The sequence below is a fragment of the Pleurodeles waltl genome, chromosome 7 (assembly GCF_031143425.1).
Source record: "Pleurodeles waltl isolate 20211129_DDA chromosome 7, aPleWal1.hap1.20221129, whole genome shotgun sequence".
Classification (NCBI taxonomy): Eukaryota; Metazoa; Chordata; class Amphibia; order Caudata; family Salamandridae; genus Pleurodeles; species Pleurodeles waltl.
In genome coordinates, this window is record NC_090446.1 from 74,956,084 (window position 1) to 75,028,172 (window position 72,089).

The window sequence follows — 72,089 nt, forward strand, 5'->3', positions numbered from 1 at the left end:
TATCACCACATGCCTCTTACATACGGGATTACATGTAGTATAGTAATGTCTAGATTTTATGGTCAAACTAACATACAGTATTTTTACTCAAATTATGATGTTACCTTTGCATATGTTCCTATAATAGCGCAGCTAAGCCAGATTGCTAAAGATTGGGATGCTAAAATAATGAGGGAATTTTTCGAGCCAATGCTACCTTTTGAAACGGCTCACGCTCATAGGGAAAACCTTACCTGCTCGCTTTCTGCAGTAGAAATAAGCTTTTTAGATCGTACAGATGATAGAAGGGCACAAATGAATGCAAAATTAGAAAAGGAGCTACATAAGAGGACTTCAGAAGATAATTATGATTTTGCTGCAATAAAGACACAAGGGAGAATAGCTTTAGATGCTTGGCATGTAGGGAAATTTTGTATATATCGAGGTGAATCTTATTATGATAACATTTTTGTAGGAGGGAGTGAGTGTAAACATACGTTTATTTTTAAGGCCAAATGGACATTCATGATGAACGGACTTGACCCTGTCATTCCAGGTGTATATTACATTTGTGGGTATAATGCCTATTATCGTCTTCCGAAAGGATGGTGGGGGAGATGTTATTTGGGTATAGTGTTCCCAAAGGTTTATCAACTGGATGACCTATCGATGATTCAAAAGACATCTGGATCCCATCGTATCCAGAACAGAGAGACCGCAGCTGCTGTGGTAGGAGATATATTTGGAGCCATGATTCCTTCGTTGGGAGTTGTGCTGAATTCCATCAAAATAAGAAAGTTGTCTACTATAGTGGATAACATGTTGACAAAGTTTTCAGGTGCTATAATCCTGATAGATGCTGAACTTGCAGCTATGACTCTTCAAAATAGGCTTGCTTTAGACATTCTTTTACCGAAAGATGGCGGCGTTTGCAAAATGCTTGGTGCACGACACTGTTGTACTTATATTCCCGACAATAGTGTGAAAATTAAAACTATGCTTGCTAATCTAACAAAAGAAAGTGCAGATTTGAAGGAATTGAAAGAACCAGGAGTGTGGGAGAAGGTTGGAAAAGGACTTGCTTCAGTGGGACATTGGATTGGGGGAATTTGGAATGGAATATTGCTAAAAATAATAGAGGGAATTATGATAGTTATTATTTGCATATTTGGAATTTGGGGAATAATAATGATTATGGAAAGAATTAAAAGACGGAAGGAAGAGAAAATAATGAAAAGAATGGCAGAAGAATACAAAGCGAAAACTAGGGGAATTAAAAGGAAAAGAGAACTGACAGAATTTTAATGGAATAAAATTTGTGGGCATGGTTTGGTGTGATGACAAGTAGTCATCAGAGGAGGGATTGATGAAGCAGAAATGAAGGTTTTACATTTATTAGCGCTTAAACGTAGTGTTGAAATAATCATGTGTGACTTTAACCGAACTAATAAAGATTGTACGGGGACAAAATGTGCCCTTAGAGTAGTTTGCCAACATATATAAGCGTGCTTTATATAACGTGATGTATTAGAATTGCACTAATCCGACATAATCATAAACGTGTGCTACGATTTGCTTGCTTGAAATGTTTTAGCTTAGCATAACTTTAGCGGAGGCTTTGGCCTAGTTGCCTGGTCTCACGGTTTAGATGCTCGTATTTTTCCAATGTGCTATTAAACGTGTATTTTGCTTGAAGCTGTACTTTTCCACTGAGATCGTTCACATGCTTATCTTAAAGTTTCGTGCCAGCCTGGCATATTTCTCTCCTTACTCCAAGGTCAATCTGCAGGTGCGGACAATGGAGGCTCTGAAAGTGAGCTAATTGGTATAAAATGTTGCAACTTGCGTACCCATCTCCAAGGATAATGTATGCTTAAGTAAAAGCTTGAGAACTGTCGTTTTTGATTGGACAATTTGAAGCTAACCTATGAACCCTCCAATGGAAGACCCTACTGGATTTGAACTGTTGTCTATAAAAACCAGGTGCACGAGAGGAAAGTAGCCATTACCCGACATTGCACCCATTGCGCCATTTTTGTAGCTATTATGGCCCACTTTGCTGCGACGCCATTTTGAGAGACTTTGATGCTTTCTCTAATCGAGAGAAGGAGACTTTAAATGATTCTTGCCCTAGAGACTTTAACTTTGATTTGTCCCTATTGCATGAAGTAGTAGTTTTACCTTGCCGTCGTGAGGCAATTGCCCCGTCCACCCCTGCCCCTCTGCCCCGTCCCATGCCGATCGAAACGATACCCATGCTGATCGAGAAACGGTACCTGTGAGACGAAGACTTCCTTGTATGCTGATCGTAATTGGTAAATATGAAAGGAAATTGTACAATTGCATTGTGTTTCTCTTAGGTAACCAACTGCTGATTTTTGATAAGAGCCCTAGCTAGGAGTTTTCTAAATTAATGTTGCTAAATTGTTTTTGCATGAAGTCCCACATGCCGATGCTAATTTGAGGTTAGATGAGGATTCCTTTTGTTGCACGATGCAATTTGAGACCTTGTTATGCTGACTAAATGTATGCAATTAGCTCATTACAGATTATCGTATTAGTGATTTGCATTGCTATTATCGAATGTCTTGTGATTCAAATGCTACATAGATTGCACCTGTTTCGCCGTTATGGACAACTATTAATGTTCATTTATGTTTATCATTTGGTGTTAAGACACATTTATATTGTGCTAGCTTTGTTAATATAGGGAAATAAATTCACTAACTTTGAATAAACTGGTGTGGTTATTCCTGACTGAAAGGTCAGGGTTCGCCGAAATGTATTCTGGATTAATTGTCAAGTGTTACGTTGATCAGGGTATTGCTTATGTTCGTTATTGATTATTGATTTGATGCAATTGATCGATATAAGAGTACGGAGAGTTCCCACTTAGCCAAAAGATTCATCGGCCTAAAGAGCGTCCGAATACAGGTAAATTATTAGTACGGACCGCTCTATCAAGTCCATGCGTAAAGGCTGCCAGAAATCACGTTTTACTGTTTGGGTTTTTGGTGAGGTGCTGCTTGTGAGCTGGGAGGGTTGGGTCAATACTTGCGACTTGTTGTAGGATGTGCCTAGTCACCTACAAACAAAAGTGCTGTCATCCCTCAAGCAGCAGTCTCGCCGAGGAGCGATATTCCAACTATGACAATAAAGGCAATGTTTAGAGAAGATCTAGACCAATGCCTGTTTTCAAGATAACTTCTGAATACCTGGGCCTCACCCAGGTAATCCAGGAAGGACATGCCAACTGTCTACAATGACCTGGGCCTCACCAAGGTAATCCAAGAAGCACATGTCAGCTGTCAACAACTGCTGGGTCTTTAATTGATCCTCCTAATGGAAAAAAGACAGTTGAGAAACACGTGCATTTTCAATAATGAATAACAAGTTTTCCCCATGTGATTTCTGGCTCCTGGTTTGGGCTGGCTATAAAAGCTGGCATTTCAGACTAAATCATGCTTAACCTTGTTTAACTTGGAAGCTACACTTACCTGTCTCCAGTCTTTGGCACCCTTCCCTTTGCAGCAGCAGTCCTCTTTTCGGAGAGACGTGCTTCCTGACATCTGACCTATTATTTCCGATCTTCTCCTCAGTTAGCACAGTACCTGCAAAAGGCGGCCAGCTTGCAATTCATCTCTCTCATGGCGCTTTCTTATCTGGTTGGTGGGGCAGCTAATCGGGGAATTCCGTTGATTGAGTCTAATTACCCTATCCTGCACAATTTCACAGCCTTTGAGGCAGCGATTAATACGGTCTTTGTGTGAAATGTTTTCATTCAGTCGACAGACAATGAGCTATTGAATTTGCAACAGGGCTTTAAAGATCTTTTAACTTACATAACTCAGTTTAATAGTCTTATTTCTGAAACACTTTGTCCTCAGGAAAAACATACATCATTGTTTTATATGAAGAAGATTCCTGTAGAAATGCCTTCGCCTTGTCATATTTTTGTGCTAGTCTTTGATGAAAATCCAGCAGATGAAGTACCGCCACACAGAGAATTTGATTGTGCCAGTAACTGACTTTATGCTTAAACTGTTCAAGAACAAGCATAACTGAAAAGATACATTCACCAATCCTTAGCCAAAGGTGTCATTAGACATTCAGTCACACCACTAGGAGCTCCCATCTTCTTTGTCCCTGAAGGCAATTGTGAAGTTCAACCTTGTATGGGCTACCATGAATTGAATGTTATTTCAAATAAAAACTAATATCCACTACCCTGAATTTTGGGTATTTTTTATCAGTTACCCAAAGGTACTGCCTGGACTCAATTGGATCCTAAAGGACCTTAAAACTTGTCTGGAATAGAGAAGGTGAGGAATGGAAGATGATACACACAAAAGGCCATGTCCCTACTGAACCAGAACACGAGCAGTCTAGGAATGGTTTTGCCCTGATAAGGGCTCCTCAGACATAGATACCTTGGTTCTGTTAGCACAGTGGGCACACCCCAGAATGAAAGATGGCCTTTAACACAAAGTTTGGGCACTGTCAATGTATTTTGCCAACCATTGAGTTTCTGTAATGCTACAATTCAACACCTGATAAAGTATTCAGAGATTTAATGAATGCATGCGTCGTTACCCATCTCCATGACATACTGATTTTTTCCAACACCTTAGTAGGACATTGAAGTCAGGTAAAACTGTTTTTCCCAAAGTGAGTGGGTCAGGAGCTGATTTTTGATCGGTGGCAAAAGTCTGCATTTATCTTGTTACGTTTACTGTGCTTCAGAGACGTACGTCAAATGTCTTCTGACAAATTACTGCTTATTTTGCTAACATGGGAATTTTATTTTTAAAATTCCTCTCACTTTGCAGTCCGAGAAAGGAAAGAAAAGTGAATCATGAGACAATCTTATTGGGGTGTAGGGAGTGTAAAAGGAAAGGCTGCAGGATGTAATTTATATAACACACAACAAAATGCAAATATGTATACATTAACTGACAGCTTACTATGCTGCACTGCTCGAAACGGAGAGGGCAGCAATGCAGCATATTTACCAATATATAGTGCATTTCTGCTCTCTCTCTGTCTGCGCTGGTGCACAATCTGCTGCCTCGTGCCAATCTCAGCACTCTTGGGTCATACTGCAAGGGTTCTTGAGTTGCAGGCAGGATTGTTTCTGTGCAGGAAAGGACACCTACAGTATGCAGAGAGGAAACAACAAGAAGAAATAAAGATATTTATTCTCATTGGAAGGTGCAGCATTTTGAAGCATTCCCATATTTACCAGTCTTGGTAAACTGTGAGTGTGCTAAAATCCATGGTTGAATGCGTTGGAACACCCAGGCTCCACCCATGGAATGCCTTCAAAAGGGCCGAAGAATGCAAGGCATTAAATTTGCACTGCCTAACATTACTCTAGTTTAACCTGTTTGGCAACTCTATATTAAGGACGGTGTTGCCCTTTCAATGCCCAATGTGATGCAAGGGCAGTGCAATCTCTTGATAAGTCTGGCCCAAAGTGGCCATTTCAATGGAAAATGTGCTGTTAGTAAATGACAGTGTGCTACCACATGATGCTTTAATCACATTAAAACCCTCCTGCTTCATGCCTAATAAAGCTGGGTGGGTCGTGAAAGTTTGTAAGTATAAAAGTTGGATTGTGGTTCGAAAACATTTGGGAAGTACTGATGTAAAAGAAGTCTTATGTTGGAAATGGCCCTCTCCATAGGGTCACTCCCATACTTTTTGCCTTCCTCCTCATACTTTTTTCTGGATTTTTGCTTGTTGGCCCTAGGACTCTGTGCACTTTACCACTGCTAACCACTGCTAAAGTGCTTAGGCTCTGTTCCTAAAACATGGTTTCATTGGTTTATGTCATTTGGCATATTTAATTTACTTGTAAGTCTCTTATAGAGTGGCATATCATATGCTCCAGGCCTGTAAATTAAATTCTGTCAGTGGGTCTGAGCAACTATGGTGCAACCCACTTAATTACCACCTGAAAACATGCCCCTGGCCTGCCATTGCAGCCTGAAGATCATGCTCCACTGCAAGGTCGACTTGGCATTTAAAACCCCTTGCCAAGCCCTAACCTCCCTTTTTATTACATATGTCACCCCAAAGGTAGGCCCTAGGGAGCCCATAAGGCAGGGTGCTATGTAATTAAATGGTAGGACATATACTTTTAAGTTTTACATGTACTAGTAGTGAAAAACACCCACATTTGTTTTTCACTACTTTGAGGGGTACCCCTCCCATAGGATGACATTGGGGTTCCTTATTACATTTAATAAGCTCTAATTCCTAAAGGAGTTGAGGTAGATATGGCATGTTTGATACTTACAAACTTGTAATGATAAACCCTATTTAAAAGTAAATTCGAATTTAGCATAACAAGTTTGACAATGCCGCTTTTAGAAATGTTTGCCTTTTGCTGCTCTTAACCCTCTGTGCCTGTGGTCTGCATTAGGTAACATGACTGAGTGTATTTGACAGTTGAGGCTTTGTGAATTAATCTCAGACACTGATACAATATTGGGATTAGTACAACCTGAATGGTCTTTCCACTACCAGGATGGGGGGAGCACAGCTGATCACAGTCCCACTTGCACCTGAATAGACTGTGCTCTGCCACTACATAATAGGATTAACAACCCTGTATTGTCAGTGCAGCCAGCTGGGGCAGGAGAGGCAGGAAACTCCTCGAACTTCAAATAACCTTTCTGGAAACTGCTCCCACCTTCTAGTAGCAGGATACCACAGCAGGGCTCTCAGACCCACTCTTTATTTCACTACTGGGCCTGCAGAAGGACTCTCAGAGGACTGCCTTCTGCTGTGACCTGCTGTGCACTCTGACATACAGCTGCTGTACATGGAAGGACTGCTTTGCTGCCTGGATCCTGCCTTGAACCTTCAGAGGCCAGCCCTTCTGTTGAACCCTGCACCTAGACCAATACCCAGGACTACCAGAAGTGACCCCAAGGGCTAGTTTGCTGTCCTTCTGTTCAGATTCGCAGGCACTTAACAGGCTCCCACCATCTTGATCCCAGCCTGACTGAGTCCTGAACCCCCAAGAAGTGTCCATTCACTCCTGGACCCTTTGTTGTAGTACAAAATGTGCCCAGATGGCCATTTTCCAAAACTAAGAACTTAAAGGCAATGTGGCCAAAAAGTGCCCTAAGTACCAGGAGGAGACCAGGACAAATCTGATTGTCTATCCACCCGAGGTGCATCGCCTGTGGGATTGACTTTGCAGCTTCTCCCACTAGGTTATTCTCAACAGCAGCAAATCTGTTTCAGCGGTTCTTCACCAAAGGGGTATCTGACCTTGTGGAACTGTCTTTGGCTTGTCTTCTGCTTTATCCCAGTGGACATTTCTGACTTCCATCTCAGCGACTATGTCCGACGGTAAAAATCTTCATCCCAGCTTCGCTCCACGGCTATGTGACGCTGCTGCTCTCTCCTCAGACATTCCTGCAGCCATGCACCACTGAATTTTTACCTTCTAAGATATTTTCTCTTGAAAATGTTTCTATGTCTTTAGGTAAGCGCTAACAAGGCCCAATCTTTACCTTGAATCCAAACTGTGTTTGTAAGGAATGGGATCTCTAGTTGGCAATCAGTTTACACCCTGTCCAAGTAGGGACCCTCACTCTAGTCAAGGTAAGGGAGCTACACAGCACCGATAACCCCTGCTCACCCCCTTGGTAGCTTGGCACAAGAATTCAGGCTTATCTCAGATGCAATGTGTAAAGTATTTGCACAAACACATGCAGTAACACAATGAAAACCTCACAAAAGGACTTCACACCAGTTTAGAAGAATAGCCAATATTTATATAAACCAAGTAAGACCAAAACAACAAAAATCTAACATAAAGAAGTAAAGATATCAAATTTAAATGGAAAAAGACTCTTAATCCAAAAAAATAAATTGGTGTGTTGTTTTTGCACAAAGTACCTGGTATGCATCAAAAATAAAGCTGCAGGGGTGAGGGTGCATCCCAAAAGCAAGCGCTGTGTCGATTCCTTATTCACAAGTGAGGTCATGCGTCAATTCTTTCCTCGCTGGATAAGTGATGCATCGATTCTTTCCTTGCAGGGAAGGGATGCGGGCGGAGATGTTAAAGATTTGACGTCCAGGGACGATACATGTAAAATTCGGACTCACAGCAATGATGAATACACACTTAGCTGATGATCCATTGAATTCTGCAGCCACAAGACAGGCGTTACATTGATTTTACAGCCATGAGGCAGGTCTATTTCTGCAGTTTGGCTCCGGTGAGTAAATTTTCACTCTGGTTCTGCCAGCTTCTCCTTCCAGAGGCCCAGGGACTGGATGTGGCACCACTTGGCACATCAGGGGGGTCTCAGCAAGAGAGCCCATGTGCTGGCAGACCAATACATTGATGTCCCCGAGACTTCTTAACAGGAGGCAAGCTCAGTCCAAGCCCTTGGAGAAACTTCACAAGCGGGATACACAGCAAAGTCTAGTCTTTGTCCTCTCCAAGGCAAAAGCAGCGACTGCAGGCCAACCCAGCAAAGCACACACAGCAAAGGGGCAGTACTGCTCTTCACAGCTTTTCAGCTCTTCGCCTTGGCAGAGGTTCCTCTTGATCGCGACGTGTTCTAAAATTCTGGGATTTGGGGTCCACTAATTTTTGCCTTTGAAGTAGGCAAACGTCAAAGGAAAGTCCTTGTAGTGCACAAGACCCTTGTGCAGGCATTAAAAATATTGTAAATTTCACTGCGCCATTTTTTCTGGCCTCCTTGCATCGGATCCACCCCCATGCATACATTAATCCTGGAGCAGGTATTATGTGGTGCAAGGGGACGCAAGGTGGCACAATGCAAACATTGCACCCCTTTGTAAGCTTTCATAAAAAGGAGGTCACTTCAGTGCCAGGCTGTAGTGCATGAGCCAGTTTTTTTTGTATTTTTATATGTTGGCCAGGTTATTTTGTATATTGCAATTAGTTTGTAAAAAGACATGAAAAGTTGCACAAATCCAAACCTATTTACTTTGCCAATGTTTGTTTTGCATTGCGTTTTGAGGGCTTGAGATGCGTTAAGAAGTACTAAAAATAGTATTTATTTCTCCTGGTGAATACCTTTAATATGTTTTCATATATAGACCTTCAGTATGACAGTATATATTCTGTATTGTAAATGGCCTTGGGTGCTGTGTTAAGAAATATATTATTGGCTTAATTTTTCATATTTATCTCTTGAAAAAGTGTAATTTTACATTCAATCTTTTCTTATTAAGCCAAATTTTTCTCATTTTGCTCACAGGAATACCAATAACTTAGATGTTGCCAATGCATGGATAGACAGACCGCCAACGACCGCCAGCATTTCGCGATTTTATGAATTGCGCTTTTTCCGCAAAATCAGTTGATGTCCTTTATGGCCGCAATTTCAAGTTCAGGGCCGCTAAATTAAAAGAAAAAACAAACAGTCCCCTTCAGTGTTGGGCCCAGATTGTCAAAGATTTAACATTGGATTAGCGTTACTTTTTAAACTCTAAACTGACCCTAAATTTTTTGGCATTCACAAAGCAACGCAAATAGGGATTTAGATTGGTTTTTGTGACAAAGTAACACAAAGCAACGTGTCGAGGGGGACGTTACATGGGTGCTATATGGGAGCATCTGTGCTACCACCCATGCATTTTGACGCTAACCCTGATTCTGGAACATCAGAAGGAAGGGTTTTGTGCCAAAAATTAATGCCTTTGAAAAGCAGGGGCAAAACGGAGAACTGTTTTCATTTCTCCCTACTTTTCTGACTTTGCTTGTGTGCTGCACTGTACAGCACACATACCAAGTGGGAAAAGCATTTGCACTTGTCTAGGCATAGTATTTTGTACATGAAAGATACCCTCTCTATACAAAACCTATACTAGACTCACACACACACCCTAGCATTGTGGCTCAGCTGCTGTATGTGGCACACAGCAGCTGAAAATAGTGCAGGCGCTAGGGAAAGGGGCGGGGTAGGTGAGTGCCATTTCTATGTGAATATGGTGCTCTCCTGCGCTCTCATTATCACACAAAGCAGCTCAGCAACTTTGGGTGCTGCGTTGCCCATCACCTACCAGAATCTGGGCCCTGGAGTTCATTTACAGCCCATTGGTTCTGCAAACAACTCTGATTATGTGCCTCTATCTCACGTAAACATAGCAAAGCAGCTAGCGTTTGCTGCCTGACCGCAGACACCTCTTCAGCCTGTGCGTTGTCATTTCTAACAGGGTCCTTCTTCTACTCCTTGTTTCTGGGTTTGCCTCTGGGAGTGGGTAGAGCGAGGAAGGGCGCGCCTACATTTCCAGACCCTCCAGAAGACGAGCACAGCTCTCCTCTTCTAGCGGGCTGCTGTGCTATGTATTACTTGTGAAAAATATAGCCAGTAAAGCATCACCTCGCAGAGCAGGGACTCTGAGAAAACCCCTTTGTGCTCACCCCCTGCATCATCTCTTCCAATGTCCCAACATTCCACAGTACCGGATATATATATCATATATCTCTATATATATATATATCAGAACCCGAGGAGTGTAGCTTGGTTAGTATGCTTTGGGGATGTGAGCTACAGATTTCCCAACAATCACGCTGGGACATTGTGTTAAAACACATTATATGATAAGCAGAAGGGGTTTAAGGGGCAGTGGAAACAGAGGAATGCAATTGTTAGGGTACTTAAAACCAGCCACTGCCCGTCCTTTGAGGCTGAAGGGCCACACACCCCCACCTTTTGCCCTCAAGAAGAGTGTCTGTCAGGCTGAGCAAAGGCCAGCCTGACAGACACTTTTGATTTTCAGGTCAGGCAGCCAGGATTTGGACATACGCTACTTCCGCAGGCTCCTGGCTGCCTGAGCTGAACTTTGCTGGGCTGAGGAGGTTACAGCCCCGTGTGCGTGACCTTTTCAGCTAGCAAAGGTGTCTCGAGGTCCTCCGCTTATGACAAAGGGGAATGTCATCGATTGCTTCAGACCTGGGCGCTTCAGTTTTAAGCCCTGAAGCACCCAGTGCTGAATGTCAATCAGTGACACCTCGTCACAGAGTGGGGTAGGGTCAGCAGTCTCATTGACCCCATCCCACTCTGTGACGAGTTGGGACTGCTGCCTTCCCTCATTGGCTAACTTTAGGTTAGCCAGTGAGAGAAGGAAGCAGTCCCAACCCTCCTGAGGCCTTCGAAGCAGAGCTGAAGGTAACTGTATGTGTGTGTGTGTTTTTTTTTAATGAATGTTTGGTGCGTGCATGTATGTTTGAATATTTGATAATGAGTGTTGTGAATGAGTGTGAATGTGCATTGTGCCTGTGTGTCCAGCCCGCCCCCTTCCTCCTAAAATTACCAGCCGCCACTGCTTAAAACTCAACGGCCCACATTTAAAGTAAAAGGGGAGCATCAGAGCTGATGTGCCACTTTTTCAGCCCCCAATACCGATACCTAATGACACCATGGTTGCGCTGCATTTATAATATGGTGCACCATGAATGTAGTTAGTACATTTTTTATGCTATTGTGGCGCTTTGCTACACTAGTGTAAAAATGTAGACGCCAGTATAGCAAAGTTCAAGGAGGCCCGTAGGTTTTTATCGGAGCGTCATTTGAACGCCTGCTCTGAGCAGGTACTAAAAAGGATGCCAAAAATGGTGCAGTGAAATATGTTAAATTTCACTGCGCCATTTGTGCGAGCCTCCTATCGCCGGAATGCCCCCCTTGCATACATTATGCCTGGCACATGCATAATGTGGAGCAAGGGTTTACAAAGTGGTGCAATGCATGCATTGTGCCACTTTGTAAATATGGGTTGGAGAAAAAGCCACTTTAGCGCTGCCTTAGCATCCAAATAATTATGCTATGGTGGTGCTAAGGTGGCGCTAGGGGCTCTTAAAAATGCCCCAATATTTTTTTAAATAATCAACATTTTTTAAGGCATTTAAAACATAGACAAGAGGGTGTCTGTGTGTGTATTTTGAAAGTGTGGGTATGTAAACATCCCAGGTGAAATCTGGCAAACACTTCACATTACCTGACTGAAAACACCTGTACCCAACTATTTATTCCAGAATACATTTTTCAGGGAGTGTAACACCCCACAAACCCCCTTAGAGCTGCGCCCCTGCAAAAACCATTAACATTCTACACCCTCAAAGTTCCACCCCAAAGGTTCTATGTACGAAAACAAGTAAATACATACCTACTATTACAAGAGCTTTATGGGCATAAAAAAAGCATGGCAAGGGTGATCCTGAGTGCCATGGGGTACAGGTTCGGGGAGAGTGAGGGTGGGATAAAAATGCTCTCCAACCCTTTTGTTGTTTTTTCACCTTCAGGTAGCTACATATAAAAACTCATACTTTTAATAAAAAAACAAATGCAAGGTAAAGTAGATGGTGAGGAAGACACATTCAAAAACTTCAGTTGGTTTATGGAATAACTGCAGGTGTCTGTGCGCATAACCAGAGTCACACAATCTATCTATCTATCTATCTATCTATCTATCTATCTATCTATCTATCTATCTATCTATCTATCTATCTATCTATCTATCTATCTATCTGTCTGTCTGTCTGTCTGTCTGTCTATCTATCTATCTATCTGTCTGTCTGTCTATCTATCTATCTATCTATCTATCTATCTATCTATCTATCTGTCTATCTATCTTTTTAGCTATCTATCTAGCTATCTCCATGTATATGTACATATATGTGTGTGTGTATATATATATATATATATATATATATATATATATATATATATATATATATATATATATATATATATATAAAAACATACATTGTATTTGCCTGATAGAAAGCAATGTAAATATGCAAGTTGTTTATTTTAATATAGTAATATAGAGTACGCTGCAGGCAAATGATTTAGCGTTTAAGCTTAAACAAGTGCGTTCAAAATACATATTTTAGCAATAGGACATCAGTATGAATTTGTTGCAGATTTTTCTTAGAAGCTTCAATTAGAGGGACACCTTCAGAACACAGTTGGTAACGCCTTTACCTCACCTCCCTAAAAGAATAACCTTTGTCATCACGTAGCCGCAAATGACTTTGCCAAATAAAGGCCTATACTGGTTCCCCAACAGCTTTTAGATTTGCAGATGTGCCAATCGCACACATTTATATTTCTTTCATATGGCAGGAAGCCTGGCAAAACGTTTTATTCCTTGTACATTTTTGTGTACAAGAGTTTGGCAATCGAAGTGCCTATTGGGGAGGTGCAATTGTAGCATTAGCATCTCCCCAGTCCACCATCATTCTAAACTGTAATAACCATCTGTCACATCTGCACAGTACACTATCCTCTTTTAGATGAGCAACCACTGCACCATCTATACCAGTGGTTCCCAACCTTTTGACTTCTGTGGACCCCCAGTAAATCAATTCTGGAACCCCGGGACCCCCCACTGAATCATTAACGGAATACAGGGACCCCCAACTGAGTTATTACTCAAAGCTGGGGACCTAATCTGTTCAAATTATTACATTTTCTAAGCAGTCGTGGACCCCTTGAGGAGGCTTTGTAGCCCCCCAGTGGTCCTCGGACCACAGGTTGAGAACCACTGTTCTATACAATTCATCATATACCTACTAATGCCATTAACACAAAGTGTTGCAAAATCGACCCACAAAACACAATAGTATGCTGAAAATTTTAAAAGGTTTTGCTGAAAAATGTATTAATCCATACCGCAAAAACATGCAGGGTTATGAGAGCCCATTAGTATTAAGAGAGAGACTCAAAAGAACTGTATTCAGCTCCCTTTTCATGTAATATACCCGTCTCACATCCATAATTAAATACATGAATTATATAGCAGTGCCTTACTACAATGTACCAGGTTTCTTGACTCCTTTCCATGACTGACCACCGAGTGTGCACTCCAAAAACTTTGTTTGGACTCCACTTTAGAGCTCGGGACATCAGCGGTACCCCCATGGTGGGGGGAGGTGTGGGACTTGGGAAGGGAGGTTTCAGGGGATTAATTTTACCTCTGTCCATGAGAGTGCACGCACCAGTGCATTTGGACTCAACCTTTGCGGGCAATTTCCCTTCCTAACCTCTTTTTCCAATGCTTGCTGCATCTGTCTCTGCCTATCTGCTCCTTTCTGTCTGAGACACAATCATTTTGTTTTATAAATTGCAACTCGTCTGCCTCTTAGCTTGTTGTGAGGTCCACAGCTGCAAACGGGCAATATTTTTTGCAGATGGATTTGTACAAGGATTATCAGAACGTGACAGTCCACTGTTGACTGTGAAGAGTACACGGAATCCTGATACCCCAAAATCTCAAAGGTGCAACTTAATTTGCTGTATTAGCATTACAAGCATTGTCAAAGCCAGTAGCTCTCACTTACAGAGCTATTGGCTTTGTCAGTCAGGGACATCTGGAGGATTTTGGGGGGCGTGGGCCAATCGGACTTTAAATTTATGATCCAGTTTCAGGTCCTTGGTGTCCTATATGGCCAGATCACTGAGAGTGCATAGGCACACTCATCCACATTTTAAATGCCTTCACATCTAATAATCAGGGATAGTGACGTGTTTTCAATAATTAACACAACAGCAGCTCACTAATATTAGTGGAATAATTTCTGTGACGCTCGCCCATTTCTTATACTTGAGTTACTGTTTTGATCTAAAAGATACTATTTTATGGCTCAGCAGGAAACAAACATAATTTCTCTGCAAAATGTATGTAATAGACTCACACATCTTTCACATTCAAAATAATGGAAAACGTTATTTAAACAGTGTGTTGAAGAATTATTCAAGGGTCATTAGGGTAAGATTCTCTGCTATAAGAGGGTCCCCTGAAAGGCTTGAGGCCCGTGGTCCAATGTTTCTATTGTCAATGCTTTTAGTCATGTTGCACAGCTGCACGGCTACTGTGCAGCACGGATAAGTGAGGGAAAAAGCGCTGTGACTTGCCTCGTCATAGCGCTCTTACCTCTAACTTAGTACGGACGCACAGCAGCAGTGCTGTTATTCAACATGCCTAAAACATTGACAAAGTCAATAGCTCTGGTGAGGGAGAGCTGATGACTTCGTTAATTCTTGTCTATTTTAATTGCTTCTCACTTGTGTCAGAACATAAGTATGGTCTACAGCTGTAGCGCCAGAATACTGATTTCTCAAAAAATATTTTGTATGATATTCCATGAAATAACCATCAGTAATTTGGTGACTCATTTGTGTTTTGGTTCAGCCCAAAAGACAGCTGACAATATAGATCGAGGCTGGGTCAGCCATTCTCAGCCATTGACTTGTAGCCACATTTTGTTTCAGCGCAAAGTACAACCATTTGTTTTTTGACTTCTCAGGAAGTGGAAATGATGTCGTTTTGCTTACTTTTAGTCCTTACTGTCTGCCTGTGCACCAGAAGTGACAGCTGGCAACAGGCAAAATAGTTTGCATCAGTCATAAACAACTTCACTTTTTTAGGTCAAGCGTGCAAGCGCTTTGACCTGTTGTAGGTACTGTGCACTTTTGACCACGCCCACTTCACACCCATCACTTACTTATTCTTGGGCTTGTCTTTCGAAAATCCTTTGATGTCTTTGGTATATGCTTTATTTTTGTCCCTCCTTGAGGCTGTTTTTCTACCGCCATACAGACTGACCCTGCTACACGGATAATTGCACTTTTGCGATATGTTTCCCTGCGACCAAACTTCTTTTTCTTTTTGTGTATCTCCTTTGCCCTCATGACTCTTTAAATCAGCTTGCTAATGTCAACTGTTTCACTTTTCATTTCAATTTATTTGGCAAGTAAAGTCCAGTTAGGAATTTGGGGGAATGTTTAGACTTTTTGATGCAAAACTGCACTAACGCAGTCTTGCATCAAAAAATGTCACACCGGCTTGCGCCATTCCTGAGCACCAGCCGGGCGCAATATTTATGGAATGGCGTAAGCCAGTCAAAAGGGTGCGCTAGCGTAAAAGAAAATGAAAAAATGACGTTAGCTGGGTGGGGGGTGGCGGTTTGGGAGAAGGGTGTTTTGCACCCAAAAATAATGTTAGATGGGAACGCCTACCTTGCATCTCATTGACGCAGAGTAGGTTCACACATCTAACAAATGGTGCAAACTCCAATATTTTTACATTAGACGGATCTAACGTAAAAATATAAATATAGAGTTAGTTTTGCGCTCAATTTGGGTTAAAAATATGATGCAAATTTGGCACAAAGCAGGTATAAATATGGGCCTTATGGCTGTATTAATAGGCCCCTAGCACCACAGGAGTGTCACTTTTTGTGACCCTCCTGTGGCGCTAAGCACAGTGCCGTATTTACAAGGTGGCGTTAAGCCACTTTTTGTGGCTTAATGCCATCTTGTAACTAGGTCCCCTTCCCACACAGCACTGTGCGTTGAAAGGGCGTGCAATGGGTGTTGCTGTGGGCGTGCCACAGCAACACCCATTACATTTTGACGCTCCTCAGATTTATGAAATTTTGTAAACCTGAGGCAGCTCCAAAATCTAACGCCACCCCCAAGGGCGGCGTTAGCAGGGCACAGCGAGGAGGGATACTTTTATTCCTCCTCGTTTTTTGCTTTTTCTATGCGTGCTGCATTCTGTTGTACGCATAGAAAAAGCAAAATGCCAGAAATGATTGTTTATGTGCGGGAAGGTGTCCCTTCCTGCACATAAACAATCATTTGAAAATGACGCTTTGGCACTTCTGTGTGTGCTGCATTGTTCAGCACACACAGAAGTGCCAATGCGCCATTAGTGATTGTTTATGTGCAGGAAGGGACATCTTCCCGCACATAAACAATCACACCCCTCAACACAGACATTGTTGCACGATGGTACAAGGGTGCCTGCGTTGGCAGCTTAATTTAGCGCCAGCGCAGGGGGAAATGCACGGGTGCGCCGTATTCCCTTAAATACGGTGCATCACTGCGTTTCTAAAGTGACGCAGCGTGGCGCAGCCAATTTCGGCTCAGCACCGCACTGTGCCACTTTTCTTTAAATCTGACCCTTAGAGCGCTAATATCTCTAAGTCGAGCAAACATGAGACCCATTTCATTGCAAATGCTTATTTAAAGAGCTTCACTGTAGCTCGCACCTGGAATGACCTCCAGAGGGCAGCCTCATCTAAAGTATGACTGATCTGCAAGTTTTCATAGCTTTCTCAATCAAACCACACTTTAGTAATAAACGCATTTCAACAAATCTTGTGAAATAACCACAAAATGCCATTTTCCTGCGTCAATTTAGACCGAGGGCAGTGACACCCATAGACATAACTCTCAGTCCTACTGCAGAGGGAACGCACGGCAGGGACATAGGTGCTTAAACAGGGCTCTCGAGCATCAAGGTAAACTTTCGGAAAGGGACTCACCTGATACATAATCTTAACTACCAAAGACAACGAGTGTTTTTTTAAAGGTCTAGGTCCCTATGCAAATGAATGCTCCGTGGTGCTCTCTCAAGCCCTACGGCCACTTGTACTGGACTCAAGTCAGTGCATGGTTTGTGGTCCCAGCTAGTAGCAAGGTCTGGTGTCTGCTGCTGAAAGGCCGTTGATTTTGCTCATTTCTCTAGAATAAAGCACTTCATGCTATGTTGCCTACCGATAATGCAGTCATGCCTCGTTTCACTTCTCCTCGTAGATCCAGCGGTAATTGCTAACTGTCCGCAGCGAGAGTTGCCAAGGAGGAGTCCTTCACGAGCCACCTAAGGCGTTGTGAAACCACTTGGTGGAGAGGTAAGTGTGAAAGCCTCGCAGAAGAGGTTTCTTATTAGGAAGCCTCCTTGAGCATTTGCTTCCTTGTAAGAAACCTCTTCTGCAAGGCTTGAGGTTAAGAGGCCCCTGGTTTCCATGTTGACTGCCTAAGTCTCACAAGAGAGCAACTCTCGTGAGACTTGAGAGGAAGTGTTGTGGGATCAGCCAGACCGCGACTGAGGAGGTGTCAATGCGCTGCAGAAACACCATTTTCTTTTGAATGCGTTGCCACAGGACAGTATTTTTTGTGTGCCGGTGCCATGACTCCTGCTTGCTGTGCTACATGTGTGCCAGACCACCAGGTGTGTAGCTTTGCTTCATAGCATGTTAGACTAGATGCCTGGCGTTCCTGCAGCAACATGTCACCGGATGAGGAGATTCCTACACTTTGCTTCATGTTCTAGGCTCTGTCCCACATGTCCATAGCCAGACCAACTCCGCTGAACATCACTTCCTGCTCACTTTTGTCTTCTAGTGGCTTTTTTTTTTCCCGCTGCCGGACTTACTTTTTGTACGGGTCAATTTTTTCCACTTAAAATTTACAACTTTCTGTCCACTGCACAGTCGGTCCACTCATGAATGCAAGCATCTCAAGTGAGTCTTAGAACTCTTAAAAGGTTCCCGGCCTGAGCCCTGTCCAAACCCTGCTCAAATTAAGCACTGCACAGCAGCAAATGTTTCGGAATGTCTCCTCCCACTCAACTACGCTCCATGCTGTACCATGAGGAGTGTGTCGGTGAAGAGGTTGTATTGTGTATTTTGTCCTGCTTGAGGTAAGTGTTGAAATTGTTTGTATATTTCTTCTCTGGTGTAAAACAGATGTGGAATCTCTACTGCTCCATCTGTTTCATAGGTGGCTTTGATGTCATTATTCACACCTTCCTGAAGGAGGCAGCAGTGGCGTGAGAGGCTAGTTCCCTGAAGGTGGGTAGAAGGGATGAGGTGGAGTGCGGCATGATTCTCACCACGTTTATGTCATTCGTGGTCTCTTCATCCCCCATCTCTAACTCTAAATGAGGTATTGTTTGTGTACTTCTTTTGTGGGATCTCATATCTTATCATCAGGGTTCTTTGTGTGACTGCGCCCAGCGACTACGAACTCTAGGACGCTTTTGTATATGAACAACTCACTAAGTTACTGGCTCTGAACTAGTGCTCAAGTGTTCTCTGCCCCTTTATTGGAATATGCAGCCGTGTCTGGACACAGAGGATGCGTACATTCCCAAAAGAGGGTTCCGACTGGATTAATTACCAGTGACTGAGATTAATTGAAGATCCAACCCATCACTTTTTTGTTCGCTTCAGTGTGATGCACTAAGTGTAACGAGTTTGCCCAGATGTGGTTCCCATGATCACTGTGCCACTGGAAGCAAGCAGGACCTAGCTTGGCAGTTTGGGTGGGATTGTTCCCATCAGAGCAGGATAAAGGGGGATTTGCATATGGCCAGGTCTAATCTGAAGAAGCATGGTGGGCAAAACAATGATAGACTGTGATGAGGCCTGAGCAATTACAAGTGGTTAAATAATTCAAGCATCCAACCCAACACTTTTTTCTTTACTTCTGATCATACCACAGGAGCAGTCCCTGTATGACAAAACACATTTGCAGTGTCTCATATTGCTTTAACTTGTGGGCCAGATTAAATAGACAAAGTTAGTTCTGAAGCATGAATGGCCAGTCATTATGACCTCAAAGCAGTAAATATTTTTACTGGTTCCCTCATGAACATTCCACAATTGGCAACAGGACCTGGGGCCAGATGTATCAAAGCTTTTTGCATTCGCAAACAGTGCGAATGGCCGTTTTTGAATGGAAAAATGGCTTTCAGTATGTATGAAAGGCATTCGCTATGCAGCTTTAAGGAATCGCTAAAATAGCGATTCCTTAAAATTGCGACCCCCTTTTAGAGAATTACAAATTGCAATTCTCTAAATAAAAAATCGCAAATAAGGAATCCTTATTTGCGATTTCTTAAGCATGCGTATCAAGCTTTTCCTTAATGCGAATTGGGCATTAAGGAATCGCAATTACCCTAAAAAAAATGCATTAAAAATGCATTATTAAAATTGACATCTAACGCACACATGCCCCTTTGGCATGTGTGCGCCTTACATGTCCTAAAATAATTTTTGGGGGTGCAGCAGAGGGGGCCTTAGGCCCCTAGCACCCTGGGGTTTGCATTTCCCAAATTGCGAATTCCAGTTAGGAATTCGCAATTTGGGAAATGCAAAATATTCGCAAATATGGGCCTACAGGCCCATAGTTGCGAATGGGGTCAGAATCGCTATTTGCGATTTGGTAATAGCTTTTGCGATTTTTAAGAAATCGCTATTACCGAATCGCAAATACGATACATACCATTTTGCGACTCTGAAATAACGATTTCTTAAAAATCACAATTTGAGAATCGCAAAATGGATTCTTGATACATCTGGCCCCTGGTGGCTTCTGCTGTGGAGCTTCTGATTTACCATATTTGGCTTTGATAACCTTTCTCAAAATATTGCGTTGTCTGCATTGTTTTTCTTCTGCTTGTAGATCCAGCCATAATTGTCAGCTGCCTGGTGTGAGACTTGTTAAGAGCCAGCAGGAGTGATCTGAGGCCACCTAAGTCATTGGAAACCAGTTTGTTCAGAGGTAAGCGCAACAGCTTTTGGTCCTCGTGCCATAAGTTCTTTACTAGGAAGCAAATGCACATGGAGGTGTGAGGCTAAAAGAGCCATAGCTCCCATGTTGACTGACCAAGTCTCACAAAAGGACCAACTCTTTTGAGACGTGAGAGAAAGTGTTGTGGAATCTGACATTCCTCACTAAGGGGATGCCGATGTGCTGCAGCGACTCCACTCTTCTTTTGAGCGCAATGCCACGGGATAGATTTTAGTGTTCCAGTGGCTCCTTCTGTTGATTATTGTTGCATGAGCGGGCACCCTGCTAGGTGCATAGCTTTGACTCACAGTGTTAACAAAGTCAGAATTAGAAATGTACTTTGTTCTAACATTGCACTGCTGGCCCCATCTATTCACATTAGGCTGGATGCCTAGCCCTACCTTGACTAATGGCACTGAACGAGGTGCTTCCTGGCTTGTTTTGAGCTCTGCCAAGGGCTTGGTTTGTTGTGATACAACATGCAGAAGTGCTGTGTAAGTTGAAGGCTGTAAATCCACCATGAAAGTCCCTGGATCTTTCCTCCCAACTATGGGCCTCATTCTGACCTTGGCGGTCTTTTCGCAAGACCGCCGAGTTACCGCCGCGGTGAAGACCGCCGACCGCGGCGGTATGCCGCTGTGCGCATTCTGACCGCTGGGAGCGTTCCGCCGGAAAACCGCCAGCAGCCACACTGGCGGTCGGCGGGAAAGTGGAGACTGGTCAACCTCCACCGCCACGCCAGCAGAACACCGCCCACAGAATTACGACCCACATTTCTGTGTGGTGGTCTTCTGTTGGCGGTCTTCTGTTGGCGGTCACCTCCCCATGGCTCCCGTCGCCTCCCGGAGGACCAACGCACAAGGTAAGTTGATCGTCCGTGAGGGGAGGGGGTGGGGGGGGTGTTGTGTGATGTGGGCGTGCATGGGGGTGTGCGTGTGAGTGTGTAGAGGGGGTGTGTGAGTGCGTGTATGCGGGCGGGGGGTGCTGCTGTGTCTATGGGTAATGTGTGCTGTTCGGCAGGTGCGTGTGTCTGCATGTATGTGTGCGGGTATGTGTCCCCGTTGTGTATGTGTGTGTAGGGGGTGTGTATATGTGCATGTTGGGGGTGTGTGCATGTCGGGGTGCATGTATGTGCATGTCGGGGTGGGGGTGGGGAGGGGGTTCGTACCACCTCTGGGGGGTGGCAGGGGGGTGGAGGGTGTGGGGGGAGGACTTGGGTGGGTAGTGGGGGGGTGGGGGAGACCCCTATCAGTGCCAGGGAAGGAATTCCCTGGCCCCGATAGTGCTTACCGCCATGGTTCGCACGGCGGTTCCCGCCCGCAAGAAACCGCGGCGGTAGGCAGGGTCATAATACCCTTGGCGGTCTTGGGACGACCGCCGGGCCGGAGTGCGCAAACTCCAGCCCGGCGGTCATGACCGCCGTGGCGGTCGGAGTGGAGAAGTGGCGGTCGGTTGCGGCGGGGACCGCCGCGGTCAGAATGCCATTTTTAATACCGCCGGTCTGTTCGCGGTCCGACCGCCGTCTCTCCGCCGACCGCCAGGGTCAGAATGAGGGCCTATGTCTTTTCCAGTCTATTAGATACACCGGCGCCTCCAAGACAAGCCCAGGATCTTACGTTGAGTAGACCTCATAGTGCAGGTCAGACACCAGAGGTTAGACAGGGGCGGGAATGCTAACTGTGTCCCCAGTTCCAAAGGTTTTACCAAAGTTAGGCTGGTAGAACTGAATGGATGCGAAGCAAGGCGGCAAGGCTTTAGACATAGGAAGCTCTGAGGCTGCAGATGTTTGGTTTACATCAACATTCGACTCTGCTCAACATCACTTTTTGCCCGCCAAGCCAGGCCAGTATGAACTACATCTTCACATAAGACAGCGTCACCTCCTTTCAGTCCCAGGAACAGACAAATATTGTGGACTCAGTTGTGGTTGTTTGCAAACTTTCTGCAAGATCTTGGTATACTTCTATTTTGAGAGGCACAGTGATAAATGCAAAAATCATTCATAATAATATATTCCATAGACTTACAAAAATGTGGGTTAGCTATAAATAATTGTTTTTAAATTCTTGGTTTTACAATTCCCACTTTACTGAAGTGTCTGTTTAGACTGAAGCATTAGACCACTGCTTTGGCCAAAATACGTTTTGGGATCATTTAATCACTTCCGCGGGTCGATAGATAACCAGTTTTCTCATAATTCATGGATTGCATATAATAAGGAAAACAAGTTGATAACAATTCATCATTTAACCATAATCCTCATTTGTTACTTACTGTTTCACTTAAGAGACTCAGGACTAAAAAACGTTTAATAAACTCAAAAACAATTATTACATCTTTTACAATAAACATAACTGTAAATGAATGTTATATATTCATTTTAAATGTATAACTAAACGCTACAGCCATATTAACTTAATTTTGAAACAATATTTAAATAACGTAAATATGATGCATTAAATTAAATTATTTTTCTGAAGTTTAAATTAAAATTAATTCCTACCTAAAGTAAAACAAGTAATTGTGTTAGTATGTGTTAATAATTATTAAGAGTGATGGATAGAATTAATATAATTTAATGTAATTACATTGTAATATCATTTATTGTTACATTAACCATTAAATTCAGAAAGGTAATTCATAATTGACTTAAAATGCATACTATGTTTACACATTATTTTAAAAATGGAATTATGTTGATTTATGTTTTAACTGTTTAAAAGTTTTAAATTTATTTTAAGTTCCTAAATCCATTATTTTCTATAAGAAGAAATGATTGTACCAGTTGTTGTCATTTATAGTTCAAAATTGGCTCCAACCTGTTTTCATGGGGTGAAAAGGAATAAGTCTACAAATCTGAGTAACTTTACACTCAGATTTTGTGACTAGCCAAAAGTAGTAAAGTTATGCAAAAGTGTAGGAGGAAATTACATGTGTAGATTTTCTCTCAACAGTAATTTATAATTGTGAATTTCCCTGTTTGGGGCTTTCTTAAAGTACAGTGGGAAGGCCTCCATCCTACTGTGATGCCTCAGCTATACTGCTGCTGACCCCACTCCCCAATTTCTTTGTGTTCAGTTTCCCGATGCTCTGGTGAGGCATGTCTGACAGAATAGATTTGCCAACTTGTCAGGTTAACTTTCAGCAAAAACGTAATTCTGGGTTGGTTCACTAGTGCTCATTTATTGCACTTACATTAAAACACTTCTAGAGGCAAAAAAGCAGATTTCCCTAGAGTCATTATAATCGCAAAACTGAATTTTTAATCCATGCAAAGATCCTACAATACCAAAAATGCAGAACTGGCTGAGGTTAATGAATGATTTGCCCTCAATGAAAAACTACAAATCATACAAAGAATGTTTTCGTTGATTTTAAAGCTAAATACAGCTCTTTATTTGCACAATAGGACTGTACTAAATATAATTTTTATTTTAAAACATGATTCCTTTTCCTGTCCCTTTGTAGTCATTCCTAATTTTGTCTTTACTAGAAACAAAATCAAGATGATACTTTTCTGTTATCTTGATATTCTATTCATTATCTTCTAAAACATTTAGCACAAAATAAAAATGTAAATAAACAAAGGTCAAACAGCATTGTATTACATGCATATAAGTCAGATTTCATGTGAAAAGCTGTTTTGCTTGGGACTCTCTGTACTAAATTGATAAGTCCACTGCCTCTCATTCATGAATCAAGTCGTAGCCATCATGCAGGCCAAGCATCTGGACTATTACTGCACTGCGTTCTGGTGTAGGTAATACTATTGATGGTAGCAGATAGCTCTTCTTTATTATTCTCCAGTTCAGAGCCCCATTGTAAATGCACACTCTCAGGTCACCATATTTCTCAGGGACAAAAAACAGTGGTGTTGCCACAGGTTACTGAGAGTAACAAATAAAAAGGTTGACAAGATATTGACAGCAGTTTGTTTTTCTTCTCCGCTCATTGATTACTCATATCCCTGGGGTCCCAAATCAATGTCGTAGTTGTATCGTCTGTTTAGAAAGGCTAGGAGGGATATAACCTCTTTTGAAAAAAACATGGGCTTTGGCCTCAAGTAACATAACTCAAAAATAATTGACAGAATTCAAATATTTCTTGTCTTCATAACATAGGATGGATTTTTCAGAAAATGTATGGCTTGCTTGTCAATCCTATGATGTCAGATAGACTGACAAGGATTGTGAGGTGTCAGTAGTAGTGTTGCTCAATTGGTTGGAGTATTTCCTCCCTGAATGTAAGGTTAGAGGTGAAGTGGGAAAGAAATCAACTAAACCTGTGGTGGTTTAATGCTGGTGCTGCCAATATCATGCCTGTCTCCACTTCTCTTTAATACCCAGAGTCACTCTCTCCAGCAGCTCCAGTTGAACCTGAGAATCAGTTTATAAAACTATGCTCGTGTGACTCATATAGTGCATTGTATGTTGGATTATCAATAAAAATTATCTGAAATACATATAACAGTCTAAATATTGTTAAGAAAAATAGCGATCCATTGACTGTAAATGTTCTAATATTAACTCCAATGGAGGGATTTTTTGATAAATGATACATAGGACACAATATTCCTGTGAGATAATATGTAGACCGTGAAAACAACTAATTGATATAATGCTTAAAACTCAGTTCGTAGCAAACGTCATACCCAAATGATGGCTTTTGGACAGGCATGAGAGGACAACTTAGATGAGAAGGTCACTCGTCATCGGACTGCTTTCAGTGCTGTTTTCAAATCCAAATAAGTATTGCCTGAAATTAAGATGGAGAGCATTGACATCCATCAAAGTGGGAATATAAGTAAGAGAGTCAGTAAGGTGTGATTGGTGTTCTGTTACATCCTCAGGTAGTTGTAGGGTCAACCGGTTATCATCTGCTTAGACAGAGAAGCTCAGTCTAAAGGATCTAATTAGAAATGCAACTGATACAACATAAATACTAAACTGCACATCCTGATTGCTGACTCCTATGTTAAAATAGTTAGACTGTGCACAAACATACAAGCATTTAAGGCCATCTTTCTGGAGCCCCAATAAGGTCCACCTAAATGGCTGCTTTGGCCAAATTTCCAATATGGAAATCATGCTGCATTTTTTCATGACTGTTTGCTACTTTTATGGGACGTTATTCATCCAGGTCTGTGAAGGATTACCTACAGTGCTCCAAACCTCACCAGGGGTTGGTACGCCAATCAGTTTGACCTGAAGTCCTACTTCTGCACAAGAATATGTTGTTCAAGATTAAAGTGACTGCTTTTCATCCAGTATGCCTAACTCCTCTCAAGGGCTATCTCTTACAAAGACAGCAATTAGCATGGTGCCTGACTAGCCTGCCCTATCATCCCCAAACGATTTGAGCCATATTCCAGAATGGGTCTGCTCCTATCATGTGTGACCTTGAAGGGAGATGTTTGGCTATGCATATCCCCTGTGCAGGGCTTCAAAGACCTGGGGCCCCATATTAGATTACTAAAACATTGTTGCTTCCAGCTGAATTTGAGATATTGACCGCAATAAGTACTTGATGGAATGTTTACCCAGGTCAAAATGTTGTTGCCCACTTTTTGATGGATACCCACAGTTTGGAGTATTCATCACCCCTCTTTAAACTATGACATTTGGCGTCAAAGGACAATGCTGGTGCAGACCAATTCACTTTTCCTTCACCATAAGTACATGTAGGTCAAGGCCCCCGTTTTCATTCTCAGAAAGGTTTTCCAGTACAGTCTGAATTAATCTTCAGTACTGTCTTTCAAAGTTACATTTAATGACAAAGAAGTGACAAAGATCATTTCACTTTCTGTTTTGGAACTGACACTGTGCCAATTGGGCCAGTTTCTACCTGCACTATTTCATTTTGCATTCTCACCAAGAACACCATGAAACCATGGCTACTTTCTAGGCTGTGACCCCCCCCCAGTTTCATTCTGATCCTTCTGTCTAAACAAGATTCCAGTGACATGATGTCAACATGTTAATACACTTCTTTAGAAATAAGATGAAGTAATAGAATAAATAAATACTTCTTTCAGAAGAGATAGCAGGCAGTAAATATATGCACACAAGACAAGCAATGTGGGTATGCTATTATACAATTTAGCACTAAGCCCATATATATACTGACTAAAAGTGGTTATCGTACACATTTTAAAACCACGTTTACCCCATAATATTTAATCAAATAATAAAGTACTGTAGCATTTGTACAGCTCCTATACTCTTTCAATGATCTAAAGTGCTACTGGCCTGCCATATCTGTGTCTACTCCATTTGTGTGTGCCATGGACTATATAGTGAGAGTTTATAGTGTGGTCTGCCAAGGAAAAGTTGGGTTTCATCTGTGTATTTCAGAGAGGTGCTTAAATCATGTCACAGTGAACTTTTGGCTACACAAGATAAAAGAGACAGACATGACAGAGATATGGTTGCACTGCAGATACTTACCATCATCTGGGTTATTGAGTAAGCTCCCAAGCTAAATGTATGATGTGGGTTTTACAGTTCGTATGTGTGATCCATGGACGTTTAAGAGAGGTGCTACATTCATGACATTTGATCAGCAATGGTCAGGAGCAGAGCGAATCAGGAATGAAGAATCCTGGTTTGAGACTATAAATGACATTTGCATTGGAATAATGTAGGCAGAGGAATGCATCTGAGAAGTCTGTATTGATCAGTGTGTTATGCAACAGAAATCAAGAGGCATAACTTGGAAAAGTACAGCTTGGCATTCTGTGGATGAAAACTCTATGTAGATATAGGTTAATGAGGAGTTGTTGAGAATGAAGGCTGCTTTGCTTTAAGCTGTCTGGAGCCTGCTTTTATCCCTTAGAGGCCAGCCTTGCTGCTGAGCTCTGCATCTGCATCTTCACCTGAACCTAGGATTACCAGACTTGGCTTGCTAGCCTCTTGTTCAGAGCCATAGAAAATCAAAAGGCTTCCATCATCTTAAACCCACACCTGGCCCCAGTCTGAGTCAGAGTCGCAAACCCCAAAGAGGTGACCCACCAAACATGGACCCTTTGTTCTGGTGCTAAAGGTACCCAGATGGCCAAATCTCAAACCTGAGGATTTAGAACATTTTTTGGCCAAAAACAGCTTCCCCACAATTTTCTTCTCCACAGCAGTTAATACTTTTCGGTGGTCCTTCTCCAAAGAGGTATCCGCCTCATGAAACTGTCATCGGCTACAGCCCTCTGCCTTGTCCCACTGGGGTTTCTCAACCTCATTTTGAGAGTCTTAGATACTGACTTAGAGTTTGTCAGGTGGGGTTATTCTGTCACAAACATGATGGATGTCACCTCCGCCATTTTACAATTCCATTATGTCCCTTGGACATTGTAATACAGCCAGCTGGATATCCATCACGTTTGTGACAGAGTAACCGTCTGCCAAACTCTAAAGCAGGCCCTAAGTCTGAATGTAGAAATCTCCCCAAATTGGGCCCAAGGCTATCTGACAATGCTCCCTTCTTGGCACCTCCTACACCCTTACCCCCCTTAATTACCTCCTGAGATCATTTTTGACTGACTGGGCCCAATCTACATCTTGTACCCAAACCACGCTCCATTGCAGTCAACCATATTTTTCATCTTTGGCACGGATTGCGCAACAAGATGTCTGTGGTTGGTGCTTTGATCATTTAGTCGCTTGTTTTCACTATAAATTATTATGATTTACTGTATTTTTCTAAACTGGTTTGATATTTTTCTTGTGTTGTGTTTTAACTTTATTGCTGTTTGTGTGCTGCATATATACTTTACACATTGCTTCTCAAGCAATTTTGACTGCTTTTTGTGCCAAGCTGCCCACTGGTAAGCCCAGGTAAATTTAGTTATTTTTTGTGGTTCACTACCCCATCAACCCACAACTCAACTACTCATAATGAGGAACAAAAGGCACAAGAGGAAGCATAGGAAATGGGTTTACTGACTGAAGGGATTGAAATCCTACTCAAGGAGCAACCACAATTCATGGTGGGGTGAAATACCAGCAAACTCCAAATTAACCTGTGCTGAACCCTCATATCTTGGCACAGCGCTGAAACATTATTTGTTCAAATATAGGAACTAAGGGATATCTGATAAAACCTGCCGCCTCTTCACCTTCTCTGGATGATAAGCGTTGGGACACTCTGCGTAGCTGAACGTTACATAAAAGCCATTCATTCATTTATTCATTCATTCATTCACTCACAAACTAATCAAGACTTAACTTAGAGGCAATGTGCTCAACACAGTCCTTTATGTCCTTGGTGCGAGGTACATGCAGCGTTGCTTTGTGAGACTTCTCACGGTTTGGCATCAGTGCTGATGAAGCTGTACAGCAAGGCTTTGCGATTCCAGTGAGCCTGCAGTGAAGCTTGACAGGGCTTTGTGTTGCTGTGAGTCAGTTCAGATGAAGCTGTATGGTGAGGATTTGCATGCCATTTTATTGCTCAGTGTTGATTCAGATGAGCTTTCCATCTGTGCAGGGGGGCTTTGTGAGGGCTTCCCGTTGCTTCATGTCAGTTTTAATGGGGACAACAGATAGGCTGGTAGACCACTTCCAGGCCCACTTCCAAGGGTGAATGAGTAGGTGTGCACCACTTGGGGGGCAGGACTCATGGCAGGTCAAGCCTAGGTGCAGAGTTCAAGCGATTTGGAGCTTTTTGTCTCCGAGGCTTTCATTAGTAGGCCAGCCAATCAGCTCCTGGAATCACTCTGGTGGTCCTAGGTTCAAGATGCCGGTCCAGTACTTCACACTTTTACAACAGGGCAGCAGAGTAGCAGCGCAGCTGAGCAGCAGCCATTCCTACAATAAAGCAGCACAGCAGTCCTACTGATTCTTTCACAGGTTGAGAGGTGTAATAAATAGTTGTGTCTGGGGTCCAATATATATATATATATATATATATATATATATATATATATATATATATATATATATATATATATATATACACACACATATACACATATATATATATATATGCATATATATATATATACATATACATATATATATATATATATATATATATACATATACATATACATATATATATATATACATATACATATACATATATATATATATATATATACATATACATATACATATACATATATATAGATATACACATAGCACACTCTCAACAGGTTGCAGTTTATTTTGGAAAGCAGCAAGGCCAGTAACATTCATAGAATTCTTTACACATTTTCCAGGCCTTACGTGTTTCAGACATCTCGTCCTTGGCCACAGGCCAAATGCTTGGGTTGAGCAAATGATTGGAGGCACCTGATTACTTGATTAAATGCTCTGGTGATTTTCACAATGCATCCTGGTAGTGGTAGTCCTGCACATTTATAGTACATCTTTAGTAGACAATCATTTCTGCCTTAGTAAGTTGCTGCAGCCAAACACACATTAAAGCACATTTAAAAACCTTAGTAGGTGAATTCAAAGCACAGTTACCGAGTATATATATATAAAACAGGCCGGGTCTAGTGGATTAGTGGACCAAGGCATGCATTGTAGGAACCTGTGTTCAACCTCATGGTTCAAATCCCAGCAGGTCCATTCAGCCTTTCATCCAAAATTCTGAGGTCGATGAAATGAGTACCATTGATTTGGGTAACAATAAACATCTGTTATTCAGTGTCTAGATACCTACGGGTTAAGTGTGCTTTACAAATACACATTACGTTGTGGCAGTCAACGCTAGGTAGTTATAGTTAGGGCCTAATTTTCTATAGAAAAAGCCGCTTTTTTGCCTGCCTATAACTTTGTCACCGCTTGACGAAACCTCATGAAATGTTCCCAAAAAAGTAGACAGTCATGTGAGCTGCTGCCTGCAATATTTGATCTGTCAAGCGGGTGTTCAGATAAATGGGGGTGAAATTCAGAGTGTTTCCAATGTTAATTTCCATAGGAAACATTGAACAATGATAGTGCAAAAACCACTGGCCAGAATTACCAAAATTTGGCAGAAAGTTAGCTCTTGGTCCAGCCCATTTTGTTATTTGGTGTAAATCCATTCAGTAGTTTTTGAGAAATTTAAGGAAATCTGAATTTGTAAATCTAGGTATGTGAAGGATTCTCTATCCCTCCCGAACTCATGCTGAGATCTGATTGACGGTCAACACTTCAACAAGGAAATGTTGGCAGCCGAGTCCTAGGAAAAAATATATAAAAAAGGAATTTGCAATTCAATAGGTCTCGCATTAGCAAGAGTTATAGCTGTTGACGTTATATGACAATCTCACCTCATAACTATTTAGCCAAGCAGCACATTAAGGGCCAGATGTAGCAAAAATAATAATTGCGACTCGCATTTTGCAAGTCGATGCGACTCGCAAAATGCGAGTCGCAATTTAGTATGCCAGGAAATTAACCGGTTCGATATTGCGACTCGCAGCCGGACTCGCAACGCTGTGTGCGAGTCCGCAGATAGCGAGGTCGCTGTTTGCGAGTGTGCAAAAAACGAACTCGCAATTAGCGAGTGGTTGTCGCTAATTGCGACTTCCTTCAAAATTGCTTGCAGGTGCAGCAGAACACTTCAGAAAGCACACCAGAACACTCTGGAAACACTTCCTGGCACATGATGATGACATCACAGCCAGGAAGTTTACAAATACACCTGGGAGGAGGCTGGACCACACCCTTTTATAACTGCCAGTCTTCACACTGAACAAGCAGCAGCAGCCATGGAGGGAACCCCACGAAAAAGGAAAATGAAATTTTCTGAGAGGGAGCTTGAGGTGCTGACCAAGGAATGTTGTCAGCACCATGATGAGCTCTTTGGGAGAGCAGCCCTTACTGTTCCTGAGGCCACCAACAAGAAAATCTGGCAGGAAATGCAAGAAAAAATAAATTCCCTGGGTGTCAGCCACAGGACAATTGAGGACATAAGGAAGAGGTGGTATGACCTCCGCTCCTGGACCAAGGAGAGGGTGGCAGAAAGGCTCCGGGAGATGAGAGGCACTGGAGGGGGACCATCATCTGTGCCACCACCCACACCCCTTGAAGAAAGGATTGAGGACACATTTGAGGCGGAGGCAGTGTGTGGATTTGGGGACCTGGACACCTCAGAGCCCAGCACATCAACCGGTGAGTACCATGTGATAGGCCTGTACCCCTAGCAATGTCATACCACACCCACCATGTACACAGGTGCATGCACAACCAAATTAGCTCCATTTCAGGGTAGAAAAAGCCAGAATGATGCATTTTGGGAAATGTAGTCAAATAGGCAGGTCATAGGCAAATGTTTATTAGCAATTGTGCAATAGATACTAGACACTGACAGTGTGTTCCCCATGTTCCACAGGTCTCCAGCAAGACACCCCCAACACCCCAAGCACCCAGGCCCAGGAGGACACCCCAGGACCCTCCAGCACCCCCACTTGCACAGTCAGCAGCATCCCTGCAGTGGTAACGCCTGCTGCAACAACAACGCCAGGAGCTGCCCCAGCAACAGCCAGGGAGGATACAGGTGGGAGCACAGGGCAGCCACCACTGCGCAGGCGTCGCAGGGCAAGAGCATCTGGATCCCGGATACTTCCTCCAACCAGCAGTGAGGCACATCTGCTGCGGGGTCAGCGCCTGCAGAACACAATATTGGGCAGGATTAGTGGGGTGCTGCACCGCTTTGTTAGACACAACCATGCAAGCATGCAGCACCTCAACAGACGCATGGACCTGATGTGCCAGAACACTGGGGACATTGCCTTTGCCATCAGGGAACTGGCGGCCGGACTGCTGGGCCAGGCAGAGGCTGGGCGGCGCAGAGATCGCCAGATTATGCTAAGACTGGACAGGATGGCCACATCGATCGGCAGGCTAGCCATCAACACAACAGGCCTGTCGAGGAGGACAGTTGGCCTGCAAATAGAGATGGGCCATTTTGCTGGGGATGTTGCCAGGGGCCTGGGACGTCTCACACATATAATAGAACAATGGAGACACGGGAGATGTCGAGGGCCACCGGGGAAACACCCCAAGATAGTGAGGAGGGCTCCACAGTGAGCAGTGTATCTGCCACTGACAGTAGGGTGCTAAGGAGTGGGAGGCAGAGCACCATGGACGCAGCAGGGTGCAGCCAGGCTGGCAGGAGGGGCAGGAGATGTTAGAGAACAGCCCGGAGAAATAAAAGTGGCACATGGCGTTAATGTGCCACATGACTGGTTGGCATTTCCCTGCCCATGGACAATTTCATCTTGTATATAGTTCATTCATTACATTATTAAAACAGTTATTTTTCTTCCACTTAACAAAAGGAGTGTTTGCTTAATGGGTGAGTATGGTGGGAGTTTACACGTACCGTTCACAATATTGCGTTGCAATGTGTTCCCGTCTCAGTCTGCCTTGATTAGCTAGACTCCTATCCCCATGATGGCGGTGTGGTTGTTCTTGCTCTTCCTCATCAGGATCTGGGTCTGCAGGGGTGAGAGGTAGCCCACGTCGGGTGGCTATGTTGTGGAGGATGGCGCATGCGACCACAATTTTGAAGGCGGTAATGGGTGTGTATTGGAGGGCGCCTCCACTGCGGTGGAGGCATCTGAATCTTGCCTTCAAGAGTCCGAAGGTGCGCTCGATCAGGTTCCTGGTCCTCTTATGCGCACTGTTGTATTGCCTCTCAGATTCATTACTTGGTGTTAAAAACGGAGTCATGATCCAAGGCCTTAGAGCATATGCACTGTCACCTGTTGGGCACAAAAGTACACTGTTAGTAAGTCCAGATAGTCGTGCACAGTGACTTGTGTGTATGTCTGCAAGTGTCTGTGGCTCTACCTAGGAGGTATCCGTCTCCAAATTCCCCACGTTCCAGGCGTTGATGTATCCCACTATGTCTAAAAATGTATGAGTCATGGGTACTGCCTGGAAACTTAGCTACGATGTCCGTGATGACGTAATGGGCATCACAAACAACCTGTATGTTGAGTGAGTGGGTACACTTTCTGTTGCGGAAAATATGTTCCAGATTAGCAGGGGGGCATGTTTGAATGTGTGTCCCATCTACACATCCAATGACATGGGGGAAGTGGGCAATGCGGTAAAAGTCCAGCTTGGTGCTGTTGATTTCTGCCTCATTCCTTGGTAAGTATATGAACTGAGACCTGTGCGCTACTAAGGCATCTAGGAATGCCCTGAGGAACCTTGACACTGCACTTTGGGATAACCCACCTGCCACGGCAATGACCCCCTGATAGCTCCCTGAGGCCAAGAGGTGCAGTGCGCATAGTACTTGCACATGCGTAGGGATGGCGCAGCCACGCAGAGTCTTGTGTTCTAGCTGTGGTTTAAGTAATTCTATTAATTCTAGAATGGCTGCGCTGCTAAGGCGGTATTTATCATAGATCTCCTCTTCAGTTTGCTGGAAAAGTGTCTGCCTGGTTCTATATATCTTCTCCTGTCTGTGGCCCCTCCTCCTCCTCTGCTGGGCTGCGTAGACTCTCCTCCTCACTGCTATCAGGTATATGTCCGCCATCTTGAGTAACCCAGATGCCTTCTGGGTCTCCTTTTATACTTTGGTAATGGTTACCACCTGCTCTGAGTTAGTGGTAAATGCGACATGCAAACTGGACTTTTTGCGACTAGTCGCAATTTGCGAGTTGCAATTGCATATGGGTTGCGACTCGCAAATTGCGACTCGCAATTTGCGGGTCGCAACGGATGCGACTCGCAAACGGGTCCCATCGCTTTTTGCGAGTCGGAAATGGGCTTTTTGCATCCCATTTCCGATTTTGCGCTGTCGCAAATTGCGAATCGGCCCGTTTGCGAGTCGCAAACGTTTGCTACATCTGGCCCTAAATCTTTATCAGAAATACACTGCCTTTGTGCATTCCTTCATACACTTGGCATTAGACTGTAATGGTCCAAACAGCCCCTAAGGAGCACCACATTAAAAATAGTATTTTGAAGAAACATGGTCATGTAACCATATAGTCAGCCCTTAGAGGGCATAATGACATGAAAAAAGAATCGTAAAGAACATTTCAGTGTAACCATATAATTAGCCCCTTGAGGACATAATGTATAATACATTTACAGGCCTAGCAGGCCTTTTATGTAACTGTGGAGTCAGTAGCACAAGGGTGCAGTGGCGCAGTTAGTTACTAGATGTCCCCGTACAATCAACAGCAGAAGTTGCAGTGCCATTGGTCGTTACTAGATGTCCCAGTACAGTCAACAGCATAAGGTGCAGTACCACTGGTCATGGCTAGATGTCCCTGTAGAGTCAACAGCAGAAGGTGCAGTACCACTGGTTGTAGCTAGAAGTCCCTGTAGAGTCAAAGGCACTCAGAGTACAGTGTCACAGAACTCTGCCAAAAGTTCTTCTGACATCAAAAGCTTAGAATATCCCCCAAACCCAGACATGGCTGGAGAAGTACCACGTCCACAGACAAATGGTTGGAATATTTAGCCATGCAGCACATTAAGCCTTTATCAGAAATAAACTGTGTTTGTGCATTCCTTCACACACTTGGCATTAGACTGTAATGGTGCGAACAGCCCTTACAGACCATTTTGAAGAAACATGGTCATGTAACGCTATAGTCAGCCCCAAGAGGGCATAATCACATCTAAACCAGTATTAATAGGAATGATTGACAATTGGGTGTTTTAGGACACATTTCCAGATAATATTGGTGATCAAAATGATAGCATATTAAAATACAACGCTCAAAGTTTATTTTATACAGCTCAACAATTGCAGCAGATTGACACAATAAGCTCCTGTACATTATGACACAGTTGATTCTTTTGATTATAGCAGTTAAAGCAATGTGGTCAGACCAGGGCAACAGAGATACATGTTCTAGTGACTTCATTTAGAATTTGAAACTTGTTTCTGAATCCCATTGGTGTCACATGCCAACATTTATAATCATCAGAAACTGGCTTGGTCTTCCCTTTTTGGAGGTGTCTGCAGAAGATTAATCTAATGGTCTGAGAAAATTAATTAATAGCAAAAATAGTGTACGTGCAACCATGAGATAGAGAAGCCGCTGCGTTGCAGAAGAAATTGGCATGAGATCGCACTGGTAAAATAGAGCTTCTTTTGTCAAATCTAATATGGGCATAATAATTTCCCTTCAATACGCGTAAAAACGAAGCTAATTTTTAAATTACTAGTAGTGTATTGACGGCACGTCACAGTTATTTTTGTTAAATTTTTCCATGAGTAACCTTTGCGAAAAAACGTTTCTTATTTATGCTTATGATAGGGAACTACTGCTGCCAATTTGCTTGACAGAACATGTAATTAGGGAGTGAAGTTACAAAATATTAGTCATGGTGAGGCAGCATTTGCTTTTAAAAGAAACAAAATAAATGATGGATGGGGAAGGGTTGATGGGTAGGGAGAAGTCCAAGGAAGAGGTGAGGCTGCTCGATGGTAATGAAGATGGGCGGCAACAGGCTCTGGACCATGTGATAAACTGTGTCTAAAGGCATGTGGGTATCAGCTACTGCCATTCTCAATGCTGGTGCAGAACTTTTCACGCACCACACCGAACACTCTCAAACATAGCGCTTACCTGGTCTCGCACAGCGTTCAGCACCCCCAATAATAAACAGACACCCTGAGAGTGCTACATAGTTTTACAACACTAACAGCTACAAAACTAGACCGGAACATGGAATTCATGAATGTAAATTTCTAGGATTTATCGGCGCCTATTTTAAGAGTAGAGACCGCACACGTCAAGCATCCGTTTGCTGGAACTTGGGTGCGAACAGACCACGGCGGTGGGGGGGGGGCGGGGGGGGATGTTCAGTATACAGAAACGGCACTTGTGTACTAGGAGAAAATGAAAATCCCCTTGACACATCGTCATTGGTGCTAGAAAAAAGACTACGCATAGAAGACCAAATGATGCTCTTCTCAGGCACTTTCTTCACTCTCTTAAGAGGAGTGCTCCAATTATTAGTCATGCAGAGGCCCCCTCTAACCTAGTGTGACCCAGAAGACCTGGGCCGAGAGAGCACACCATTCTGAGTGTTTTGGTGATGGTCTCATTGTCCTAGGACCGCCACAGACTGAGTTATAGGCAAAAAGTGTTGTAAAAGGAATGCCCTTCGAAGCATTATGGGGTGAGCTTCCTCAAGTGCAGTGAATATTGTGATATCCTCTCTCCCTCTGTGCAGGAAGTGCCACTGTTGAGGATTCACTACCTGGGTCGATTTCATGCTATATAAAGTAACAAAAAAATATACAAATGTACAAAACACACACACACACAAGACACAACTACATGTATTTACTGATTATGTTAAGTAAGGAACAAGTGAAGGGCAAACGCGGAAAACAAACGTGCATGAACACAAGTGCTTACTGGCAACAATATTCAGCCCAAACAACAGAAAAACAATCCATGCGTAATTAAACTTTACTTGGCTAGTGCTCTTCAGCCAAGAACAGGAAGTGACATATCAGCTGCCAAACCAGTTAGGAGGCAGCAAAGTAGAGCAACACTGCTTCAACCTCTGGTAAGCGGCAGGCAGCAGTAGGCAGGAGCAAAGTCCTTTACTCACTCCAACAGGACTTGTAGAGAGCACATGCAAGATGTCTAAGCGCAACTTAAAAAAGAAAAGGGAGCTGAGTACAGATACCCTGACTTCTTAGCTCTGGTGGTGGGGTCCCCTGCAGGGCTGAAAAGCTTTTTTTGTTTTTTTTAATTTTTGCCCGGATGCACAGGGGATCCGGTGAAAATTTTAAAATAAAGGAAGCGCAGGCACCCATGCTTCATTTCTTTTAAGCCCCCAGATGGGCCAAGTCCCAAAGGTAATTATAACTCGTGCCCCTGCCATGCATAATTGTTTGTTCAATATTTTGACTGCTAATGTTTCATGTATATTTTTAATGATGCTGCAGAACGTGTCATTAGTGCTACAATATCTGGGGTCATTAACAGTGCATGGGAGGGCACGTGTTATAATTATCTTAGGGAGCAAGTTATAGTTACTTGAAATAATTCTAACTCATAACAGCAAATTTCTATGGTTTAGTACAAGTAAATTCTATGTTTTCCAAAATGTTGTTTCCTAACTATAAGGTTCCTGTTACCTTTGTTTTTTTCCAGTGAATTTCTATGTTTTTTTAAATCTAAAGTAATTTTAATTACTATACATTAATCCAACCACCACCTTTGGCTGTGTGCATCAGTGGTTGGCCCCATATAACCACACAACCCTATGCCATGCACAGCCTTTGGCAATGCGTAGCTGAGGATGGCCACTGGTCCTGACCTGCAGCCAGACCCTGCAGCCAAGCCCCTATAAGCACCTAACACTGTTTTGTTTTTTACCCTCTATTTCTGCCTTTTTAAATCGTTTCTTGCCCTGTGCTTGTGGCCCTCTTTCTGTTTTTGCACTGTGATTCTCTGCCCATTTCTTGCCCTCTGTTTCTGCCTTTCTGATCATTTCTTGCCTTCTGTTTGTGCAACTGTGGCTGTTTTTGCTCATTTCTGGCCCTCTGTTTGTGCCTCTTTGTTTCCTGCCCTCGGTCTGTGCCTCCCTGCCCATTTCCTGCTAGTTTCTTGCCCTCTGTTTGTGCCTCTTTGCCCGTTTCTTTGCCTCTGTGTGTATCTCTCTCTCTGCCCGTTTTCTGCTTGTTTCTTGCCCTCTGTTTGTGCCTTATTGTTCGTTTCTTCTCCCTGTTTGTGCCTTTCTGCTTGTTTTATGCTTGTTTCTTGCCCTCTGTTTTTGCTTTTCTCCTCATTTCTTGCCCTCTGTCTTATGCCTCTCTGTCCATTTCTTGCCCTCCATTTTGTGCCTCTCTCTCCATTTCTTGCCACATGTTTCTGCCTTTCTGCTCATTTCTTTCTTCTGTTTCTACCTTTTTGCTCGTTTTATGCTAGTTTTTTGCTCTTTGTTTCCTATGACAGAGGTAGGCCTCGAAATAGTGAAAAATGAAATTAAGGCCCATATTTATACTTATTTAGCGCCGCATTTGCATCATTTTTTGATGCAAAATTGTCTCAAACTTACAAAATGTTTTGTAAGTTTGTGCTGCTTTTGCCTTAACAAATGACGCAAAGGCGGCGCTAAAAAAAGTATAAATATGGGCCTAAGTGTTTTTCATTACCAGGACATGTGAAACTTAAAATAACATGTCCAACTTTAAATAAAACTACAACCTGCCCTATGGGCTGTTTAGGGGCTACCCTAGGTATGATATATATTTGCTAAAAAGGAAGGTTTAGGTCTGGCAAAGGGTTTATTTTGCCAGGTAGGGAGGGCAGTTTAAAACTGCACACACAGACTGCACTGGAAGGTCAAGACGTGTTTAAAAGGGCGACTTAAGTGGGTGGCACAATTAGTTCCCAGGCCCATGAGTAAAAATTAATTTACAGCCCCTATGTACAAGTACTACCACTTTACTAGGGACTTATGCATAAAGTAAATGTGCCAGTTGGGTATAAGCCAATTTTAAAATGTTTAAAGCAGAGAGCACATACACTTAACAGTGCAACGAAAACGGGATCACAAAACAGGATGGTGAAATCAAAATGTTTGAAGATAACCCTGCAGAAAGAGCCAACTCTAAGAGGAAAGGATGTTGCAAGAGGAAGTATGATCGCACAACACACTGAAAGGCACAGTTCAGCAAAACTACTTATTATTAAGTGTCAAGGAAGTCCAGCCATGTGTGGCAACTCATTGGAAGGTGCACCTTCCCCAACCTACCAATCTCATAGCATCTGTGAGGTCCACCCAGTAGAGGTATATGTAGCATACTGGAAGGCACATCTTCTCAAAACTAGAAGTAGCCCTAGTATAACCCACAGGTGTTAATTATAAAAAAATTACCTGTGCAGTATTACTAAACAAAATTAACCTATACGGCATGCTAATACAATAAAAAATGGCAATTTTCTCAAGCCTGTGTGCTCCTCAGGGCCAATGATGGGCTCTGCTCTCTGGCTGTGGTTTAGAAAATGTTTTTTCTCCCTTTCCTTTTCAACAGTGAATGCTTGTAGACTGCAAGAGATAGGACTTGATTTTAGGGTTTGTTAGAAATTGGGTCTTTGATTGGCAGTCAGGTTACCCCCTGTCCAAGCAAGGACCCTCACTCTAGTCAGGGTAAAAGAGAATCACCCTCAGTTAACCCCCACTCACTCCCTTGGTAGCTTGGCACAAGTAGGCAGGCTTAACTTCAGAGTCTAGGTGTAAAGTATTTGTACCAACACACACAGTAACTCAGTGAAAACACTACAAAATGACACCACACAGGTTTAGAAAAATAAGAAATATTTATCTAAACAGAACAAGACCAAAACAACAAAAATCCAACATACACAAGTCAAGTTATTAATTTTAAAAGCAAAAGAGTCTTAAATCCTTTAGTAACCAGTAAAAACACTGTTAGCGTTGAAAAGTACCTGGGTAGCGTCAAAATAACAAGCACAGGCGAGTGTGCGTCGAAAAAGGTTAGCGATGTGTTGATTTCTCACCCGCGAGCGAGACCGTGCGTCGTTTCTCCTTCTCCGGTCAGGTCAACGTACATCGTTTTTCCTCTCCCCAGGAGAGCGATGCATCGATCTGGGCAGGCACTCGGGTCCGGGCAGGCTTTGCATTGTTTTTCCGTGCCCAGCAAGGTTTGCGTTGAAAATCCTGCCACACGGTATCAGCAAAACCGTGCTTTGTGGGTTGCAACATTATCAGCCTCTGTCAGCGGATGTGGTGCGTCATTTCTCCAGCTGCGTGCGTCAATCTTCCAGCCGCGATGCCGGTGGATCATTGATTTCTGCCGCGAAGCCAGCAGTGCGTTGATTTTCGGCCGCATCTCGGAAGGTGCGTTGAAATTCTCCCCGCATGGCGGCCGGTGCGTGAAGTTTCAGTCTTGGTCTGCCAGCTTCACCGTTCAAGGCCCCAGGAACTGGATAGGGCACTACTTGACAAGGCAGGAGTCTCAGCAGAGAGTCCAGGTGCTGACAGGAGAAGTCTTTGATGGCCGTGAGACTTCAACAACAGGAGGCAAGCTCAGGACAAGCCCTTGGAAATTTCTTCACAAGCAGGAATGCACAACAAAGTCCAGTCTTTGTCACCTTGTACAGGCAGAAGCAGCAACTGCAGGATAGCCCCACAAAGCACAGTCACAGGCACGGCAGCACTTTTCCTCAGTTCTTCTGCTCTTCTCAGGCAGAGGTACCTCTTGATGTCCAGAAGTGATCGAAAGTCTGTGGTTTTGGGTGCTCTTCTTATACCCATTTTGGCCTTTGAAGTTGGCCTACTTCAAAGGAAAGTCTCTCTTGTTTGTGAAATCCCGTCTTGCTCAGGCCAGGCCCCAGACACACACCAGGGGTATTGGAGACTGCATGGTGTGAGGGCAGGCACAGCCCTTTCTGGTGTAAGTGACCACTCCTCCCCTCCCTCCTAGCACAGATGGCTCATCAGGATATGCAGGCTACACCCGAGCTCCCTTCGTGTCACTGTTTAGAGAGAGGTGCAAACAGCCCAACAGTCAAACTGAACCAGACAGGGAATCCACAAACAGGCAGAGTCACAGAATAGTTTAAGCAAGAACGTGCCCACTTTCTAAAAGTGGCATTTTCAAACACACAGTCTCAAAACTAACTTTACTAAAAGACGTATTTTTAAATTGTGAGCTCAGAGACCCCAAACTCCTCATGTCTATCTGCTCCGAAAAGGAATTTACACTTTAATCATATTTAAAGGCAAACCCCATGTTAACCTATGAGAGAGATAGGCCTTGCAACAGTGAAAAACAAATTTGGCAGTATTTCACTGTCAGGACATATAAAACACATTAGTATATGTCCTAACTTAAACATACACTGAGCCCTGCCCATGGGGATATCTAGGGCCTACCTTAGGGGTGTCTTACATGTAAGAAAAGGGAAGGTTTGGGCCTGGCAAGTGTGTACAATTGCCCAGTTGAATTGGCAGTTGAAAAAACTGCACACACAGACACTGCAGTGGCAGGTCTGAGCTATGTTTACAGGGCCACTAATGTGGGTGGCACAACCAGTGCTGCAGGCCCACTAGTAGAATTTGATTTGCAGGCCCTAGGCACCTCTAGTGCACTGTACTAGGGACTTCCTAGTAACACAAATATGCCAATCAGGGAAATCCAATTACACATACATTTTACAAAGGAGCACTTGCACGTTAGCACTGGATAGCAGTGGGAAGGTGCCCAGAGTAACAAAAACAGCAAAAACAGAGTCCAGTACACATCAAAAACCTGGGAAACAGAGGCAAAAAGTTAAGGGAGACCACGCCAAGGATGAAAAGTCTAACACGGTTGATAGAAGATTTCAAGGGCAAGCCAGTACGGTGACCAGGGGATCAGGAGAATGATATGTCCTCGGATTAGGATTTCAGGAAATGTTAGAAATGGGGTCTCTGGTTGGCAGTCAGTTTGCATTCTGTTCAAGCTGGGACCCTCAAAGTAAGGGAGTTACACTCCTAAGACAATCCCTTGTCATCCCCTTGGTAGCCTGGCACAAGCAGTCAAGCTTATCTCAAAGGTAATGTGTAAAGGATTTGTAACAACACACACAGTAATACAGTGAAAACACTACACAATGGACAGCACACCAGTTTAGAAACAGAAGCAACATTTATCTAAATCATACAAGGCCAAAACGACAAACATTCAACATACACAAATCAAGTTATGACTTTTGAAGTAAAAAGAGTCTTATTCCGTAGAAAATAATGGAAACATTGTTGTTACACAAAGTACCTGGTTTGCATCATAAAATTAAGCCACACCGGCAAGCGTGTGCCGGAAAAGCCAGCAATGTGTTGATTCCTTACTTGTGAGTGAGGCCGTGTGTCGTTTCTTCTCTGGTTAGGTAGGTGATGCGTAGTTTTTCTCTCCCGCAAGAGAGTGATGCATCGATTTCTGGACTGGGCACATCGGCTCGGCGCAGGTTCACATTGATTTTGATGCCCAGTGACGATGCTTGAGAAATACGGTCACACGTGATGGATAACTACACTGTTTGGGGGTTTGCAAAGATTTTAGTAGCTGCAAGCAGGTGTTGTGTCTAAATTTTCTCCACACTGCTTCCTGCACCTGGATTTCAGTCCTTGTTCTACCAGTTCACCTTTCAAGGGCCCAAGGACTGGGTAGGGCACCACTTCATAGGGGAGGAGTCAGCAGAGAGTCCAGATGCTGGCAGAGGAAGTCTTTTATGGCCCTGAGACTTGAAAACAGTAGGCAAGCTCAGTCCAAGTCCTTGGAGACAGTTCACAAGCAGGAATTTACCACAAAGTACAGTCTTTGTCCTCTTTCAGTCAGAAGCAGCAACTGCAGGCAAACCCAGCAAAGCCACAGTAAAGGGGCAGTAATCCTCCTCCAGATCTTCAGATCTTCTCCTTGTCAAAGGTTCCTATTGGTTCTAGAAGTAATCTGAAAATCTTGGGTTTTGGGTCCACTACTTGTACTCCTTTCTGCCTTTGAAGTAGGCAAACTTCAAAGGAAAGTCTCTGTTGTTCACAAGATCCTCCCTTGCCCAGTCCCGGCTTCCGACTCACACCAGGGGGTTGTAGACTGCATTGTGTGAGGGCAAGCACAGCCATTCAGGTGTAAGTGACCACTTCTCCTTCTACTCTAGCCCAGATGGCCCATCAGGATATGCAAGCTACACTCCAGCTCCCTCTGTGTTACTGTCTAGTGGTAATTCACAAATAGCCCAATTGCCAGTTTGACCCAGACAGGGAATACACAAGCAAGCAGAGTCACAGAATGGTGTAAGCAAGAAAATTCCAACTTTCTAAAAGTGGCCTTTTCAAACAGACAATTTAAAAACCAACTTTGCTTAAAGATATATTTTTAAATTGTGATTTCAGGGACCCCAATCTCCACATCTCTATCTGCTCCCAAAGGGAAACAGCACTTAAAAGCTATTTAAAGGCAGCCCCCATGTTAACCTATGAGAGGGATAGGCCTTGCAACAGTGAAATCCAAGTTTGGCAGTAGTTCATTGTTAGGACATGTAAAACACATCAGTACATGTCCCTCCTTTAACATTCACTGTTCCCCGCCATGAGGCTACCTACAGCCTACTTTAGGGGTGCCTTACATATATAAAAAGGGATGGTTTGGGCTTGGCAAGTGTGTTCACTTGCCAGGTCGAATTGGCTGGTTAAAACTGCACACACAGACACTGCAGTGGCAAGTCGGAGCCATGTTTACAGAGCTATTCATGTGGGTGGCACAATCATTGCTGCAGGCCCGCTAGTATCATTTACAGGCCCTGTACACCTCTGGTGCACTTTACTAATAACTTACTAGTAAAACAAATATGCCAATCATGATAAAGATAATTATACATACAATTTACACAGAGAGCACTTGCACTTTAGCACTGGTCGGCAGTGGTAAAGTGCACAGAGTACCAAAACTAGCAAAAACAGAGTTCAGCACACAGTCAAAATATGGGAAGCAGAGACAGAGAAAGACAGGGGAGACTTCGCCAAGGATGCCAGGTCTAACAGCAAGGCTTGTGAACCAGTGGAAGCAAAAGAGTACATAGTTCCAAGCAGAGTGAAACAGGCCTTGATCACAATACAAACAGCCCACTTGTGAAGCTAATGTGCAAATAATTCATTGAGGCCTGTAGATAGAGTTTTACAACAGTAAGGCATGTGGATTCATTCAATTAAGGTCTCAGCCAATCAGAGTGTGGTGCTGCAGCCTATGATCCCGAAACAAACACAGAATGTGCAGGATGAACACAGACCACATCCTTTTATCTCAGGTGAGAGAAAGTGGATGCCTCTTTGAAATCTTCTTTGGTCCAATGATTGCTTCTGGGAAGTAACAGGCTGACCTGCAGTAAAGAAAGCTTTTCTGGCTTCTTATTTCTATTATTTGTTGACTCAAACCAGACAAACTGGACCTGATACATAAGTAATGTAGAGAAGAAGATCAGAGCAATGAGCAACTCATTTACATTCATGGTAGATGAAAGTTCAAAGGAGAAATGGACTCTTACTACCTGAAATAACAAACCACCAACATAGGGCTAAGCATACAAATGGAGTGCCCCAAAGTTTGATACCCGATCCACCAGTCCCACTGTACATGTACATTTAACGCTTTGAATGAAGTGAGACGTTTGCATAATCACTCATAGATTCACCAGGAGGGCCAATAAACATGTTTCCTCTAAAGTTACAGGGAAAAAAGCCATAAGATCATTAAAACATTTGGGTGCTGTGAGACACAGTTGTCTGATAGCGGAAATGTTAGTCTCTCTCTATGTAGAATAACACTTAGGGTGACACATCATCCACAACAGAGGCAAGCACTCTGCTCATGGAACAACATACTAAAATAACTTGTGCGCATGTTAGGGCCCAGGTTGCCAGTCTCCTTAGCAGAAATAAATACCACAGTGGTCAAAAATGACAGATGCCAGACTGTACTGCACCAGTGACCTCTGCCAATACACATCTAAAGGGAAATTAGTGTTTCCCTCAGGTCTGGCATCCCTCCACTTTCTGAAACACAATTTTGGTTGGACTGAACACCAGATAACATTGGGCTAACATACTTGAATCAGGCTTAATTCTTGCTTTGGATAGATTCTCCTCTGCATGTGACCTAGATCCATTATTCTTTTCTGCTAAACAGAGATTGCTTCTATACTTTAAGATTGGAATGGAATATTCGTTCTCATTCCATCTCACAAAGTTTTATTGAGTACCATAAAACTACCTACATCAGTGCTTCAAACTCAGCTTACATTAAATGAGAAAGAAGAAAACATGGAGCAATTTTATTTTTAAGTTGAAACCCTTGTGTTGTATGCATTTTATAAGATGGCATTTCCTGCAGTAGAAATTGCTAATGACTCTTATTTTATTTGTATTATAAGTGACTGATGCAATCTTTCCACACAAACTCTACGTCTTCCAGTGTCTTCCTCATACTATTCCTCATGGGCACCTTCTGATTTATACAGTTAACCCTGAAAACATGCAGTAGCAAACTGATTAATCACTGGTGCCTCTAAATCACCTGGAAACAAAGTTCTCAATCTGAAAAACATTTTGCAAACACAGACAGCAGAATGTATCGTTCTTAGTGATATAAGTTCTTCTTTGTGAGAATAATCAGTGTTGTGAATTTATACAAAATCGTACTTGAAGTTTCCCCACTGAGTGGCTGTTGTTTTTATGTCATAGGTTTAAATAAGGGAACATATTGGAAACGCTGAAGCTTACAACCATGAACACAATCACTGTCTATGAACATGCCTACTTCCAAGGACTCCATAGGACCTTTACTGCAGATGTTCCAAATCTTGTAAATGAAAGCTTCAATGACAGCATCTCCTCAGTGAAGATCACCGGGCAGCCCTGGATCCTGTACGAGCATAAAGACTATCAGGGATGGTGCATTCCCTTGGAGGAGGGAGAATACTCAGGGCTTAGCATGAATGATAAGGTATCTTCTCTTAAGATGATCACTGATGATCTGAGCAATCCACAGATTACAGTCTACGAGCATGCAAATGCAGGGGGTAAGGCCTTAGTGCTGACTCAAGAGACTAATCTAACCTTTGGGGACATGCACGATAATATATCCTCCCACAAAGTTCAGAGAGGAGCATGGGCTCTGTACGAGCATATAAACAGAGGTGGATGGTGCCTTGTAGCCAGGGCTGGTGAACACTTGGCAAATTACAGAAATATTGGTTTCAACGACAAAGTCTCCCATGTGCGCCCTCTGCGCCCAGGGAAGTTCAGTGTCCTTGCCACAATTCTGTGGGACAGGAAAAAGGTAGAGAATGAAAGGAACATTCAGATAGATCAGTATTTTTACACCAACAACACAAGCATTGAGCAGCAGTTCACCGCCACTTCCACCAAAGAGTTTAAAAAATATGTCTCCCATAGCTTTGAATTCAGCAATCAGACGTCAATCAAGGTGGGAACCTCATTTACCTTGAAAGGAGTGGTCAGTATTAACACAGAGGTGTCCAACACATTCATAGTGAAGAAAGGTGAGACTCAGTCTTTAACCACAAGGCAAAAGGCTGAGTTGAGCATTCCAGTGAAGGCCCCACCACGGTCAAAGTTGACTGTCAATTTTATGTGCAAGGAGGTTACAATTTCAGTGCCAGTGGAGCTGAAAATTTTCCAGGGTGGTAAAACTGTGACTGAAACTGGAACATACAGATGTGAGTCTGCTACACAAACCTACACTGATGTTCAGTCTCATTCCATAGTTTAGTCTTAGTGGGATCCACACTTTCTTCTACCTATTGGGCATATCTCAACATTGGTTGACTATTCTTATGGTTGTTGAGATTCTGTTTTCCTTAAAGCTGAGATGCCCAAGAAGTGTCCTTTCATTTATAGCTTCTATTTTCCCATATCTTTTCTTAAAAAATGAATCTTAGACATGAGACAGTTACTCTGTGACCCACATTTTATTTCAAACCATCAAATGTGTTCTTCCTGTAGTGTATGGATGAGTTATAAAGCCAAACTAGAATCTCAAACAAAGCCATTTTTGGACTTGGTACTTGCTATCATTGCTGCATAGTGTTCATATTGTTTCCTCAAAGCAAAGAGCCAGTGCCATACTCCAATGAACCACTGAGTTTCACAGAAGTACCAATGTGTGACTGTACCCTGCATAAGCACAGCCAGTGTGTAATCTGAGCCGGTGGTTTCTGGTACAGGGCACCATCACTTATCTTTGAGGACCGGCACTTATGTTTCAGTCTCAAGCATTTACTGCGAGCTAGAGACACATAGGGGAAAGACGGAGGAAGTGGAAAACAAAAAAGCGTCACAAAGGGAGAAAGCAGAAAGCTGCAACAGTGAGCTGAAGGGGCAGGGAGTGACTTTAAATGGATTAAAGAGGCCCGAGATGACTTTCGGATTAGGCTGCCTCGGTATTCAGTGCTCGCACATTTAAATGCAGCAGCCGTGTGTTTCAGTGGAGAGCTTTGTGCACCGACACGTTTTTATTTACAAATTTAGCGCTGGCCAAAGCTAAAGCTGTACTGTACCCAAAATACTGACGCCCAGCTCTGAGTTAATACGTCTGTGCTAACATCATCATATAATCATATAAACTCAGCCAGGTCCCTGCTTTCTCTCCTTGTGACTGTTTTCTGTCTTTCTCTTCCTCTGACTTTCCCTTTTGTGTGCTTTTCCCTCAGGAAGTGTCCAATGAGGGAAAATAACTGCCAGTTCCCAAAAATGAGTGCCAGTGGGCCCAACAGACGTAGGCTGGCTCGAATTAATCACTGCCCAGTGCTTAATTTGTAAATAAAAATGTGCTGGTGCTGAGTTCTCCTCTTAAACACACAGGTGCTGCAAATAATTGTGCAAACAAAATAGTGAGGCAGCGTAATCCTAAAGCCACCTCAGGCCTCTTCAATACATTTACAGCCACTCCCTTCAGCTCACTCTTGCAGCTTTCTGCTTTCTCTCATTTTGATGCTTTTTCATTTTTCTCTTCCTCCGTCTTTCCCATGTGTCTTTTGCTCACAGTAAATGCTTGAGGCAGAAAAATAAGTGCTGGCCCTCAAAAATAAGTGCTGGTGTCCCAAACCGGAAACCACAAGCACAAATTAAGCACTGCTGCCTACAGGTGTTCGCAGGGCACAAGCCTCATTTATGACAAGTATTGACCCACTGCATTCTGCCAGTTTTTCATAACTGATGAAACAGGTCAGATGTCTAAAATGGTTTATACGTTGAAGAGTTGGCAATGGCTAAGACACTAGACGCAGTTTTGCGTGAAAACGTTTACCGCCGGCTAGCACCATTCCAGAGCACCAGCTAGGCACCATATTTAAGGAATAGCGCAAGCCGGCGCTAAGGGTGGACTAACGTCAAGGAAAATAACATTAAACGGGTGGGAGTGGCGGTATGGGGCAAGGGGGTTTCACCCTAAAAAATGACATTGGGCTGGTTAGAGTAAAAAAAAAAGACTCTAACCAGCCTAGCGTCATTTCTCAACGCAAAACCTACCATACCACATGACTCCTGTCTTAGGAAGGACAGGAGTCATGCCCACCACCCCAGTGGCCAGCACAGGGTACAAGGGTCCCCTGGGCAATGCAATTGCACCCGGTGCCATCTAGGGGGGCCTACTTCAGGGCTCCCAATGGCACTTACAAAAATTGAACACTACTTACCTATACTTACCTGGGATGGGGTCCCCCATCCTCTGCTGTCCCTCTGGTGTGGGTGGGAGGGTGTCCCTAGGGCTGGGGAGTGCGCCTGTGGGCTTATTCCATAGTGTTCCACCATGGAAATAGGCCCACAGGTCCCCTAATGCCTGCCCTGACCAAGGCTTTAAATAATGACGCTTAGCAAGCTTAGCGCCATTATTTATGCCTGCCTCCCTCCCGTGCACCATTTTTGCATGGGAGGATAAATAAGGCGATAGGGCCTTGGAGTCATTTTTTACCCAGGAACGCCTACCTTGCACCTCATTGATGCAAGGTAGTTTCCTTCTAGCAAACAATGACTTTAACTTCAGTATTTTGACGTTAGACTAGTCTAGCATCAAAATATAAATATGGAGTTAGGTTTGCGCTGAATTAGCGTAAAATAAATGACGCTAATTCAGCGCAAACACAGTATAAATCTGGGCCTAGAGCTGCCAATATTTGATTCTGGGGCAATAATGGCCAGACATCGAACACTGAAAAACATTTGCTTCTTTCCAGCATTTATGTTCGTAATTGTAAATACAAAGACACAATGAAGATCACACATTTATGCACAAGGGTCCAACGAGTGAACCAACTAAAGGTGCAGGCTTCAGTTACATCATCATTGTGCTGCAGTATCCATTAATTCCAATATATTTAATTGCAGCTCTCCTGTCAGTACTGAATTTGATATTCCTTATCTGTTTTCCTTCTTCAATGTTTACTTTCGTTATGTATTGCAGCTGCGGCTGGTACATGGAGAGTGTCTATGTTCTCATCTTAAATCTAGCCAATTCACTGATTTCTAAACATCCTACGATTAAGGTAAAGTTAGGAAAGACAACTAATGTAGTAACTTAAAATTAATTTTGGCTCGGTGTTTTACTCCAGTAAGCAAAGTAAGTCACCATTCAGGATTTGGTTTCCTGTACGATTAATTTTGTTATGCCTTATGACTAAATAAACCTCAGATATACACACGTTTGGTGTGTATGTGTCATTTTTCATTCGCATTGGAAGCCTTCACTGCAAACATCACAACACTGATATGTGCTAGAAAGGATGGTTTGAGGAGCACTGAATCTTGCTACCTCACAGTGACTGAAGCATCCAAGAGACAACTGCAGTCTATGAGAAGGTAAAAGATGTGTCCCCAAAACACCTTTCCCACATACGCTGTTATAGTTATATGCTTTCCATTGATCTTATTATTCACCCACCACCACAACAGTCTGGACAAAGATATAACAGGTACCAGCTTTCAAAAGCTTTTGGGGCAATGAAATACTTTCATTTCTCCATGTTTTTTGCTCTTTCTACTTGTGCTGCATTCGGTAGCAACAGTAGAAAGAGCAATTCACCACTGAAGATTGTTTTTGTGCTGGAAGGACTTACTTCCTGCACCAAAACAATCTCTTGCACAACGCAGCCATCCTTGAGCAATGGCGCAAGGGTGGCTGCACTGGCACTAGGCAGCAAATTTAGTGCCGGCACAGGGGGAGACACAGGGATACCCCTTATTTTTGTAAATACTGTGCACCCCTGCATTTCAGAAATGGCGCAGCATGACACTGCCAATTTTGGCACGACCCCGCGCTGCACCAGTTTTGGTATGTTGGAAATGGCCTTTCTGCAGGGTCACCCCCAAACATTTTGCCTTCCTCCTTCTCTTTTTCTGACCTCATTTTTGCTGGCTTTAGGAATGCACACTTTACCACTGCTAATCAGTGCTAAAGGGCATATGCTCTCTCCTTAAAACATGTTGACATTGGCTCATACCCAATTGGCTTATTTAATGTACTTGTAAGTCCCTAGTCAAGTGCACTACAAGTGCCCAGGGCCTGTAAATTAAATGCTACTAGTGGGATGCAGCACTGGTTGTGCCACCCACATAAGTAGCCCCCTAACCATGTCTCAGGCCTGTCATTGCAGGGCCTGTGTGTGCAGTTTCACTGCCACCTCTCTTTGGTGTTTAAAAGTACTTGCTAAGCCGTAATCTCCCCTTTTTCTACATATAAGTTACCCCTAAGGTAGGCCCTAGGTAGCCCATAGGGCAGGGTGCTATGTACGTAAAAGGCAGGACATGGACATATGGGTTTTCTATATGTCCTGGTAGTGTAAAACTTCTAAATTCGTTTTACACTGCTGTGAGGACTGCTCCTTTCATGGGACAGCATTAGGGCTACCCTTATATACTGTTTGAGTGGTAGATCCTGATCTGAAAGGAGTAGCCAGGTCATATTTAGTATGACCAGAATGGTGATACCAAATCCTGTTTAATGGTGAAGCTGGATTTTATGTTACTATTTTAGAAATGCTACTTTTCCAAAGTGAGCATTTCTCTGCACTCACATCCTTCTGTGCCTTCGAATCCATGTCTGGCTAGCTTTAGTTGATAGCTCCCTTATGCATTCACCCAAACACCAAACACAGGATGCTCAGTCACATTTGCATACATCTTCATATTGAATGGGTCTTCCTGGGCTGGGAGTGTGGAGGGCCTGACACTTACATGTCAAAGGACAGTACCCTGCCCTCACACAAAGGAGTGCCACACACCCTAATGGGACCCTGGCAGACACAATGGAACTGAAAGGGGACCTTGTGCACTTCCAAGTCACTCTTTGAAGTCTCCCCCACTTCAAAGGCACATTTGGGTATTTAAGCAGGGTTTTTGACCCTACCAACTCAGACACTTCTGAGGTAGACACTCTACTTCATCAAGACACTTCTGAGGTAGACACTCTACTTCATCAATACACTTCCTGGAGAAGAACCTGAACCAGAACCTGCATTCTGCCAAGAAGAACTGCCTGGCTGCCCAAAGGGCTCACCTGACTGCTTTTCTGAGACGGACCGATGCCTTGCTGTTGCTCTGCTGCCTTGCTAATCTCTGGCTGTGCTGAGAAGTGCTTTCCAAGGGCTTAGATAGAGCTTCCCTACTGGTCCCTGAAGTCTTAGGACCAAAAAGAAATCCTGGTGTGGCAAATATAGACACACCCCCTGCCAGAAATGGCGCACAGCCTGCATCGTGGTGAGAAAATCACGCTTGCCGAACCGGAACGATGCAGCCCAACTTCGCAAGGAGAAGATCGGCACAGTGCCAGCGTTGCGACCGAAAATTCAACGCGCAGCCCACTGGATCGACGCAGAGCGGAGATGGAACGACAGAGCCCGACTTCCTTAAAGGAAATGATGCAGCGCCTGCCGTGCGGTAGAAATTTTCACGCAACGCCCAACGGATCAACGCAGTCCCTGTGACTGCATCCTGCCAGCGCGGGTTTCAACGTATTATCCCCGGGGCATCCGAAAACCCCGCAACCTGAAGAAGATCGAAGACCGAGCACCAGAAATCGACGCAAAGCATTCCCTGCGTAAAAAATAAATGACACATCGCTGTGTGAGGCCCGAGAAATTGACGCACACACACCTGTTTTCCACGCAGTTTCTTGTTGAGATTTTGAACGCAAACCAGGTACTTTGTGCTTGAAAAAAACATTTGTTGCTTTTAAGAGACTACAGACACTTTATATAATTTTTACAGTGATATTTCAACATATACTTATTGCATCTTAATCGTTTTGACCTGTATCTTATCAGACAAATATTATATATTTTTCTAAACACTGTGTGGTGTATTTGTATGGTGTTCTACTGTGTTATTGCATGATTTATTGCACAAATACTTTACACATTGCCTTCTAAGTTAAGCCTGACTGCTCAGTGCCAAGCTACCAGAGGGTGGGCACAGGATAATTTGGATTGTGTGTGATTTACCCTGACTAGAGTGAGGGTCCTTGCTTGGGCAAGGGGCAGCCTGACTGAAAACCAAATACCCCATTTCAAACATGGTAAATATGCCCCTTTGTGTGTCTGCACATTCAAACTCATGCAGATGCGGAAACAATAACAAAACTCACTAAAATACAAAAAGAGATGCACATCTAGATACTCCCACAAACGCATTCTGAGACAGGTAACCAGAAAAATACACACATAGACTAACACTTTGTGACACACACAAATATATAAACAGATATTCTCAAGCCTGCATACTACCCAAATCCACACAAACACATAACATGTCAATGTATACTTATATTCTAACATGTACACAAACATACATACGCACAACAGAACAAAATAAAACGCAAACACAATGACACAAACAGTTGTGAAACTAAGCAGAGTATGGATTGAAATTTGTAAAGAAATCTCTGAAATCCTAGATCCGGAAACTGTGCCAACAGTTACTAATCTATGACACAATTAACTAAACTCTTTCCTTTTCTAGGAACCATCACATGATTTTTTAAAGAAATTAAAAATGGATCTGATTTGTATTGCTTTTTGTTCAGGATGACCTTCATAGTTTAAGACAGTCTTATTGCTTTGTTTCAATAATTGAATCAGTCTGAGAAAGCTGTAGGTCAAGAGAAAAAGGAAATCTTTAGTAAATCAGATACTAACGGGCATCTTTAAAAGGAACAGTCGCATCGGCTCCAATGCACCAGTTTCCTTGCGCTGCCATGCCCCACCTAACCATACCATGGTAGCACTGTTTTTACAATACAACACACCATGGCACTTGTTACCACAACTCTGCCAACATTTGTGTCGCAGTTGTAATGCTTTGCTGGACTAGCACCAAAAATTGTTCCATTTGGTCCAGCAAAACTCAGGGAGGCCCTTAGGATATAGCACTAGTGTCAGTTTAACACCTGCATTGGGCAGGTGTTTATGAAAGATGCTAGAATGGCACAGTAAAATCTTATACATTTTTGTGGCCTCCCTGCAGGGTAGCCCCCCGGCATACATAATACCTGGAGCAGGTATAATGTGGTGCAAGGGTTTACAAAGTGGTGCAATGCTAGCATTGTGTCACTTTGTAAATATTGCGTAGGGTAGGGGGCTGTTTAGCACTGCTGTATCGTAAAAAACAAATGATGCCACAGCAGCGCTAAGGAGTGCAAGGGGGTTGTAATTATGCATCTTAGGGCCAGATGTAGCAAACGTTTTGCGACTCGCAAACGGCAAAATTTGCCGTTTGCGACTCGCAAAACGCGTATCCCAATGCAGAAATGCATTTTGCGAGTCGTTACCGACTCGCAAAATGCATTTCAGACTCGCAAATAGGAAGGGGTGTTCCCTTCCTATTTGCGAGTCGCATTGGGATGCAATACCATTTGCGACCGCATATGCGGTCGCAAATGGCATCGCAGTTACCATCCACTTCAAGTGGATGGTAACCCAATCGCAAATTGGAAGGGGTCCCCATGGGACCCCTTCCAGTTTGTGACTGGAGCACAAAATATTTTTTCAGGGCAGGGAGTGGTCCAAGGGACCACTCTCTGCCCTGAAAAAAAACCGAAACTAAAGGTTTCGTTTTTTTTTTAAGTGCAGCTCGTTTTCCCTTAGGGAAAACGGGCTACACTTCAAAAAAAAAAAACTGCTTTATTTAAATGCAGGTCGCTAACATGGAGGTCTGCTGACGTCAGCAGGCCTCCATGTTAGTGAGTGCCTATACTCGCAATGGGGCCGCAATTTGCGACCCACCTCATGAATATTCATGAGGTGGGTCATTGCGACCCCATTGCGAGTTGCAGTCGGTGTCTGAGACACCGTACTGCATAGCAATTTGCGACTTGCAAATTGCGAGTCGCAGGGACTCGCAATTTGCAAGTCGCAAATTGCTTTTTTCCTACATCTGGCCCTTAGTCCCTAGAGTAGGAGAAAATTTAGGCAAACAAGAACAAACGGTCTGATGTAAACATGAGAAAGTGGCTCTGATGAGCCTGGATTTCCCACATCCTTATGACAATGTTAAGACAGACTTCAGCCATGAACAAATTCTTATGGCTGTCTGAGGTCAGAAGAAAAACAGCTGGTACCAGACCTGATAGCCTTATAACTGTCTTAAACCCTAAAACTCTCTTACAGTTGAAGTAAACTGCAAAATGCACATAAGTGGAAATTCCCAAATCTTCTTCCAAAAAGGAACAGCTGAAGAAGCTGATTGCATATATAATCACAGAGAGCACCAGCCATGTTACAAAGGTGATAGAAGGCATACACATTTACCCTTCAAACATGTGTCAATTCATGTGTATATTACATGCAATTAATATCAGGGGTGAGCAGAGGAAAAAAGCTGAAATATGTCTTAATTGTATTTTGCTTCAACTGTTATTTAACCAGAAGCATAATTTAACACTATAATTTACTTTGAACAAAGAAAACGTTCACAATTACATTAAATTGAGGGTACGTACAATAGGTAAAAATCAAGTGTAATTACCAATGTTTTAAAAAAATTGATACATTATTTCACACTCAAAATTTCACATGCTAAAATGATCAACAAAGTTATTCAAGTTCTTTATCTTTACATATTATCTACAGAATAATGAAGACTACAGTAATATCATCACAGCTATTTACTGTGTCAACATAATAGAGTGACTCTTTTTACATTGCTGACCTGTCTCCAAGCCTCAAGGTTTTATAATGTATTTTTCTACTGCAGATATAAATTCATTATTTCATTGAATATGCAGAGACTGGTATGTACATGTTTCTTTAATGGTATGTAGTTCAGTAGCAGTGACAGAAATATTACCTCACAAATATGGCGATTTCATAAAGGAAATGCATCAAACATAATCCATTGCACTACCAGGGCCTTATTTAGAAGACTCTCCTATGGGTAACTTTTAGCTTTCTGTTGTTGAGGATTTACTGTGGACAGTACCCATAATTACAGAATGCTTTGTGTTGGCTCGCTCTTCAACATTTGTTGACCTTCTTGTCAATCTCAGTACCTTGCTTTTCATTCAAACATATCAGAGCTGTTAGCATTTAAAAGGCCACTGGAACAAATTGGGCTGTATGTAAGTCAAAAAGGGCAAGAGCAGTAGGCACACCAGGATGCTCACTTAGTAAATCCATACAGGAAAATCCATTCAGGACAAGATTACAGGTACATGTCATGAAGGTTTATTTAAAATTAAGAATTATTTAAGGCAACAAACAAAGGTTTAGTCAAGCAAACACATCAGTGAGGAGATAACATAAGGTTACCCACCTCCAAACTATTCAAAGTATAAGATCAATGAGCACTCTGACAGCGGGTCTGCCTCTAAGGACAAAAGGTAAATCATTGGCACACATTCTAAAAAGAATGCTAATTATAGGTGTTCAACAGCAGAGAATTAAGGCATTAAGCATGGTATAGAGTGGCACCATGGGTTGTACTAATATTCTTGTAATAATTAAAGCTAATCATCATTCAGATGTACATAAACAAATACTCACTGTAGAAACCCTCCCACAATTAATACTCAAGTAGGACCTTTAAACTACATACAATTGGGAATGACATTGCATTGCTAATCAACAACTACTTGAAAATGTGAATAAGGCACAGTCCTACTTGCAAAGAGGTCAACCTTGAATATTGAATATTGTTGATAAGAATCAGGCTTTTCTTTGCCTTCGTACACTAACTGAAACACAGACCTAATTTATTAGATATAATTTCCCTCCAACAGTCACCTCCTTCAGATGATGTAAGTCATCATGAACCATATTAGACTACAAAACTTCATCCATAAAACTTTGCTTCTTCATTCACATTCCTTCCAAGGTCTTCAACTCGTCAAAAATGTACAACCTAATATCGTCGAATTCAATTCCATCTCTCTTTTCTTTGATGTTCATCTTCCATTTCTTGCCCCCGCAATTTATCCCATTTCTAAAACTTAAACATAAGCTATACACATAAAATTAGTAATGGTTGGGGTTCATTCCCTACGCATCATTCCTCCACTCAGTTCATCAAACCATTCAGTAACCTTTGAAATTCCATTTCTAATCTCACTGAACCCTGAATCAACAGTTTCCAATACACTAATTTCTTCAAAAGTCCTTGTCTCACTTGAAATGTTACTTATAATAATATTATATTGATTAATCACTTTGCTAATATCTGGCACTAACACTACTGGACCATCAAAATACCACAAATGCCACCTTCCCTTGCAAGCAAAATATCCAGAGCCATTATATTTTGAATCAATATCACACGAATAACAATCATATCTTCATTAATTTTGGTTAATGTGCCTGCATTAATAGCAGCAAGTCAATCTACCATAGCCAACAACCTTCTAATTTTCACATCATTCAAAGAAACACCAATAGGAGGAATCAACACACCAAAAATGTCCATTAACACTTATCCAAAACCATGCTTCACTCTTCTAAGTCAAATTTCATTCATTTCATTTACATGATACACTACAGAAACAAATTAAATTAAGTAGCAGTTACCCACTCAGTTGTGTGACAGATTAAAATAAGCTGCCTTTTCACAAAACCTAATAAATTCCTATGTATATATGTTAATTCCCCTTTAAATATTCAGCATCAAACATAAAATTAAAACTTCATTCACATGTCCAGTCATTTCAGACTTTTGTGGATTTTTTTATTCATATGCCTCAAACACACACCTCCTATGTTCTCCATTTCAATTGTATGTTTAAGATCTATCTAAGAATTTCAAAATCTCTTTTCAGTTTATTCTTGCAACTCAATCACTTTCACTTCATTCAAATTTCTACTAATTTTCACTCTTCTCACACTTGGGGGCATATTTATACATGTCTTTCATCAAATTTGCGTCATTTTTTGTTTTACGCAAATTCGATGCAAAACTAACTCCATATTAATACTTTGGCGCTAGACCCGTCTAACACCAAATTTATGGAGTTAAAGTTGTTTTTTGGACGTGGAAACCTACTTTGCGTCAATGAGATTCAAAGTAGGTGTTCCCATGCAAAAAACTACTCTATGGTCTTAGTGCCATATTTATCCCCCCATGCTAAAATCACGCATTGGATGGAGGAAGGGTCACAAAATGGTACAAAGCTCGGTTTGCACCATTTTTTATCACCTGGGTCAGGACAGGCGTTAGGGGACCTGTGGGCCTATTTCCATGATGGAACACCATGGAATAAGCCCACAGGTGTCCTCCCCAGGCCCCAGGGACACCCCCACCCACAGCAGAGGGACAGCAGAGGATGGGGGACCCCATCCCAGGTAAGTATAGGTAATTCCAGGTAAGTATTTATTTTTTAAGTGCTATCTGGGGCCCTGAAATGGGCCCCCCTACATAGCACTGGGTGCCATGGCCATGCCCAGGGGACCCTGGTCCCCTGTGCTGGCCATTGGGGTGGTGGCCATGACTCCTGTCTTTTCTAAGACAGGAGCCACATGGTATGGATGGTTTTGCATCAGAAAATGACTCTAGGCAGGTTAGAGTCATTTTTTTTTACTCTAACCTGTCTAGCGTCATTTTTTGGTGCAAAACCCCCCTCTTCCATACCGCCAGGCCCACCCAACTAACATCTTTTTTTTGCGCTAGCCTTACCTTCGTACTAGCTTGCACCATTGCCTAAATATGGTGCCCAGCTGGTGCACAGAAATGGTGCAAGCTGGTGCTAAACGTTTTGGTGCAAAATTGCGTTAGTGCAGTTTTGAACACCTAATTCCAATAAAACTAGCTTTTTTAAAGGTGTACTCGCTCTGTAAAGTCTGGTATGACTTGAGTATCACACTCTCCATCAAATTACTGATGGTAGAAATGATTTTCTCATCCAACCTCTGGAATACCTCTAGTGCTGCCACCTCAGGCCATGCGGATCCCACCCACAGTGATGTCTGCCCTTTTAGCTTCCTTCCCCATCTCATATGTTTGTTTCAGAGTGTTTTTCCTCTCCTGGAGGCCTACTTTCATTGCTGTGGGAAATGGCAATCATGCCCTTCCTCCAGATGTTAAATAGTGTTATGGAGCACCCATTTCTTGGACCGATAGTCAGGGTAGCTCATATCCATTCTTTCATTTCTTTGGCATCTCTTTTAATGCAAATTAACATTCTTTTTAACCTCCAATTTCTCAGGCTTCTCATATGTATCACACAAATCATACTAAATTCATTCTCGTTATCTGATGTTATACTTTCAAAATTATTAATTATTATTATTGATAACACAATTAACAATTTCTCCAAAATAAACTTTGAGTCTAAAAATGGCAATACCTGGTGCATGTGAAAGAATGCTAGGTCCTGTTTCATTTTCATGTGGACTCGACCCTCAAGTTACGCTCTCCTGCTCTTGCAGTCATCATCATAAAGTGGTGACCTTGATTTTAACAAGTTGTCTAAAAATCCATCTCCTCTTCAGGGTCAATACACAGATTAAGCAGATGTGGAAGAGACAATAACAAAGCACACCCCAGTATTCAGCTGCACAAAATACAACTGCAACTCGTGCTGCCATTGTTCATTCATCCAATTGGGGAAAGGCACTCTGTAGGCAATAGTTTGTAATAAGCAAATTAAATGTCCTAGTAATAAATTAGTATCTCTATTTATACTTCATTACATCAACCATCACACAAATCACTATTGGATGAATAATCTTCTCCAGAATCACTTTCTATTTAGTTCTCACTTTTGTTTTCTTCTTTGTCATTCTTTATTTTCTTGTTGTCTGTTTCTTTAACTATTACAGGGAACACCCTATATCATGTCTACTCAGGCTTTTTTTTTCAGACACCAACTGGCATCAAACTAAAGGCGTACTGTGTTTCTAATATGTCCTTTAATCATTTTCTTCTGCTCGATTTCATTTGTTGTAAAATCCCACTCATTCAAAGTTTGTGGAGGTATAGGCTGTGTCTTTACCTCATACATAGCACACCTACAATACTTAATCTATCTTACCTTTAAAGTGCAGTTCAAATGTAATTGCAAGTTTTTTGTTATGATCAGTGGTAGCCTTATTGCAGTCTTGTAACCATAAGAAAGTATGAAGTCATTATTTCTTTTCGCTATTTCTTTAGGGTTTTTTAGTGTTTGTCTCTGCTTTTTATTTTTTCCAGGAAACCTGGGCACTGTCAGGCATCACAATAAAAGCATATGTGAACTATTTTGATCCAACACTTAAACATTAAAATAACAAGCTAAAGGATGGCGTATTGACCTGAATTTCAACTGCTCTAAATGTCATTGTCAAAACCTTTTAATCCTTCAGTCTCAACATGCATTATATTGGGCATGAAGGTGATGGAGCAGCACTCAAGCTTAGGAAACCTTCTGAAAGAGATGCTGTGATGCGATTACTTGAGGGTGAGGCATTGGAAACCAGGGTTACAGTAGCATAGTATAATAGACATATCTTACTGATGTGTGGGGGCTTCAAAGCTAACTCTGTGCAAGGAATAGTGGAGAGAGAAAGAGATTACTGAATGAGATAAAAAAATATCAAATGTTCCTTTCCTCTTAGGGCATGAATTCCCCTTCGTTGAATATTTCCTAACTAATTAATAAAAAGGGAATATGTCTGAATAAATCAAGTGCACATTTATTGTTCTCATGTTTTTTGCAATATTTAATCATTGCAGTTGATCATCTTTATTTGAAAAGTCATAGGCCCTCATTATGACATCGGCGGTCTTTCCCTAAGACTGTTGATGCCACAGGTGCCAGAAGACAGCCAGTGCTGGCGGTCTTCAGCCCACCATATCATGTGTAATGCTGGCGGTGGAAGTGCCCCTTCCTATTCCCCAGATGGACAAGGTAAGTTGGCGTCTGACAGGAGAGGGAGGTGGGGGGTGGTGTGTGTGCATGTGTGAGTGTGTGGTGTCTGTGTGTGTGTGCATGAATGTGCATATGCATAGTTGTATGCAAGTGTGAGTGTTGTGGTGCATGCGTGTATGAATGCTGAAGTGAATGTGAGTATGGATGCATGTGTGTGTGAATTTGAGTATGAATGTTGAAGTGAATGCAAGTATGTAAGTGTAGGTGAATGAGTGTATGAGTGGTGCATGTGGGTGTCTGTGTGCAGGTGCATGTATGCTGGGGTGATTTGAGTGCATGTGTGTGTGTCTGTGTGCATGTATGGCTGTGGGGGTGTTGTGTGGTGGGTGCATGTCTGCGTGTGGATGAATTGGTATTGTGAGTGTGTGAGTGTCTGCAGGTGTGTGCATGAATGGAAGCGTGGGGAGTGTGTGAATGTATGTGGGGGTAAGTAAAGGGATCGGGTGGGGGTTAGTGTTTGGATCAGGGGGTGGGAGGTCCTCCTACATGTTGGGGGTGGAGGGGTGTGGGGGAGTCATCTACTGCCGACAGGAATGGAAATTCGTGTCGCCAGTAGCCTTTCCGCCAGAGATTTTGTGGCGGAAAGGGCAATCATATTGTCAGAGATGCTAATCTCTGGCCTGGTAGTAAAACCGCCCTGGCAGTACAGGTGGTGACCTGGCTGTGTTGCAGCCAGTTCACCACCATGGTCATAATACAGTGGTCCGCACCACCACCTTTACCCTGACGGTCAGAAGACCACCAGGGTCGTAATGAACACCATAATTTCTAGAACATGGGTACTTGCAAACATTTTCCCGGAGCCAATAAGTTTGGTCTGTGATGTGACTGAGGGCCGCATTGATGCTAATGGAGTGGTGGTAGAGTGGGGAGTTGGTGGGTGAAGGGGAAGCAAAGCATATACTTCTGGTGGCTAAACTGCACAATGTGAAACCAGAATTCCTGGGATTAATCCCGGCTTCCTCATTTTATCAAATTGTGTGATCCTAGGCAATTGTTTTATTTCACTTCTCATAATTTTTCTTCATTGTCACAAATAAGAGGACTTCATAATAAATAGCTTAAGGGTGTGCGCTGTACAAAACCTTCTACTGTGTTTGATTTAATAGAGTATAATGCTGTTAATTCAAAATAGGAACTCAGGTCACCCAAAGAGTACACATAACAGCTGACTTGCCTCTTTAGTTCACCATTGGCATTAGTGTTGGCAAGAATTAACGTTTCTAAATTCATGTTTAAAAACTATCACTTTTAAAATAATACTTCTCAATGCACTCATATAATATGATGTACTAATGTGAAATGTTTCTACATGTTATTTAAATACACTTTTTGATGTTTGATGAGACTACCATATTTCTACACTTTTGCTACAAGATGTGTTAAAAAAATTAGATGTTCCTAAAGTAGAGCAATAGAAGACTCCCTTTTTACTTCCTTTCTTTAGCACAAATAAATATTTAAATAAATGCTTGCCTGTTTAACATCTTTTTATTGTTAGTTCTGAGAGGAGCAAACAGCCAGCTAGAGCTGCTGTTGACCAGGGGGCCGCATGTAAAGGTCAGGAGGGCAGTATGTTTGAGTATACGTGTTCTAGAAGGTTGATATTTTTTTTTTTATCTGTGGCTGTCATTTCCAAAGAACCATGAGTGACAGAATGAAAGTAGTTGAAAGGGCATTACACTCTTCATTGTTGAACATTTATGTTGAAAGTCTTTGACAAAGCTTTAAATAATCTTATTTATAGTGAGGGTAAGCTAGAAGTCACAGAGGATCTCCACACAAGGTGACAGAAGTAGGCATAGGTGAAGTTTGAGGAGTTCCTCTATGCGGAATTTCATTAAGTGAAGAAAACACTGCAAACTCTGCCTAACTCTATGTGAGCAAGCTTAGGTGTGCTTGGCCGACCGTTCCTGCTGATTGGTGCAAGTCGTGAGCTCTGTGTTGCAAACATGAGCATGAACGGCACCACATGGTCATCTGTGCATGCAGCCAACTTGTTTTTCCCTATTTTGTGCATGTTGCTGAGCCTACAGTTCAATCTCATATATGTCTTTGCAATCCTTACTCTATCCTACTTCTTCTCCCCTGTTTTACATTTATTTAATTACTGTGAAATTTGTCTCTTTATTTTTGCCTCTTTTTTCATTTTCTGTGACTTTTTTGTTTCTTTATTAGTTGTCCCCTAACTTCTCCCAACTTAATTTCTCCCTCTCTATTCATTCTTTTCCCCTGTCTTTTTTTTTTACATCACACCTAGTGCCACGACAGAATGTGGCGGACAAGGCAGCGCCAGTGCAGGAGGTGCGGCAAACTGCACACCTTGTGGAGCCTTGAGCCATTTTTAGTGAGGCGGAGGTGGCTGCACTTGTTTATTTTGTGCAGCACCATCTACCCTCCATGTTGGCAACATGCGGCGGGCCTAGCAGTGGGTACTGCCTGCTGGAGTATCTGCTGATGGGGGGGAGGGTGCGCCATTGCATCTGCTGACGCTCTGGGGTTCAAGCTGATGCACCTCTGGGCCAATATCATTGATTGGGAGAGGGGAGAATTCTAACCCACAGGCAGGCAAAAAAAGGAGAAAAAAAAGGGAAAGATAAAATTGGCTCAAAACCCCCCAACAAACCACAATTTATTGATCAAGGCAGGGTTTTGGTCAGGGTTAAAAACAAAAATCTGGGAGTGAACAGAGAGGTAATGCTCAATCACTCTACCTCATAACATATGATCAGAGATGAAGGAATTACCCTCAATCTCTATCAAAGTCAGCATGTTTTGAGCTTAAAGGGTCCTGAGGGTGCTTCGTCGGGACCAAAAAACAAGAACACTTCTCCTCAATAGTAAAAAAAAAACTGCAATGTTTCTAGGAAAATAAGCATGACAGTCCCTTACTCACAAAACAAATTAACACTTCAAACTAGTCGTGTGTAGAAGGAGACCTGTTGAGGAACAAAAGCACAATTCAAATGTATACAGTCCAATGTAGTAGATACACATGGTGACGTGACACTCTGTGACTTAGGTGATGCCGTGCCCACAAAATCACCATGCACACAAGTCCAAGGCGACAGGGAAAGCACAATTCAATAAGGGAAACACACCCATTGCACAAGATGGCACACACAGATGCAATAACAATGCGTTTGCATCCCAACAGGACCCCTACCCGACGTCACCAGACAGGAGGTGCCAGCTACATCCAGTCCTCCCACAGAAGAGACCCACAGTGATGACAGCAGCTCTGCACGCCTGGCTCACGATGACCAACCTGACCCATCAGGGAGCTCTGTACAGTCGGTTCCCGTGCCACAGTCCAACCCACCACAGAGCCTCCCCCCTCAGGAAACACCACCACAGCACCCACCCAGCGGGCCCATGCCACTGTCCCCAATACAGGTCAATCAGCAGTGTGTCCACCACTACAGGGACCCCAGGCAACCCCACATACACAGGCCGATCAGGGACCTAGGGTCAGCGGCAGTGGGCACACGGTTCAGGGGACAGAGGCACAGGACAACAGGGAAACTGGGAGGAGTGCTGTGCGACAGGGGGAGGACAGGCCCAGGGAACTGACCCTCCATGAGACATTCTCCAATATCATGGGAGCATACCATCATTCCCAGGAGACCATGGGCGCGGTACTGGCCAAGTTGCAGGAGACCCAGCGGCTGCAGGAGGGACAGTACATGGGGATCAGGGAGGACCTCACCAAAATCTACACCATCCTGGTCTCCATAGCAGGGGTGCTAGCTGATATGGGCAAGACCATGAGGGAGGCAGTGGCACAACAAAGGGCCCTTGAAACTAGCCAATCCGAGGAACAGCCTTCCACCTCCACCGGTGCTAGTGGACAGGAGGCCCCACCACACGAACATCAGGCCACCAGCACCCCACCCCCTGCAGAAGGAGAACCACCCCGCAAACGGTACCTGCGATCCAGGCAGAATACAGAGAACATTGCCAAGACCCCCGCCAGGAAATAGGATTCTCTTGATAGTCACCCTACTGTCCCACTCTGTTACCCTGTCCACCTAAAACTGCCATTGCTCCACTTCCTATGCCCCCTTTGACAATGCAACTGTGATACAAAGAGACTGAACTCTGCCATGGGCCTTCCTCCACCATCACCCCAGCCCTTTGCACATACCCCTATACTTATTGACACCTAAATAAACATCCTTGAAACAAATACCAATCTGGAGTCAGTCTGATAATTCACAAATGTATTACTGCAACATCAGCAAAGCATTGCAAAGTATATGTACATTTACTCATACCATTGTATGACAGTTGTTGGGCAGCAGTACACATAGCAGAAGCCAGAATGGGGTACACAGATCTGAAAAAAGGGAATCCAAAGGGAACAGTCAGTGTCCATAGACAGAGGGTAAGAGGCTGCCATGTACAATGGCCAAAGTACACTGAAATGTCAAGAGGAGTTACAGTGTCTTACCTGTGTTTCACTGGAAGTACTGCAGGATAATGTTTGTCCTTTTGTCAACATCTTCTTCCTCTGCCTCCGCTTCCTCACTGTCCACAGGCTCCACCGCTGCCACAAGACCATCACCAGGGTCATCCCCCATCAGAAAAGGCACCTGGTGTCTCAATGCCAGGTTGTGCAACATACAGCATGCCACGATGATCTGGCACACCTTCTTCGGTGAGTAGTACAGGGAGCCACCTGTCAGATGGAGGCACCAGAATCTGGCTTTCAGGAGGCTGAATGTCCTCTCAGTGAACCACCTAGTTCACCCATGTGCCTCATTGTAATGCCCCTCTGCCCTTGTCCTGGGATTCCTCACTGGGGTCAGTAGCCATGAGAGGTTGGGGTAACCAGAGTCACCTGCAAATATCGAGGGACAATAGTGAGACACACACTAACCCTTAGGGACAAGCCCATACTCAGACACCTACTCATACTGTGTGGGGACCTTGGGCTCACCTATTAGCCACACCCGGTGCCTCTGGAGTTGGCCCATCACATAAGGGATACTGCTATTACGCAAGATATAGGCGTCATGCACAGAGCCAGGATACTTGGCATTCACATGGGAGATGTACTGGTCCACCAAACACAACATCTGCACATTCATCGAATGGTAGCTTTTGCTATTTCTGTACACCTGTTCATTTCTGCAAGGGGGGACAAATGCTACATGTGTCCCATCAATGGCACCAATGATATTGGGGATATGTCCCAGGGCATAGAAGTTAGCTTTCACTGTGGCCAAATCCTCCACCTGGGGGAACACGATGTAGCTGTTCATATGTTTCAGCAGGGCAGACAACACCCTGCTCAATATGTTTGAGAACATTGACTGTGACAACCCTGATGCCATGGCCACTGTAGTTTGGAAGGAGCCCCTTGCCAGGAAATGGAGCGCTGACAGGACCTGCACTAGAAGGGGGATTCCTGTGGACTGGCGGATAGCTGACATAAGGTCTGGCTCCAATTGGGCACACAGTTCTTGCATTGTGGCACGATCAAGTCTGTATGTGATTATAATGTGTCTGTCCTCCATTGTTGACAGGTCCACCAGGGGTCTGTACACCGGAGGATGCCGCCATCTCACCATTTTCCTCAGCGGTTGTAGCCTATGGAGGAGAACGGTGAGCAGAAGGTCATATTTCCACATAGAATGTCCAACTGTGTCAGAATTAATGTCACAGAAGCCATGTGTTAAAGAGTGAGTCAGTATATGTGCCAATATGTGCTGTGACGCAGTTAGCTGCCAAGCCATGTGCCCCACTGAAATGGCGGCTGCCTGACCTGTAAGGTGGGACAAGGAGATATGAGGTAACTGCACTGGCATTGTACACCATCGTGGTGGGCGGTCGAAGACCGCAGCGCAATTCTTCATTGATTAACATTGGGCCCTATGGGTCCCAGGAGCCAATGATGATATACGCCCGCGGTGACGGTACGCACGCCGCGGACGTGACCACCATTTTCTGTCTGTTCACTCACTTGATACCTAACCTTCAACAGGAGAGGACCTACACTGCAAGTGCTGCTGTGACCTGTGTCTGGTAGCGACAGTGGCTCATGTTTCTGGGGAAAGGACCCCTGCCTTCACTGCGGAGGAGTTGGGTGGTGGCCTGAGTGCTGCATGTGAGGTGGTCAGTGTATGTGTATCACGGCATGACTGGGAACTGGTGGGCAATGGGTATGATTGTCCGGATGGGTGAATAATTCCCTTTCCTGCTGTCTTTTCCCTGCAGGTCAACGCCCACCAGAAAAAGGGTATTTGTCATGCCATCGCCAAGGAGGTGCGGACCCTGGGGGTCTATCGCAGGCGGAGCACCCACTGCCACAAAAGATGGGAGGACCTGCGCCGCTGGACCAAGAAGACGGCGGAGGCCCAGCTGGGGCTGGCCTTCCAACGTGGAAGGGGTGTCCGTCGCACCATGACCCCCCTGATGTTCCGCATCCTGGTGGTGGCCTATCCGGAGTTGGATGGGCGCTTGAGGGCATCACAGCAGCCACAAGGGGGTGAGTACAGTTTCAGAAAGGTGACTTTGCATGCTTAAGGAACTAGCTGGGTTGGGGATGTGGGCATTCACACAAGCACCATACCCATGCAGACACACCAACCTCCACTGCCTCCACCGTGTCCCCCTCCTCCACGTCCTCCTCCTCCCTCCCAGTCTCATCTCCACTCACACCTGCATGCACTGCATCCTCAGCCACTACCTCCATCACCAGCACGCCCATCACTACACACCGTTCACGTGCAATCACCACCCCCACTACCATTCACACGTCCCCTGTGCCCTCTCCCAGTGTGTCTGAGAGCCCTCCTGTCAAAGTACACAAACGCAGGCACACACCCACTCAACAGCCATCCATCTCACAACAGCCTATAGCCCATGCACCTTCACCCAAACTCAGCAGACGTACATCTCCTACAACCACTACCTCTTCCTCCACTCCCACACCCCCTCCATCTTCCCTTCCCAGTGTGTCAAAAAACTTTCCCTAACTAATATCAACCTCTTCCCTACACCTCCCCCCTCGTCCTTCCCCTAGGGCCAGGATGTCTAGACCCCAGACCCAGCACCTCAGCCACCAAATCTGCATCCGCTGTGGTCCCTGCAAGTACGGATGGATTGAAGGGGGCACCTGTCAGAGCTGTCAGTGTGCCACCTACAGATGGGAAGGAACACCCGATTCCACCACCTGCCAAGATCAAGAAGGGGCCGGCATGCAGCAGGGGAAAGTCACAACACCTATCCAGCAAGGCCTCATCCAAACACAAAGAGGACAGTGGCAAGGTCCCAGCAGTGACTATAACGGTGGGGAAGGGACACAAGAGCAAGGCCAAGTCACCTTAGGGAACAAAGCCTCCTGGTGAGGGGCTGGTGACCACCATTTCCCCAGACATGCCAGCGACCTGTACCACGGTCACCACCGCTGCAACAACCGTTACCTGCAACGCCACCTGCAATGCCACCTGCACCGCCACCTGCCACGCCAACTGCACCGCCACTGCCACAACATCAGTCAGCAGCATCCTCCTGTCAGGAATAAGGCTGTGCTTGGTCTAGATCCCCTCCGAAATTCCGCTGCGCGTATTTGCAGCACTTCAGCGGCACCTTTTGTCACCCCCTCTTGTTCTAGAAGTGGTCATCAGCATCGACTGCCCTGTGGTAAAGCTCATGTAGTTGCAGGGTCAGGACATTGGTGGACAAGATGCACTTATCTGTGCTATTCTATGAAGGGACTACAATTCCCATGTTTCTAGAGGCAGTGGCCATCTTGGGGTGTGGCAGCCCTATAAAGCCCAGCCACACCCAAGCACATTGCTCACTATTTTGAAGACCTTGATGTAGTCAGACCTCGTGGAGGTTCCTCTGAGGAAAAGCAGATTCCTGAATGGCAGAGGGGCAGCAAACCAAAGCATTCTTGTTCCATGGTGAATTCAGATACGAGTAGGTCATACTCGTAGCGGTAAGGTCTTGATGAGGCAAATCTTGAAGGGGGTTGTTACTTCCAAAGGTAAAGCACCCCTTTAGCACAACGAGCAAAGCGTCTTCAGTCCACATGAGTAAAGCGCCCTTGGCAAGACAATCAAAGCGCTTCAAGCCACATGAGTAAAGCGCCCCCTCAGCACAAAAAGCAAAGCCCTTCAAAGCACGAAGGCCAAAGAATTTCAGATATTAAAAGAAAGCATTTCAAACACGGAAAGCAAAGCGCTTCATAGCACGAAGGCCAAAGCATTTCAGACATTAAGAGAAAGCATTTCAAACACGGAAAGCAAAGCGCTTCACAGCACGAAGGCCAAAGCATTTCAGGCATTAAGAGAAAGTGTTTCATACACGTAAAGCAAAGTGCTTCAAAGCACGAAGGCCAAAGCATTTCAAACATTAAGAGAAAGCATTTCAAACACGGAAAGCAAAGCGCTTCATAGCACAAAGCCCAAAGCATTTCAGACATTGAGAGAAAGCGTTTCAAACACGGAAAGGAAAGTGCTTCATTGCACGAAGGCCAATTCATTTCAGGCATTAAGAGAAAGTGTTTCATACACGGAAAGCAAAGTGCTTCAAAGCACGAAGGCAAGAGCATTTCAGACATTAAGAGAGAGCGTTTCAAATACGGAAAGTAAAGCGCTTCATAGCACGAAGGCCAAAGCATTCTAGGCATTAAGAGAGAGCGTTTCAAACACGGAAAGCAAAGCGCTTCAAAGCACGAAGGTCAAAGCATTTCAGGGATTACAGAAAGCGTTTGAAACACGAGGAGAAAAGCGCTTAAGGCCTTGAAGTGAAAAGTGTTTTCAGTAACCAAAATGAAGGCGCTTTATTCACGAAAGGAAAGCAAGCTGTAGTTTCATTTCTCTTGGAAGTGTGATATGTGAAATACATGTTTAAGCCTTGTTGAAACCCCAATGCAGAGGCTTGATGTTCTTGGGGTGAAAAGTATAATTGTTGCTCGATCTTGTTCCATGATCCAGAGAAGGGCCACGCCCAGTTTTGCCTAAAGCTCATGCCATCCTGAGTTATCATGATTTTACCAATTGTTCTTGTTCTATGATTCAGAGAAGGGCCACGTCCAGTTTTGCCTAAAGCTCATGCCATCCTGAGGTATCATGATTTTACCAATTGTTCTTGTTCAATGATTCAAAGAAGGGCCACGCCCTATCCATAAGGGTCTCAACTTGCTATTGCACAGATGCCTTTGTCCATAGGTATATTGTGAGTTCATGTTCTTGCTTCATGATTTAAAGAAGGGCCAGGCCCTATCATAAGGGCCTCAACTTGTTATTGCAGAGACGCCTTTGTCCATAGGTATACTGTCAGTTCATGTTCTTGCTTCATGATTTAAAGAAGGGCCATGCCCTAACCATAAGGGTTGCAACTTGCTATTGCAGAGACACCTTTGTCCATAGGTATATTGTGAGTTAATTTTCTCGCCTCATGATTCCAAGAAGGGCCACGCCCTATCCATAATGGTCTCAACTTGCTATTTCAGGGACGCCTTTGTCCATAGGTATAATTGTGAGTTAATGTTTATGATTCAAAGAAGGGACACACCCAGTTCTTAAGGGTCTCAACACGCAACCACGGAGATGCCTTTGTCTAAGAGTGTAATTACACATTAATGCTGTTATAAATTGAGTAATACATATCTGTTTTAACCATTTTCCTTTTCAGATCTCTCTCCCTGCAGTTCCCTATCTAAATTTCCCTTCCTCCTGCATGGCTTCATCAATACTCACGTGGTCATTACAACCCTGGCGGACGGTGTTAACGCGGCGGTAAATCCGCCAACAGGCTGGCGGTAGAAAAATTGCAATTATGACCGTGGCAGGAACCGCCAACAAAGACAGGCACTTTAACACTCCGACCGCCACGGCGGTACAGACAAACAGCGCGGCGGTCACCGCCAACAGACAGGCGGAGGACAATATACCGCCCACAGTATCACAACCTACCAATCTGCCACCTTTTCCGGGGCGGATTCACAGCGGATAAAAACACGGCGGAAACAGCCATTTCAAAGGGAAAACGCTCACCTCTACACATCCCACAAGGAAGAGGGTCACCATGGAGCCAGAACTCCATATTCTGCCCACACAAGATACCTGATCAAAACGGAGAGAACACTGCTGGGGCATCAGATAGGAATACAACAGGCACCTCAGGGGGAAGGGGAGGGGGGCACCTCAGCCGGATGAATACACCACGCCAGATCCACAAGGGGGCTCCATGCCCATTGATGTATCCTGGAGCGTGCAAAGCCACAGTCTCTCAAGTCTCTACAGTGGGTGGGTTGCCCACTGTTTAATCCTGGGGAGTGCAAAGCCACAGTCTCTCAAATCTCACAAGTGGGTGGGTTGCCCACTGTTCAATCCTGGGGAGTGCAAAGCCACAGTCTCTCAAGTCTCTACAGTGGGTGGTTTGCCCACTGTACCATCCTGGGGAGTGCAAAGCCACAGTCTCTCAAGTCTCTACAGTGGGTGGTTTGCCCACTGTTCAATCCTGGGGCTTGCAAAGCCACAGTCTCTCAAATCTCACAAGTGGGTGGGTTGCCCACTGTTCAATCCTGGGGAGTGCAAAGGTACAGTCTCTCAAGTCTCTACGGTGGGTGGTTTGTCCACTGTACCATCCTGGGGAGTGCAAAGCCACAGTCTCTCAAGTCTCTACAGTGGGTGCTTTGCCCACTGTTCAATCCTGGGGAGTGCAAAGCCACAGTCTCTCAAGTGGATAACAGTCTTCACTGGTTCTGGAGGGGGACTGGTGCCCAGAGTGCAGCACATGGGCTAGCGGTGCATTCCATGGCAGTCTTTGCCCTGTTCAGCGGTCCCTGGCCTGTTCAGTGGTGCTTGCATTGCCAGTGTCAGACCTGTTCAGCAGTGCATTCCATGGCGGTCTTTGCCCTGTTCATCGGTCCCTGGCCTGTTCAGCGGTGCTTGCGTTGCCAGTGTCAGACCTGTTCAGCGGTGCATTCCATGGCGGTCTTTGCCCTGTTCAGCGGTCCCTGGCCTGTTCAGCGGTGCTTGCCAAGGCTGTCCTTCATTGTCCAGCAGGGCTGTGGCTGGCGGTCCTTCATGGGTCAGCTGGGCTGTGGCTTGCGGGGCCCTCCTGGCCAGCTGGGCTGTGGCTGGCGGTGGCCTCCTGGCCAGTGACTCTGTGGCTGGCGGTGGCCTCCTGGCCAGTGACTCTGGGGCTGGCGATGGCCTCCTGGCCAGTGACGATGGAGCTGGCTTCCTGGGCAGTGACTCTGGTGGTGGCCTCCTGGCCAGTGACGATGGGGCTGGCCTCCTGGCCAGTGACTCTGGCGGTGGCCTCCTGGGCAGCGGGGATGATGGCGGTCCTTCATGGGTCAGCTGGGCTGTGGCTTGAGGGGCCCTCCTGGCCAGCTGGGCTGTGGCTGGCGGTGGCCTCCTGGCCAGTGACTCTGTGGCTGGCGGTGGCCTCCTGGCCAGTGACTCTGGGGCTGGCGGTGGCCTCCTGGCCAGTGATGATGGGGCTGGCCTCCTGGCCAGTGACGATGGGGCTGGCTTCCTGGGCAGTGACTCTGGCGGTGACCTCCTGGCCAGTGACGATGGGGCTGACCTCCTGGCCAGTGACTCTGGCGGTGGTCTCCTGGCCAGTGATGATGGGGCTGGCCTCCTGGCCAGTGACTCTGGCGGTGGCCTCCTGGGCAGCGGGGATGATGGCGGTCCTCTCCGCCGTGCTGCTCCTCCCAGACTTTGGAGATTTCTTCTGCCCCTTCCTACCTTGGGAGGAGTCACAGCTGAGTCAACACTCCCCCCGGGACCCTTGTGAGCGGCTTTGCTGGCTGGAGTCTTTCCCCTCTCCCGCCGGGCACTGTCCAACTTCTGGTGCTTCACAGGGGGGGGGCTGGCTGTGCTGTGGCTCCGTGCCACACTGGCTGGGCTGGTGGGCGGTGCACTCCACATACCTTTAACAACAGACACCACTGGT

The 72,089-nt window shown here is 44.0% G+C and overlaps 1 protein-coding gene across 2 annotated transcripts; it reads left to right on the top strand.

Moving 5' to 3' along the window:
- The first annotated feature begins 17,212 nt into the window (after positions 1–17,212).
- On the top strand, positions 17,213–49,474 carry LOC138303669 (epidermal differentiation-specific protein-like). 2 transcript variants are annotated; one of them, XM_069242979.1, is made up of 4 exons: positions 18,070–18,468; positions 18,549–18,619; positions 20,235–20,333; positions 45,500–49,466. In XM_069242979.1, exon 4 carries the CDS (start codon positions 45,543–45,545, stop codon positions 46,548–46,550), a length of 1,008 nt encoding a protein of 335 aa, XP_069099080.1. In that variant the 5' UTR covers positions 18,070–18,468; positions 18,549–18,619; positions 20,235–20,333; positions 45,500–45,542; the 3' UTR covers positions 46,551–49,466. The 2 variants fall into 2 exon arrangements, with proteins under 2 accessions (XP_069099079.1, XP_069099080.1); XM_069242978.1 differs by lacking the exons at positions 18,070–18,468; positions 18,549–18,619 and adding an exon at positions 17,213–17,287 and having other exon boundaries at positions 45,500–49,474.
- Positions 49,475–72,089: the final 22,615 nt, after the last annotated feature.

Coding starts and splice junctions, on each gene's coding strand:
- LOC138303669 (XM_069242978.1), top strand. CDS start 45,543: ATGAACACAATCACTGTCTATGAACATGCCTACTTCCAAGGACTCCAT.